Raw genomic sequence first — 72,089 nt, forward strand, 5'->3', positions numbered from 1 at the left:
CCTTACAACATTAAAAAGTCTTAAAACAACATAAAAGTCTTAAATAAAAAGTCATAAAATGGGACTCATCAATAATCATCTGTATTGCCAACGAGATCAGAATCTTGATTACTAGTGTCTGCATCTGCTTGATTTTCTTCCTCATCCTCATTTGAGAAATGTAATAAATTCTCTCTCCCAATTTCTTCATTTGTAATCAAATTTCTTCTTCAAACAGTTCCTCATTGTCTTCATCCACTTCTTCGAATAATTCTTGTAAATTAGCATATTGCCCATCAGGCATTACATCAACAATTTCCATGAATTTTCATTTCAAACAAGACTTTGTTTGAATGACATAAGACCATCCTAGGCTTCTTGCATCATGAATTAGAAATGACTAGTTAATTTAAAGAGGGGAAACACACAACTCATCTGTCTCTGATAAAAATTATCGTGTATTTGCATGCACAAATTCATACTCATCAAATTGTACCACAGATGGTCGGATCCACTTACATTTTAATAGTATAGGACTATTTTCACTAAAATCCACTTGAATAATATCTTGGATGAATCCAACATAAAACTTCTTCTCATTTCCATGAAGAAATTCAGCACTAACAACACAATCACAATTAGTCTTTCCTTTGTCTTTTTCTTCCACTCTTAAGTGACTACCATAGGCCCACATTCCACTAAAATGCATACCCTGTAAATGTGGAGATTGTGAAAGTTCACTGTCCTCTGTTGTTATATCGTGACCTCCTTCTTTTGCATCATTGATTGCTTTAGCAATCCATTCTTCAAATTTTGGAAAAGAATCACCTCCAATCAAATCATGACGGCTATGCTTTTGGGGTCGATGTTGCATCCAAGTTTGATTCTCTTCATATTTTCTACATAAAATAATGACGTACAAATAGTAAGATTAATAATATAAATGTGTAAATGCAATTGAGTAAATAAATTATTGTGTAATTTATTTTTTACCTGCACCACTTATCGAACGAAGATGTGTTTTGAAGAATAAAGGCATGTATTGCACTTCTTTCTTCATATGATAGCTTGAAGCGACATCCATTGCCTTCTTATACTTCACTTGCAACTCTATCATCTTCGTCATCATCTCATACATGTCGATTGATATTTTTAAAATCCTTCATATATTTTGTGCAAAATCCTATGGCCTCTTGCATTGAATATCCCTCAAACATGTTGCCTTTTGGTTTTTCCCTATTATGGACAATTTTTTTTAAAACCTTCATATATCATTCTATAGGATACATCCATCTCATTCTTATTGGGCCACAATGCTCTAGTTCATATTCTAGATGTATCAAAAGATGCATAAAAATGTTAAAGATTGCTGGTGGAAATTCTCATTCCAATAGACAAAGGACTTCAACAACCTCCTCCCTCAAACTATCAAAGATCGAAGGATCTAATACATGTAAGTTCATTCTCTTTAATATTAGGCCCAACCTTATAATTGCCAATCTTGGCCCCTTTGCCAAACTTGATATATTTACCATAATAGGTAAGATATTCTCGATTATGATATGATAGGCATGGGTCTTGAGGCCTCTTAAGATATTAATGTCAGTTTAGCTTCTGATGCTACTACTTACATATCTAGTGGGAAAGCGAGTCTGATAAATTGACTGTAAGAATTGTGCATGTTGTTCCTTTGTCCTGATGTAAGGAGCACTAGGTTTTCTATATTTTTCATTATCATATTTTTCAACCCAAAGATTTTGACGAATCTTTATTTTTCAAAAGTCTTCATGTGATGAAATAGTATCTAAGGCACCAAAAAGAGTTTCTATAATAGCATAGGCTATATTTTTCTTGGTATGAATAAACTCAACAGTATGTCTAATGGCTATATCCTTAAAGTATGACAGCTTATACAATATGCACAACCATTTTACTCTTCTTTCATTACATGGATAATTTCTATTACCCGCAATCCCATCATTTTCAATAAATGACATCCTTTTATGTCTATACTCAATAATGTACTCACCTGTTATTACCAATGGCGCTTCACAATTCTCTTCTTAACCATTGAAACGCGTTTTTTTGCTGATGATATGGATGATCCATTTTAAGGTAAGCACGATGTCCATAATAAATACACTTATGCAAACTTCTTGAGTGCCTCACAAAATCCTTAAAGTTGCAAGAAGGACATCCATGGTATCCATGAACAAAGAGACTAGATAATGTGCCATACATAGGAAGATCATGAATCGTAAACAATAAGGAAGCTCTTAAAGTGAATTTGATTGAATGACCATCCCTTAAAGATTGAATTGCTTCAATTCCTTTCCACATTTCCATAAGATCATCATACAATGGCTCTAGATAAGCATCTATTGTTTCTGAAGCCACACTTTTCTTTCCTGGTATAATCAATTATAACATTAAGAAAAATGGTTTAGTTGCTAACCATGGAGGCAAGTTATAATTTATTAGAAACCCTGGTCATGTTGATCATTTAGTACTTTGATCTGAGAATGGGTTCAGCCCATCTAGAGCCAAACACAACCTTATATTATGAGGATCTTGAGAAAAATCAGGCCATCTATTATTAAATTCCATCCACGTCCTTGAATTAGGCACATGTCATTTTTTTCCATCAATGCTCTTATTTTGGGCATGCCACTGCATAAGTTCAACAATGTCTCTCCACCTATATATTCGGAGTAATTGTGGGATTATCAGAAAGTGGCGAATAACTTTTCTAGGAACCACAACTGATTTCAACCCTTGTCTATACCTTGCTTCATGACATTTCAGACATTCATTGTCACTTGCAAGATTTTTGTGAAATAATACATAACCATACACACATGGGTGGATGTTTTCATACCTCAAGTTGAGCTTATTGATTTACTTTTTACATTGACTTCATTTTGTTGGAAATGTGGAGTCAGCTGGTAACAATGAACTTAATAATGCCAATAACTGATCTACACTCTCATTTGTCCAACAATGCACCACTTGCAAGTTAAGAATTTGAAGGATTATTGTCAAATGAATTAACTTACAATTAGTATAAACAAGATTTAAAGCATCCTCCATTGACTTGCCCCAATCATCTCTTAGACCCTCATTCAACATTTTTATCAACTTCAAACCCTTCATCAAACATTTATGTCTCTTCATCCATGTTTGGTGCCACTTCATCTATGTTTGGTGCCACTTCATCTATGTTTGGTGTCACTTCGTCTATGTTTTTTGCCTCTTTATCTCTCACAGTCTGCAATTCTATCATATCTTCATAATAATTGTAATCCCAAGAGCTTATACCACTATGCCCACAACTTATCATATGTTGATAAATCACATTTCTTTTTTTCACCTTTCCACCAAGACAATCATTACATGGACATGGATATTTGTCCAAGCCCCTCTCATTAGCTACTCTTTCATCATGTGCATGATATTGCTCAATATTTAACCTTCGACATTGATCCATCTTTAATATTTTGCATTCTAGTATTAATTTAGTTTCTAATTCCAAGAAAAATAAATAAATTTGAAAACGGAGATGCCAAAATATTGTTGAAAGTAGTCACTTTTAATAGAGACCGTAATAGAAAGAAGAGGATACAATGAGTCATTGTTTTGAGATCTATCTTAAATTCATTTGAAGTTTACCTACTAATAATGGAATATGTGTGTATTTCCTATCAGCTTACTTTCAGCAATGAGGATTTTAAATTACCTCTGAATTTGCTACAGAGAGCCACGCTGACTTCAAATTCATTGCAGCAAACTCCAATTTCCTTGCCCGCCTTTTCAAAAGTCTCCAAGTCCTATCCAAACAAGCTTTATCACCCATGCAAGTGTTTCAATACCTATCCATGAGAATAACAAACGTAAAAAATAATCCAAAGATGACGCATTCAAGTAACTAGTGATATTCAATGATGACACATTAATGATTTATACTCTGATGCAAAGAAATTCAAATACAACATAATCACGAAATTTTTGCTTAATACATAAATTTATACAAGATTCAAATCACATTTTATATATCTTACTATTGACGTAACCATTGCACTTTATTTGGTGCAAGTGCTAGTTATTTTGTGGATGACTAATGGAAAGAAGACGAAATCTATGCACTTTACAGGGTGCTTCCAAATGTTTGATGGCCGCTCCTTCTGAAATCGAAAGCGACAAGAAAAGTGCAGAGTGGATTTTAGAGTATGTTATCAAGCACTGCAATGAGGATTAGATTATTTATGGACTCATATGAGCTCTTCCTATTTCAAATGAAAGTTTTAAGCTCAATAAAATGATGTTTTTGAAGAGTATTTCCTCATATGTTCACAATGAGTCAATTGTGCAAGACATATAATGGGACATCATGGAGTTTGCTCATGTTATAACTCCATTTCTGGATTTTGTGGATGACTAATGGAAAGTAGACGAAAGTTATGCACTTTACAGGGCACTTCCAAATGTTTGATGGTCGCTCCTTTTGAAATCAGAAGTGACAAGAAAAGTGCAGAGTGGATTTTAGAGTACGTTATCAGGCACTACAATGAGGATTGGATTATTTCTGGACTCATCAGAGCTCTTCCTATTTCAAATGAAAATTTTAAGCTCAACAAAATGATGCTACTAAAGAGTATTTTCTCATATGTTCACAATGAGTCAATTGTGCAAGCACAAATAATGGGACATCATGGAGTTTGGTCATGTCATAACTTCATATTTGGCTTTTGTTGATGACTAATGGAAAGAAGACAAAAGTTATGCACTTTATAGGGTGCTTCCAAATGTTTGATGGTCACTCCTGAAATTGGAAGCGATAAGCTAATGGTTGTATCAGTCATGGTCTCTCTTTTGCTCCTTACACATCTTTTCTACTACACTCCTAATGTAGTTCTGGCTACCATAATAGTTGGAGCAGTTCCAGTTACCTCCCTTGGGTTCCATAATATGTAGTTAACCTAAAAATGAAGTGCTCCTCATTGTCCACTTCTTGGAAGATATAAAAATGGTAAATCCAATTGCTACAGGGAATAAGGGATTTTATCCGTATTTTTAGGTGGTGGGGGAAAACTCTTATCTAGGCAAGTGGTATTGTCCAACCATTTAGCCAATGATGTTGTTGATGGTTAGATTGGATGATGAAGTTGTAAATAATTTGTAACCAATGCTTAATATACAAAACCATCTCGAGGCTAAGGGCATGTGAAGGAGAATGCTAGTGACCTGAATGTACTGGTGGTATATATCTTCTTTAAGAGCTTTATATAGCTTCTCTGAGAACTCTATATATATTCTCTACCAACTCTATTGATTACATCATTTGAGGGGAGAAGCTATAGAAGTTTCTCTAATGAGGATTTGATAACATTTTGATTAACAAAAAACTCATGAGATGACTTCACAAGCAGTGTATGGTTTTCATTTCAAAATTATTTAGTATACTTTGTGTACTTTAATGTTCCCATATTTAATTTATCTCTTATTATTCTTCTTTATCAATAACATGGGATAAAGAATTTGAATTTAAATAAGATACCTATATTATAAACAACATATCCTCTTCAAAGCTTGCAAATTCAAAGATAACCTAGCCCAAAATTCTTGATAGGGTTTTTGAAGCAATTTTGGTTATATGATCATGAAGACACATAACTAGTGTTTAATAGGAGTCAAATCTGGTAGACTTTAGAATATTAATAACATATTAGGAATCCTTGAATTCAAGTGTACAAGAAGAATGATGTGTTTAAACTATATTTATGGACAACTGTGAAGCTCCAAGGAGAGCTCATTTTTCTGATTTGCCTCACTTTGTAACCAAAAGAATTTTATTTTTTTGCAACTAACTGAAACTTTTTTTTGTCTATCCTCAATATCATCATAAATTCTTTGTTTCTTTTTGGGTTTCAATACTATGATGAGGAGACAAAGTAAAATAGATCTCTCTTTTTTTTTCCTTCAAAGTTGTCCATAGACTCTTTGACGCCCTTATACATGAAACTTTATTTTGTCTACCCTTTGCAACCAAAAGCAATGTTCTTGCTTGTGACTAACTGAAACTTTATTTTTCTACCCATAATGTTACCATCACTTCTTTTTTGTCTTTTTGGTTTCAAGGATATGATGAGGAGACAAAGTAACATAGAACTCTTTGACTATCTTTAAAGCCATCTGTAGACTCTGAATTGAAAAATTCCTTCAGGTGCTAAAGAATTTTCACAAATATTTTCCAACGTGTTGCCAAGATCAATTGGGTTACCAACCTGATGAAATAATAAATCACAAACATATTGGTTATCCAAATGATACATTCTCTCACATGTTTCGTTACTTGGTTAGGACTCTTGTCCAATTTGATACCAATATGCTTCTGATATTATTATATCCATTTCTGAAACCATGTATCTGTTACTTCAACAAAAATAGGGTTGCCACATTTGAGAGATCACCTTCCCATAGATGAATAGAGATAACATCTCTAATTTGGCATCAATTTTCAATAATTAAACATCCTTTTAGAAGCAATTCTAGACACGATTAGCAGTTCTATCCTTAAATTATCAGGTTTCTGTAACTGCAAAGAAGTCTCTCTAAACTGCCAAGAATGGTTTCTGTGGCATTTGTCTCGTGGTCTCTAATCATCTAGATTTCTTGTATTTCATTGCAAGGAACAATCTTTCATTCTTAAAAGATTAAAATGGTTATGTTGTACCACTCTTTAATTCTGACAAATACAATTGATCGAGATGCAATATTTTGAATATAAAATTATTTACAGTATATCAGCCCAGAAAATAATGAACTAAAAAATGAAGCTTCTTAATTGCTTTTTATATGTTTAAAAAACTTTTCTATGCAATCTTGGCTTACAATCTTGGCTTACAGTAATTGAATTCTTGTGAGAAACCATCCTAGCCTTACTTCTAGTAAACTTCAATAGTGGGATCAGCACAAATGGTAAATCAAATGATAGGATCATCTGTAGAGACATATGAACTTGCTTGGTATTAGTTTGGGACAAGAAAACAATAAGGAACAATTAACATGATAGAAAGAAAAAAGTATTAATCAGTTATCACGGAATAGAATTGTGACCATTTATTCAATGGACTATTTTGATCTGGTTTTTTACTTTACTAAGGAAATGGTTATTATATTTCCAAGACCACAAGATCCGCTAATGACAGACACCACTAAACTTGGTATGATTACAATGCTCTGTGTCATAAGATTACAAAGCCCTAGCTTCATTTTTAGATCTAGAAATCCCTACAAACCCATATTTTAAAATTGTAGCTAGATGAGAGCTTAGATAAGAAACACAGAAATCATTGTTTTAATATGATTCTTATTACAGATCATGGAGTATGATTTGAAATACTAACTTAAAAAAAACTTACACATAGTCTATTTTAGAAATAATAACAAACAAATTTATGAATTGTGAAAATCTTATATCATTAATCATTGTCTGACTAAAATAAACTTAACACTTACCTAGAGAAGACCCTAATTCTAGAATAAAGATAGTTCAATTGTACAAATTTGTTGAAGATAGAAAGATAATACTATGAAACTATGATATGTACCTGCATCACATACTTCCCAACATATGTTCCTATGATAGTTGAGCTCTTCCCTAAGGCTAATTAAAAAAACTTACAAACAATCCATTTTAGAAACAATAGCAAACAAATTTATGAATTGTGAAAATCTTATATCATTAGTAATTGTCTAACTAACATAAACTTAACCCTTACAAACCTCCAAACCTGCATCACACAGCAAGCAGTGAGGAATGGGCAGAGGTTCGATTTTTTTTGGTTTTCAGAATAGGGTGGGAGGAGGCCTGAATTTTCTTAGGGTTCAGAATAGGGTTCCAAGGAAGGGAAGATAGCGGCAAGATGACAATGTAACATGGCAGGGCGGGGCAAGGCCTCAAAGCAGGGTCACAAGGAACAGTAGATGGTGGCAAGTTTTCAGTGTCCCCCATCAGGCTCACCAAGAAAATTCAAAGGATGTCCCTTCTTCTGGCCAATATTCAAAATTTGACATCAACCCCTTCATCAAAATCTTCAGGGACAAACTGTACATCAAACTGGTTTCAGATTTACCCTCAGGAAACCGATGGTTAAATCATTTCTCATGTCTACAAGATTGGCCAGATAGCCCTGACACTTTTTTCAATAGTCCTCTTGCTCATCCAACCCGCTCATTTCACTCCCATCCCCATAAAGTAGTTGGAAACCTTCAGAATCATTTGAACTCCAACACCTACATCCAGGGAGCTTCTCTCAACCATGGGGCTCATATGATCCTCAGGGGACACCCAGGCTATCGTCCACCTTCATTCGGGCAGGAAAAAAAAATTCAAAATTCATTTGGGAGGGAAAAAAGTTCAAAATTCATTTGGGTGGGAAAAAAAATTTCAAAATCCTGTCAGAAAGCCTCCATTTCCGAATCCATTCCGAACAAAACTCCAAAATAAATAACCAATTTTTGACATCTACGAAGCATCTTCTTCCGTCCCTCACCAACCCCCTCTCAAAGCTTGCTTTGCTGATGGGAAAACTAGAGCAGATCAACAAGGAGATCATGGAAAGTCGAAACCAATGCACTCTATGTGGAAAAGAAAAATGGCAAATTTTAAAGAGACAGACTCCTCTTTCCCCATTCCGGCTTGGGCTCCGGTTGAGGACACCTCCGTTGTCAAGATTTCCTTTCCTAACCATGTTCTCTCCTAGTTGGTCTCTTTTCTTTGGAAATCGACTCGCATCGATAAGTTTAGTTCTTCAATCCCACTTCAAACTCTGCTTTCATGGGCAAATAGTCACTGGTTGTGTCTTCATAATATTTTCTTCATCGACAACCACTCAGAATTTTTTATAGCCCCGTTTTCTTCAACAGAAAATAGAGATGTAGTACACAAAAACAAAGGCTAGTTTTGTCAAGGGGCTGGTCTTTTTACCTTATCCTAGATTCCAAACTTTAAACCAGATGCTAAGCTTTGCAGATTTTATCCCCACTAGATCTCCTTTCCAGGTTTGCCTTTGGAATAAAGAGACCCGGATATTGTGGAGACCATGGCCACTCAACTAGGCATCTTTCTCACTCATGATCTTATACCCTTTGAAATAATCCAGAGAGATGTTAGGGTCTGTCTTCTCATTACCTCAAAAAAGACCTTGCCAAAGCATTTAACCATTTCATCAAAATGGGGCTTGTGGCATCAAGACATTGCATTGGATAATGTTGAGGTCATCTACAAATATCAGCAACAATTAGGCCACTTCACGAATTCTTGTACTGGTCATGAGCGCCCAGAGCTTTTAGTCTGTAAAAATCATTGCTCAGATCCTCTTATGTGTCCTATCCGCCAGCATGAAGTAGTTCTGTCTTTCGATCATGTACAATCATGTAATGATCCCCCTGAACCTCAGGATGCCTTTCAACCATCCTATGTTCAATGGATTAATCACCTGACCCATTTTTTTATCACGTATAACTAGATCCCTTATAGCTATAAATCTGCCTCCATGCCCACACCGATTCTCTAATTATGTGACAAAACATCTGATGAGCAGAGAAGCTATAGTTCGGGACCTAATGTTCAATGAATCCCCAATCGATATCCAGAATTTAATGCAGAGCTTATCAGTTTCAAGGATATTTGTCTCAAGTAAGGAGGGTCATATCCAGGAAATAGTAGACGATATCCTATCCACTCTAGCAGCCACTATGATTGAGGAAATTACAGAAGAGGAAGGTGTTAGTATGACAAACGTAATGTGTCCCTTATGAGAAACAAGGTGTGTTTGTTCATCTCCTGACATCTCAGATAAAGGGAAACTCCCCTCGGAAACTAGGCAGGAAGAAGTGGAAACCCCTTCACAACATGGTCAAGAAAAACAAAAATTATTTTTGACTATGCACAATCTTTATCAGTTGAACAGAGCCCTAGTTTGAAATAAGATGGCTTTACAACCCCAAAAAAGAGAGGTAGAAAACCAAACTCTGTGAAAATTCAAGAAGAAATAGAGGTAGGTGTGCAGAGTACCTTAGACGGAAACCTTAAAGTATCAAAAAGAATTATAAGAAGTGCAAAAGTGATGGGATGGGGTTTGGGATAGACTAGCCTAGTCTACGCTCTTGGATCCTTCCCTTGGATCACTTGGTGTTCTCTTCACACCCTAGGGTCTCTAGGACTTCCCTTGCTTGAGGAATCCCCTGACCTTTCCCAATCCACCCACCAATGAGTTGCAATGCTGCTCCTAAGGTCTCACCTACTCATGAGACTCAAAACCCCTTACTATGGCTAATAAGGGCTTGGCTTGTCCTACTACTTCCTAGGTCTTAGCAAGGGTATTTCAGGTCTATTTCATGGTTTTTCCACCCATTCATGTGCCCCCAAGAGGTTTCAAGATTCCAACCCCTTACCAATTTCACTATTTTGTGTTTTTGCCTACAAAATAGGGCTACAAGGATTTTGACCAATTAGGCCTCCTACTCGGTCCTTTAGGGCTCCCTCTCAAAAAAGATGCACAAACTACCCAAACTCCCAAAATGGAATACCATTAATTTGGAAAGGGCTCAAGGATTTCTCTAGTTTTGGGCCTCCAAGTGGTCGTACAGTGCCTTGGGCGAATTTTGGGGTTTTTAAGGGTTTTTAGGAGGGTTTTTAGGCCTACCAGGGACACAGTGTAGGTTTTCTGCTCTTGCCACCTTGTTTGGATTGGTGGAAGCTCCTCCTTCACACCAATGATGCTTCACTCACCCCTCTACAACTCCTCCAAAGGGTGCCTTCTTCTTTGACCAACCTTTCTCTCTAAGACCTCTGCAACTTGACCCTTCCTAGTCAGGCACTGTCCAGTCTCGCCTAGGAGTGGGTCTTTGTATGGCCTCCTTGCATTTTCAAGGGCCCTTCTTGCATTGAACTATAGTAAAGGGTCTTTACTCTCATTTCCCATGGTTTCATGGTGATTCCACAATGGGGAATGGAGTTATGCGCCCATTTATTCAAACCAGTCCAAAACTGGACAGAGAAAAGATAGTTTACAAAGATTTACAAACACACCACACTTGCCAGATAAAAACCTAATCCATATGCTCAAAATGAAATTATTTACACCATAGAAGACATTACACATAGTTTTTCTTTCAAACCAATCCTTTAACACTCTTCCTTTACTCCATTTGTGTCGACTGACAACAAAATTGCAGTCACAGTCAGTCAGTTTGCTTGGGTCATACAATGTCTGACATCCAACCCATTAACTTAGGGTTTGAAAATACTTATACTACCCTCTCCTTGGTCTATGTGCCCATATTAGGGTTGTCCATGCCAAACTAATAATTTTGGCCTCTAGGTGAAAAAGTTGCTTGACAACTTTTAAAAGTTGTCATGCAACTTTTGCAACTTTTGAGCAACTTTCTCAATGTTGCTTTTATTGACTCCTAGACCCACATTGGGCCAACCTAAGGACACCACCATGCTATGAAGGACCCCTAAACACCTCAAAGGCACACATATCCTCTATTTGCAAGAAAATCACAATCTTGACTTATGACCCTAAGACCTCAACTAAGACCTTAAGTATGACCAATGAGCACATGGCTCTTTATTTTATATACAATGGCTTCATAAAGAAGCAAGAACACAAACAAAACAAAGAAGGAGGAAGATCTTGGAAGGGTGCTCCTGCACCATACTCCCCCTCTGCACAAAACTAAGAAATAGAAGAAGAGATGAGAGTTGGGTCTATGCCAAGTGTCTTGAACCTGCTCTCTTCAACCCAGGTAGCTTTAGACTCAGGCTGACCTTCCCACTTCACCAAGTGTTCCATGTAGACCTGGTGTCTGGTGGACTTCTTTACTCTAGATTCCAAGATCTCCTCTGCTATAGGCTTCTTCACCTATGGTAAGACATTAACATCTAGGTCCTGCAGCACCTTGGCTTGGTTCTCCTTTTGCTCTGCTATTTCACCCTTGTACAAGATCAGGTCAGCAACATTGAAGACTGGTGAAATGGCTAAGTCTAAAGGAAGTTCAACCTTATAAGCGTTCTCACCATATTTTGCCATAATTCTACAAGGTCCTACCCTCTTCATTTGTAGTTTGGTAGGCTTACCACTTTGCATCCTATCTTTGCTCAAATGGACCATCACATAGTCACCCACCTTGAACTGAACCTCTCTCCTTTTCTCATCCATTTTTGCTTTCAGGTTTTGAGTGGATTCAAGGATGGCTTTCTTGACTTTCTCTTGAACTTCCTTGATGGTTTGAGTGAAGTCCTCTACTTGCCCACTCTTCATCTCCAAAGTACCAAGGTCTCTCAACTCACATACTCCCCTTGGATGTCTGCCATACACAACCTCAAAAGGACTTCTTCCAGTGGTCCTATTTACACTATCATTATATGCATACTCTGCTTGAGGAATGATTAGGTCCCATGTCTATCCATACTCCTTAGTTAAGCACCTCAACAAATTGCCTAACACCCTATTGATGACTTCAGTTTGACCATTAGTTTAAGGATGGTAAGTTGAGCTAAATGACAAGTTAGTTCCTAGTCTCCTCCATAATGTTTGCCAAAAATGGCCCATGAATTTGTTGTCCCTATCTGAAACAATGCTTAAAGGGAGTCCATGAATTCTAACAATCTCTTTGAAGAAGAGATGTGCAACATAGCTAGCATCATGTGTAGTTTTACATGGAATGAAATGGCTCATCTTGGAAAATCTATCTACTACCACATAGATGTTGTCCATACCTATCTTTGTCTTGGGAAGTCCTACTACAAAGTCCATGCTTATACATTCCCAAGGCCTATTTGGGACCGGTAATGGTTGATAGAGACCAGCATTGCTTGATCCTCCCTTTTCTCTTTGGCATACACTACATTGCTCCACATACCTCTTCACATCTCTTGGTAACTTTGGCCAATAGTAGTACCTCTGTACTAAATCCAAGGTTTTATTGACTCCAAAGTGTCCACTTAAACTACTATTGTGTTTCTCTTGGATGAGGTTTTCCCTCATGGATCCTCTTGGCACACACAACTGATTAACTCTGAACAAGAGACCATTTTGGAGAGTATAATCTGCATACTCACCATGGAAATGGTTCTCAAACTCCTTGCAAACCTTGTAAGCTGATGAGAAGTCTTCATCTCCTTCATAGAGGTCCTTGAAACCGTCTATTCCCATGCTCTGCAACTATAGTTCTTGAACTGTCAACAACTTCCTACTTAATGCATCTACCACCTTGTTGAGTTGCCCCTTCTTATGTTTGATGGTGAAGGTGAAGGATTGGAGGTATTCCATCCATTTCAAATGCCTATTGCTAAGCTTCTCTTGAGTGTTAATGTAACTCAATGCCTAGTTGTCTGTGATCAACACAAACTCCTTTCGAAGTAAGTAATGCCTCCATTTCTTTAGAGACTGCACTAATGCATACAACTCTAGATCATAGGCTGAGTACTTCTTCTTTGCTTCATTAAGCTTCTCACTAAAAAATACCACAGGTATTCCCTCTTGACTCAATACACCCCCTACTGCAATTCCACTTGCATCACACTCCAATGTGAATAGCTTGTCAAAAGTAGGTAGGAGAAGGATAGGTTTTGTGGCTACTTCTTGCTTCAACAATTGAAATGCTTTTTCAGCCTGCTCAGTCCATTTAAACTTAGTTTTAAGGCCTCCTTTTATGGTGTCAAGGACTAGTGCACATATGCCACGGAAGTTCCTCACAAAATTTCTATAGAATTGGACTAATCCATGGAAACTCCTAACTTCAGTCCCTATTCTAGGTGCAGGCCAATTCAAGATTGCCTCCACTTTGCTTGGATCCATCTTCAAGGTTCCCTTAGACACCACAAATCTTAAGTAGACCAGCTCTTGCTTCAAGAAATCACACTTCTCTAGGTTGATGGATAACTTCTCCTCATGCAACCTCTCTAATACTAACCTCAAATGCTCAAGGTGCTCCTCTTTGGTTCTGCTATAGATGAGAATGTCATCTAGGTACACCACCACAAATCTACCTGTGAAGTCTTTTAACACCTCATTCATCAACCTCATGAAGGTGCTTGGAGAATTGGTGAGTCCAAATGGCATCACAAGCCATTCATATAATCCTTTTGTGGTCTTGAAAGCAGTCTTCCACTCATCACCCTCCTTGATTCTAATCTGGTGATAACCACTTTTAAGGTCCAACTTGGTAAAATACATAGCACCTCCTAAACAGTCCATCAAATCCTCTATTCTAGGAATAGGAAACCTATACCTTATGGTGATCCTATTGATTTCCCTTGAATCAGTGCAAAGTCTCCACTTGCCTCCCTTCTTTGATGCTAGCACTACCAGGACTGCACATGGGCTGATGCTCTTCTTAATCAGTCCTTATTCCAATAACCCCTGCACTTGCCTTGCTACTTCCTTATTTTGATCAGGTGTGAGCTTATATGCTGCTTGTTAGGCAAGGATGCACCAGGGATAAAGTCTATTTGATGGTTGATAGACCTTCTTGGTGGGAGTGTTGCAGGTGCTCCATCACTCACTATGTCCTTATACTCTTGCAACATGTGTTTCACCTCCTTGGGTACTTCTGCCTACAACTTGTCTTCTTCCTCCTTTGGCTTCACAAAGATGGCACACTTCACTATCTCCTCCTCATGTAGCAAGTTTAATAACTCTTTACTAGTAGCCAATAAGACACTAGGTGTTCTTGAAGTTCCCTCTTCATTCTCTGTCAAAGACAGAATCTTGTAGGTCTTGCTGTCCTTCTTGAATGAAATGGAGTTCTCCTCTCTATCATAGATCACCTTCCTATCAAATTTCCAGGGTCTACCTAGTAATAGGTGACGGGCATCCATAGGTAACACATCACAAAGGATCTTATCCTTGTATCCTCCAATAGAAAACTCTACCCAAGTCTATTCATTGACTAGCACACTCTGCTCATAATTCAACCATGTCACCTTGTATGGGTTAGTGTGGGGTATCCTTGTGAGTTTCAACTTCCTAACTACCTCTTCGGATATGATGTTGTCAGTTGAGCCTGAATCAACTATCACCTTGCACACTTTACCTAGAACTTTTCATCTCACCCTAAACAATGCTCTCCTATGTTTGGGTTCCTCCTTAACCGGCTGTCTGATCAAAATCCTATTGAACATTAGATTCTCACCAATTTCGGATTCAATCTGGTCCACATCCGGTGTTTTGTTGCTTGATGAGTCTTCATGAGCATAAGCAACCCTCTTTCCACTGTTTGATGAGGTAGGCTTGTCAGGGCATCTATATGCGAGTGTCCCAATTGACCACAATGGTAACATTTCATAGTTGCAAAGTACGAGTTACCTCTGTCGGTACCTCTACCCCTACTTGGAACACCTTGTGCACCTCTTCCTCTATAATGGCCCCCTCTAAGATTGGTTTCACTGCCATGTTCAGTCAACTTGGCTTCTCCTTGGTTCCTCTGCTCATTTGCCTTGCCTTGGTAACCACCTCGGTGATTCACTTGTTCTCTACCTCTGCCTCTATTCCTGTTATTAGATTCTCATTTCCTTTTGTTCCTCTCTTCTACCTTGACAGCAAGCTGATGACATTTTTGAACAGTAGTAGGAGTCCATAGGCTTATCTCCTCTTGAATATTCCACTTTAGGCTACTTAGATACCTAGCCACCTTAATAGATTCATCTTCTTGGACTTTGGATCTAAGACAAAGTTTTTGAAATTCTTCAATGTAGGAGGTCACATCAAGGTCTTTTTGCTTCAAACCCTGTCTCTTCTTATGAAGTTGGAATTCATAATCCTCTGGTAAGTAGTTCTCTTTGATCTCACTCACCATGGCCTTACAATTGGCAATAGGTAGCTTCCCCATGTTAACTCTCTCTTCTTGCAGGTACTTCCACCATGTCAAAGTTGCTCCCCTTAATCTTGATTTGGCAACCTTAACCTTTTGAGATTCTATCACTCCCTCACACTCAAAGTGGTTTTCCATGCCCTCAATCCATTCCATGACAGTGTCAATGTCCATCCTTCCACTAAAATGTGGCAATCCTTCAAAAGCTTTGGTGTTCAAAGCCCTAATAGCCTTCACAAAAGGTTCTTCATTGAACAAGGGATCTAGTTCAGGTATAATGTCATCTATGTCTATGGTTTTCTTGCCTTTATCCTTGGTGTCTTCACCCCAAGGTCCTCGTGTCCTCTGATCCACCACTTCCTACAGTTTATCCCTGATCTCACTCATAGATTCTTCAAGGAGTCTATTCTTCTCCTTCTGCTCTTCTACCTCCCTAGCCAGCTCTGCATTAGTGACCATTGTGCTTTCCCCTACTGATTCACCAGAATACAGAGACATACACGGTCCACCAAACCTTTAACTTGCTCTGATACCAATCTGATGGGATGGGGTTTGGAATAGACTAGCCTAGTCTATGCTCTTGGATCCTTCCCTTGGATCACCTGGTGTTCTCTTCACACCCTAGGGTCTCTAGGACTTCCCTTTCTTGAGGAATCCCCTAACCTTTCCCAATCCACCCACCAATGAGTTGCAATGCTACTCCTAAGGTCTCACCTACTCATGAGACTCAAAACCCCTTACTATGGACAATAAGGGCTTGGCTTGTCCTACTACTTCCTAGGTCTCAACAAGGGTAGGTTAGGTCTATTTCATGGTTTTTCCACCCATTCATGTGCCCCCAAGAGGTTTCAAGATTCCAACCCCTTACCGATTTCACTATTTTGTGTTTTTGCCTACAAAATAGGGCTACAAGGATTTTGACCAATTAGGCCTCCTACTCGGTCCTTTAGGGCTCCCTCTCACAAACGATCCACAAAATACCCAAACTCCCAAAATGGACTACCATTCATTTGGAAAGGGCTCAAGGATTTCTCTAGTTTTGGGCCTCCAAGTGGTCGTACAGTGCCTTGGGCGAATTTTGGGGTTTTTAAGGGTTTTTAGGAGGGTTTTTAGGCCTGCCAGGGATACAATGTAGGTTTTCTGCTCTTGCCACCTTGTTTGGATTGGTGGAATCTCCTCCTTCACACCAATGATGCTTCACTCACCCCTCTACAACTCCTCCAAAGGGTGCCTTCTTCTCTGACCAACCTTGCTCTCTAAGACCTCTGCAACTTGACCCTTCCTAGTCGGGCACTGTCCAGTCTCACCTAGGAGTGGGTCTTTGTATGGCCTCTTTGCATTTTCAAGGGCCCTTCTTGCATTTAACTATAGTACAGGGTCTGTACTCTCATTCCCCATGGTTTCATGGTGATTCCACAATGGGGAATGGAGTTATGAGCCCATTTATTCAAACCAGTCCAAAATTGGATAGAGAAAAGACAGTTTACAAATATTTACAAACACACCACAGTTGCCAAATAAAAACCTAATATATATGCTCAAAATGAAATTATTTACACCATAGAAGACATTACACATAGTTTTTCTTGCAAATCAATCCTTTAACACTCTTCCTTTACTCCATTTGTGCCGACTGGCAACAAAATTGTAGTCACAGTCAGTCAGTTTGCTTGGGCCGTACAATGTCTGACATCCAACCCATTAACTTATGGTTTGCAAATACTTATAATACCCTCTCCTTGGTCTGTGTGCCCATATTAGTGTTGTCCATGCCAAACTAAGAATTTTGGCCTCTAGGTGAAAAAGTTGCTTGACAACTTTTAAAAGTTGTCATGCAACTTTTGAGCAACTTTCTCAAAGTTGCTTTTCTTGACTCCTAGACCCACATTGGGCCAACCTAAGGACACCACCATGATATGAAGGACCCCTAAACACCTCAAAGGCACACATATCCACTATTTGCAAGAAAATCACAATCTTGACTTATGACCCTAAGACCTCAACTAGGACCTTAACTATGACCAATGAGCACATGGCTCTTTATTTTATATACAATGGCTTCATAAAGAAGCAAGAACACAAACAAAACAAAGAAGGAGGAAGAGCTTGGAAGGGTGCTCCTACACCAAAAAGGCACTCCCTCTTCATAATGAAAATGATTTCTTGGAACGTCGGGGGCATTAATGCCTGTGACAAAAGAGGGAGAATCAAATCTCACCTTGATTCTTCAAAGGTGGACATTTTTTTAATCCAAGAAACAAAGCTATCATAGGAAATGTATCACAAAACAGTGGCTAAATGGACACAATTTGGATCAGCCCACATGCAAGGTGTTGGGGCCTCAGGCTAATTGCTTACATTATGGAATCCTAAAAAAGTCCAAGTTCACTTATTAGATCAAGATCTTAACTGGCAAATGTTGAAAGTAGTATGCTATGACATGACCTTTATGGTATTTAATATTTATGGCCCCATCCCCACTCTAGAAAAGAAAGGCCTATGAGACAAGCTGACTTTGTTACTCCAACAAGAGGAAGCACAAAATTTCATCATTGCAGGAGACTTTAATGCATTTTTTTCTCATAAGAAAAAACAAGGAGGAATTTGCCCACCCCCATGATCTATGCAGGATTTTATAAGTTTCACCATTGAAAACAACTTATTGGATGTGATCCCCAATAATGGTCTCTTTACTTAGACTAATAGGAGATCAGGCTTCCTTCATATTGTAGAGAGACTTGATAGGTTTTTCATTCCTCTGTAATGGCGCCTTAATCAGGTCAGTTATCATTCAGACATTCTCCCCATTTCTGAGTCAGATCACTTCCCAGTCCAAATTATCCTAGAATGGCAAAAATAGAACCCCATGTTGGTTTATGGCTCCTCCTTCAATTTTGAGCGCATGTGGTTTAGACACCCACATTTTCAAGACTTATTAAGAAAATGGTGGGTATTTGCCCCTACATGTAGTGGAATGAAGATGTTCCAATTTTTTAAGAAACTTCAGTTTATTAAGATCCAGGCTAAGGAATGGAACAGAAATATTTTTAAGAATGTTTTTGCTCAAAAAAAAATCATTGCTCAACAACTGGAAGAAGTTAATAAAAACATAATTTCCAAGGGTTTGGATCAACTCCTACACTCTACACAAAAGGGCCTTCAAAGTGAATGGGAAAAGGTCTGTAAGAGAGAAGACGAGTACTGGAGACAAAAATCAAGAGAGCTCTAGCTACAACAGGGAGATAAGAACACAAAATTCTTTCATGCTTCCACAAAACAAAGAAAATCATCTAATGTTATATTCTCAATCAAGCATGAGGACTCGGGGGAATTGATTAAAAATTTAGTAGATATCCAGATCAAGGAGTAAAGTTTTTTAAGAATCTCCTAGCCCCACCACATTCTAATTTAGATCCTTTTTGGAAGGACAATGTTGAGCTTCTATTACAATCTATTCCACCTCTAATCTCCGACCAGGATAACAGAGCCCTTCTATCCCCTTCACTTTGGAGGAAGTCCATAAAGTGGTATTTTCCCTTTCCCCAAATAAAGCCCTAGGTCTGGATGGGTTCATGGCCCTCTTCTTTCAAAAGTGTTGGGATGTGATTGGTTTTGACCTCTTAGAGGTAATGGAAGAATCCAGGAAAAGGGGAGTTGTGCTGAAAGGTTTTAATGCAACAAATATTGTTCTTATCCCAAAAACCCCTTCCCCTTCTTCATTCACAGAGTTCAGACCCATTTCTCTTTGTAACATAATATATAAGATTATAACTAAGGTCATTTACCTTAGAATGCACTTCCTCATACCTAAGATCATCTCACAAGAACAAGGGGGTTTTGTCCCGGGTAGGGAGACTATGGAAGGAGCCCTAGTAGCGCATGAGGTTTTACACTCTGTCCATGAGAGCCAACAAGAAAATTTTGTTATCAAACTTGGTATGATGAAAGCATATGACCGGGTTAAGTGGGAGTTCCTTTTTAAAGTATTATCAAAATTCGGTTTCTCAGACAAATGGTTCAAATGGATCAAAAATTATATCTCAAGCGCACATTTTTCTATTCTAATAAATGGTCATCCCTCAGGGTTTTTTCAGGGTACACAGGGGTTAAGACAAGGCAACCCTCTGTCACCCTTTCTCTTCACTCTCTTGGTAGATGCCTTGAGTAGATACATCAATTTTCAATCTTCAAAAGGGCTTTGGCTTGGGGTCACCCTTCCAGGTACTTCAATAACAATAACTCACTCTCTCTTCGCTGATGACACATTGTTATTCAGTAAGTCTTCTCTAAAAGAAGCCAAGCTCATCAAGCAAACACTGGATATCTATTCTTCTGCTTCGGGTCAGAAAATTAATGTTGCCAAGTCTAAGATTTTCATTTTCAACACACCTTCAATCTTATTACTAAGAATATGCAAGAATTTGGGCTTCTCAATGGACCAAATGCCATCCTCCTACTTTGGCATCCCCTTTTTTATGGGATCAAACAAACTGTCCTATTGGTTTACTATAATTGGTAGAATTCAAGTACGAATCTTAGCTTGGAATGTAAGGTGGCTTTCACTATCAAGTAGAATCCTTCTTATCAAGCTAGTGCTAACAACAATACCAAACTATTATATGTCAGTCCTGAAGGCTCCCTCATCCGTCATCCAACAATTGCAAAAACTCGTGAGAGATTTTCTATGGAACATTAATATGACAAATGAAAGGAAAATCCCCTTAACCTCTCTAGAAAATATGTCATGCCAAAAATCCCAAGGGGGAGTGGGACTTCACAATTTGAAGCACCGCAACAAGGCCTTTGGAGGGAAACTTATTTGGAAAATGTACACTAACCCAGTCTCCAAATGGTGCCAAATTATGCAAGATAAATATTTGGACAACACTCAACCATCAAGAGTATTGACACTTTTAGACCCTCCAAAGGGGTCTGCTATTTGGAATTTCATGATGGATTCAAGGAATCTAATATCCAAGTATGTTTCATAGGAAATCAACAATGGTCTCAGTGCTAACTTTTGGACAAACTCATGGTGTGGGCATCCTCCTATTCCTCAATTGGATAACATGGCAGACATTATGAATATAGCCATAGCCCATTGGGGTACAAAATTGAGTCACTATGTGTCTGTTGTAGAAATTTTTCAGGGAAAATAATCTGGAAAGATCCTACTCTTCTCCCAATATCCCTTTAGCAAGCTTCCTCATTGGCCAACATTTTATTGAATAGATCGGTTATCATGTCTAATAGAGATGATGTGTTATTTTGGGCAGCTTCAAAATCAAGGCAATATTCAATCAATGAAGGTTGCAATGCCTTGCAGTAGGGTTGCAACAGTAAGGCAAGTAGTCGGGCATACTCCTTTTGTTGGAATGACATTGTCTTACCAAAAGCAGGTTGTTTTGCATGGCTAACATTGAATAAAAGAATATTAACAGCAGAGAGATTAGTAAAAGTAGGCATTACACGGGCTTTTAATTGTGTATTTTGTGACTTAGAGGAAGAATCAGTTGATCATTTATTTTTACACTACTCTTCTGCCTCCCAATGTTGGTTCTTCATCATGAATAAACTCCAACTCATGTTTTCCTTTCTGAAATCACTGTGGGATATGTTTAACTCTTGGCCTCTTTTATTATCTAGATCAACCTTCTCAGGTATTTGGAAATGTGCTCCTGCTCACATTATTTGGGCAATCTGGTGGGAGAGGAACAAAAGAATCTTTAGAAAAACATCCTCTTCTTTGGATCAAGTTTTGATCAAATTGGAAAATTCGATTGCAGAAATCATAAACTCTTCTCTTACAAATTCCAAGGACATCCAGTCATTTACCCAGTGGGATAAGGCAATTGCAAAATCTTGGCACGGTATTATTTTGCCAATAGGGATTCCCCCGAACTGGTCTTCAATCCATGTGAAAGATAGGTCGTCCATAAAATGGACACCCCTAGCTCCAAATTTTTTTAAGATCAACTTTGATGGCTCTTCTCGTGGAAATCCAGGGAAATCAGGAATTGGAGTTTGCATACGAGACCATTTTGGCAAAATGCGTGCTTTCCAAGCTTCACCCATCCCTCCGAGTATGAATAACTTGGTGGAAGCAAATGCCTTACTAACCGGTCTGGTGTTAGCAAGGAAGTGTGGCCTCTCCAATATACACATAGAAGGGTATTCTTTAGTCATTATCAACTCAATTACCTCAAAAAAATCTAAGACCTGGCAGCTATCTTATATTCTGAAGCATACCTTGGATCTTCTTGACACTTTTTCGGACTACTCTGTTAGTCACACACTAAGAGAGGGAAACTTTGTTGCTGACTTGTTAGCAAACATGGGTTGTGCTGGCATTTCCGTGGAGTCGATCGCAATTCCTACTAAATTGTCTTCTTTTTCCAAATTGCTCGAATTAGTACAAAAGGAAAGTACAACACTCTTATCACAAGCTACTTCCTATTAAATACTTGCATGCAAGCACATAACTGGTGCCGGTGAAAAAGAAGGCTGACATGACACTTGCATTTATTCTTTTAAATGCATTTTGTAAATGGTATGTATGGAACTTTAGTGTGATGTACCTAGGGATTCTCAATACGTCACTTCACATGGGGCAAAATAGACTTAGGCCTCTCACACATCCCCTCGACTATATTACGGTCACAAAATTAATGCAAGGATCACAAATATGATCCTAAAATCTGATCATTTATTACACTTTGAGATGGTAATTTTCATTTATAAATGGAACCAGCCTTCTCTTACACACATAGTTCTCAGCCAAAATTTTCAAAAATTTAAATTTTTGAAGTATCACAGTGCTCTGCAATATGGAAAACGGTTCTTGTGGAGGATGCAGGCAAATTCACTGGGAGTATATGTCATGGAACGACCGAAATTCAGTGCAAATTTGAGAACCTTCGATGGCTTTTCATGGACACATCAATGACAAGGACCTCGACCAACTTTTTATGTTACACAATCCACAATTGAGAAGAGTTGTCAAGGAACTTCATCAATGAGGAGATATTATCCCCACAAGATAAAAGGATTTTGTATCCCCATCAACTTCTCAGTTCCTTTCTGTCAAATGTTCTGGATCACTTGCAATCTATTCCTCTGCTGGAACTAGTATTCTTCAAATTGGTAAGACAAGATGTGCTTCCCCCGGCCCCGTTCCATGAAACCCTGGCAAAATATAATCTATGGAAGGGGTCAGCTCTCCTTGGGGGCCTCTTTCCACATCACTTTATTCAATCTAGCTATGCTTACATGGTACTCTATGACCGAATAAAGTATGCCCTCGAACGGCAAAAAAATTTCCATGTGAAGAATGACTTGCATCAATTCGGCAAACAATTGGATGACCACATTGTACACAGAGTCAAAATTAAAGTTGGGGATCTAATGGAAATCCTGGAAATAGAAAATGTTGACCCTTGTTTGCAAATATTGCAACCTGTGGAAAGGGGTTGGACTACAGATAGGGTTCCAGACCTCAATGTACCGGCGCAGGATGAAGTCACGGGATGGACTACTTCCCTTCTACCTGCTTTCGATGCCCCTGCAATTCAGACCCAGGAAGACACCATCATAAATGAGTAAAGTTATTTTGGCTTTGTTTTTTTCTACCCAGAATATGCTCTTTTTTTACAGGTGAAAAATCTAATGGCAACTGAACCGGTAGAGGAGTCATCTTCTTTGCTTGTCGACTAGCACCGGTATTGGAGGATTTTCTTTTTATGAACTGGTCATAAGGATATCATACCGGTATCAAAGCACTGGTATAACATAGTCGGAAACCAGTTGTCACAGCTCATCAGTGCTCCGACAATCAGATTCACGCTTCTCAGTCGCCACGATAACCGGTTAAGGGGGTTGGCTATTTTTGGTTTCCTCTGGTCTCATCCCGACCGGTTACTCTCTTTTTGGCCTCTAAGAGACTCATTCTATGGGCAGTCCCTATTTATCTCTTCGGATTGGGTGGCTTCTTCTCATAGCCTCCTTCCTTCTTCTTCATTGTATCTGAGCAAGGATATAGGGTTTTCTTTCTGGTTCTTTCCCTATTGAGCTCTTGAATCAGTTTTCTTATTAATATATATATCAGTGGCTTGCCACTTTTGATTAAAAAAAACTTAACCCTTACCTAGAGAAGACCCTAATTCTATAAAAAAGATAGTTCAATTGTACATGCATGCTAGTCACAGTCTTAAGGATATTTTGCAATTTAAATGATTCACAAATTCCTCACCTATTGTCACTTTTCAATAAAAAAATTCTTTTTGTTATGCCATTAAAAAAAGCAATGAACTTCATATGTTTGTCTCATTTTTACTGTCACAATTTTAGATTAATCCTACCACCATGGGAAAGTTTTTGAGTTATCTAATAGCATAACCACACAAAAAATGTGTGATACTTATCTAATTGTTCATCCTGTTTATGTCACGTTCGTACAAAAGTGTTAATTATTTTGGCATTATATGCAAATTGATCAAAGAGTAAGGAAGGCCCAACTATCACTAATTATTCTATGGAAGGAAGATTGGAAATCCCTTATGAAAGCTAAAGGTTGGTGAAAGAAGTTTGAATCCTAGAATGGTGGGCTCTAGCACACAAAAATACTTGAGGCTCATTGCAACTTTTTTAATAAGTCTTGTCATCCAAATTTTCTCTAAACTCCACATTAATTATATTCGGCAACTATACATACTATTTCTTCTTATAGGATTTGTAACCTTCAAGTTTTCAAGATGAAAATATTTATGAATTAGCATTCCATTTAATTCTTGTGTGAATTGAATAGTTTTGGATAAGCTATAATGTTGCCAATATAATAATATTTAGCTATATAGTAATATAGTTGCATTCGAGTTAATTCTTGAGTGAAGTATAGGATGAACATTCATGGCATATATAGTAATATTTAAACATGCATTTAAGTGAAATTTCAGGTAGGCCTTTTCTACGACTTCAAAATATATTTTGAACCGTTAAGAATTCAAACAAACTGAATTTGTTATACAAAAACAAAGAATAAAAAGGAGTACATACAATGGGAGAATATGTTTTGGTTTTAGGAGGAACCCATTTGTCTGATACTTTCATGTATTTCTCAAAGTAATCAAACATGTTAACAACAAAAATGTGTCCTTTGTTCATCTTATATATATTTGTTTGATCTTTCATTGTTTGTGCCTCCTGCACCAATCAAAAAGAAAAATGGAAAAATATTAGGTAACATTGTTACAAAGGGAAAAAGGAGTGAAAGCAACAACACAATCATCTTGCTTAAAATAAAAATCAAGATTCCAAAATTGAAGATCTCATCTAAGATATAAACCATCTAGAAATAATAGGCATAAGGTTGCAATTGGAAAGTCAAGAACAAAATGTTCTCTGCATATAAATATAAATACTCAAATTTTATTACAAATTTTAACTTCTATATGCCATTATGTATAATTTAAAAGTATCTGGTCTATTTAAAAAATGAGTCAATACAAAGAATTCATACCAATATGGAGGTCTACAAACCATACCTAAGGAGTGTTGTACTCTATAAAATAATGACCTTTAGTCTTCTATGTCTCGGGATAAACAGGCATCCACAAACCCTTGTCCCTGATTGTTCCAATCTGGCCAAAAATCTTATGAACAACACCTTCAAGTTTCTCAAACTTCTCAGGAAGCACAACAGAAAGATTGTCAACAATAATGACATTACCAAACCTTGTCCCAAACTCCAATGAGTCTTCTTGTTCCTCTTCATCATTACTGTGATTATAAAAATTAAAAAACATTAGTAAATAGGTAAAGCACTCACAATAGTTCTCTAGGTCAACCATATCCATTTCAAACCATATGCCACAGTTCCATTCCAGTTGTCATGAACAAACTTACAAAGACATTAAATTACTTGGAGCTCTGATTTGGAGTAGGATTAAATTAGATGATTAAGAAATGAAAGATGAATATGATTGTTTGTTCTTCAAAAAATATCAAAAACCTACAGAGAACAACCATAAAAAAGGAGAGAGAATGCAACCCTAATGGCATATACATTCCTTTTGCTACCAGTGAAAGACAAAATGCAGGCTCAAGACTAAATGATAAAAAAGAGGCCTTCAAGGGCCCTAAAGATGTTTAATATGTTGAAAATCCACCCACCTCCTAATGTTGAAGTCTTCACTAGGAGGCAGTTATATTGCATCCAAATTCACCTGCGAAAAGTCCATGTTCAACTGGTGAGCAGGCACAAGCATAGGCATCTCCATATTCTTTGCCATTATTAGTATCGGATGAAGGAAAATAAAGGGCAAAAAACATTTAGGGGTTTATCAGATCTTTATTAGGGCTTCACTGCATGTGTCAATAAAGCACTTTACTAAGATGAATGACAACAATCATTTGCACCGAGTAATGGTTTTTTTAGAACTAAACGAGGCAAGTATCAGGATGTGGAACAAAGACTATTGATGTTTTTAGATGGGTATTGGACTTCCTAATAATATTTTTGTGGATATTTTTGTGATTTGGTTTTTGTTTGTACTGGTATTAAATTAAATAATTTTGGATTGGCTTTTACATGTAACCAACATGACAAGGGAAAACCAACTATAGCAACAAGAATGAAGGGTAGATTTTATGGATGGAGGATTTAGGATAGGAGGTATGAGGGATTGATTGATGGAGGTATTTTAGGATGTAGTATATAAGGAATATATTGCATAAGTATAACATGTAACTTTATTCTGAAAATAAATTGATTCTGAATCATTTATTTTTGATTAAGGTAAAAACAGGTTTTGAAGGGGCCCGAAACCCTTTACAAATGGAGCTTAACAGAAAAAGAAACAAGAGACAAAAAGGAACAGGCCAACAAAAAGCCAACAGAAAACCATAGAAAACTGGCTAAAGCCCCACAAAGCCAGCAAAACCAGCCAGACCCAAGAAGAGAAACTAATTGATTTTTTTCAGGGCATTAGCCAGGGTGTTGCTAATCCTATGTAGATCTTTGATGTTATCCCTGAGATTTGGGAGATCCTTAGCAGAAGTAGCCACAACTTTCTTGACACTCGCTATGGTCCTCTTAGTAGCACCACCAATTGGAGTAGCTTCACCGCTGCCAATCTGGATAGTCTCATCATCCATGTCAAGTTCCACCATCGGTTTAGGAAAGCTGGTATGAGACCTTAGCAATATCCTCCAAGTTTTTACTGACAGCTAGCAGGATATTTAGGATAATGCCCAGCAAATTTTTCATCGCCTCTCTCCCTTTTTCTAGTGATTTAACCTTCTCCTCCATATCCTGCTTCCATTCTATCTGCTCCCTGTCGTCATCCTCCCTCTTCTCATCCATATTTTTCCCCTTTTTTTCTAAGTTCTTCAAGAGTTCATAGGCCCATCTATCATAATCCAGTCTTGCCTCAGTGAGTTTTTTAAGGTTATCCAGGAATAACCCTTTACCCACACTTTCCTTATCCTCGCTTAAACTGTCCTTAGTCATATCCTTCTCAGGTTCCTTGTTCCTTTCCCTCTCAAAATTCACATCTATTTCCTCATTACCTTTGTATTCCACATCCTCCATAGGATAGTTGTTGTCCTTTCCAGGGCAATCACTGTGGATAGGGCTTTCATTGTCAGACTCATTATCACCACTTTCTTCCTCAATACCCACCTCCTCAAATTTCCATCTTTCTTCACCATCGGAATCATCCATCTCCATTTCGCTGCCTTCTTTTTCAATTTCCTCTATTTCCATCCCAAGGGCACTCTTTCTTTTTTTGCTAGAAGACGCCTTCTCCTTGTAGGAATCGCCTCCCTCCATCTTTCTCTTCCCCGGAGAGGCAGATAACCTCTTGTTTTCCAGCAAGGCGAGGGTTTTACAATGCTCATAAATAAGTAGCAAAAGCCCACAATGGAGAACCGGACTTGAGGGATTCTTACTGTGTTTATTGAGGGACCTAGAAAGGGACCTAAAAAGGTAGTAGGGCAGGGATACCTTTTTGTCATGTCTGAAATGGTTTAAAAGAACAAAGTGGTAGGTGTGGGCCCTGGAGAATCGGCCCTCAACCGTGATATATTCCATTATAGCATTCAAAACCCAGCCCTAGATTTTCTTAATATTAGCAGCTTCATAGTAACCCCCTGTGGCTTTGCCAATTCTATCCCTCTCTTTTTCCTTCCGCAGGAATAGATTAACTGCATTGTTGGAGACTTTAAGGTCTCTAAAAAAATCAAGCCCAGTATGGGGCATGCCAGTCACAATATCTATGAGTCCCATGTCCAACTTGAACTTAACCCCATAGATTTTAAGGACCCATTACACCAATTTTTAGAAATTTTGGAAACGGCTAGATTTACCCTACCTTTGTCATAATCCACTAGCTTCTCCATAAAGCTTGTGAGGGACCCTTTTTCCAGCTTCACCCACACTTTTGGCATCGCTTTCCATATTGACGTATTGTCTAGTTCCTCCCTCCTTAAATCTCCTCCCATATTTGAATTTAGATTATCAACTTTGTTCCTCTGAAAACTCAGCACTTCTTTCCCGTAGTTACTCAAGATTTTGAACTGGGTGACGCACAAAGCATGTGGCATATTATAAAAATTGGTTGGGGATCTGCCGCTTTGCCAAGTAATAATTACCTTTCCATCAAGGCATAAATTATTCATAATCCCTGTCATGATTATGTGGTCCTTCCCTCCCCGTATATTTGTCCTTTCTAAGGAGCTCTTTAATGTTTATGTTGCTTCCCCATGCCAAATCATTTGAGAATCAGAATTAACACCTAGGTTCGCTAGACAGTCCGCCACCATATTTTTCTCTCTAAAGGCATGTTGAATTATTATATCTTTAAAACTAGCAATAATTTCCCTAGCTTTCATGATAATATTTTCAATTGACCATGATGGCTCCGACTCCCCCTTCAAACACTTAATATTTGAATCATTTGTTGTGACTATATCTTCTAGTATTTATTAAAAAAGATGAGATTTATCAAGGATGTGCAAAAATTATGCCCTTATACTTGTTAAAATTAGAAATGGAAAGGGAGGAAGGATGGATATGATTAAATGGGTATGTGAATATGATGGATAGGTAAGAGGGGATAAAACAGATAGTTGATTAGGGAATCTAGAGCATAAATAGTTTAGGAAAGAAGCTTGCTTCCAAATGTAGAGAGTACACAAATATTTAATATACACATGAGACCCATGAGTATGTTTTCATTATGGAACTTACCCAAGGCATGTAAGAGTGGTTTTAGCCATAGGAAAATTTCCTGTTTAATGTTTTGAAAAAAATTTGGATGTTTTTTTTCTATTTTTTATTTTAATTAGTTTTTTCCTAACCTATTGATGTATTAGGATTAAAAATACTTGAGATGCTTAATTTTCATTAGGACTTCTAGGTCTTGATTATCATTGAGTTCTCAACTAGTATTGTTTAGGTACACAAATCTTTTATTCACCCTATTTTAACTTTTTAAGTATACCCATTTCAAATCTAGCAAGACCCATATGGTTTATTTCGGGTATAGGGAACCTCCCATTGAGTTGGAATGATTGTGCTTTCAATTTTCGTTTGTTAACTTGATATGAAGAAAATTGTTGCCCATTGAGTTGGAATTAAGGTCTGTGTCCCTAAACAGTACTAGTTCTGAACTCCACACCTATGGTGGATTTTGACGAGACAGAATTCATTGTAAGTGAATCTAGAAAGTAGATTGGACTTCCCAACTCCCAAATCTCCAATAAATACCACTTTGAAAAGATAAACATACTCATCATCTTCTCTTCTAGCCATTTAAAATCTATTTGGATAATCTAGGCAAGCCGTAAGAAATGACCCTCTATCTCAAATGTATTCTGGGAGCAATAGGACTATGGAAGAAAAAATAGAGGATCCTCACTAGAAAACATAGGATAAGGATTATATTTAGGGTGCAATCAAAACTAATCATTAACTAGACATGCCAAAAAAATTCCCCGTCATTTCTTCCTTTGGCGCTTAGTGGAAAATACATCTCCTTTTGTCTTTATTTTTAATTTAAGATAACTAAAATAATTTTAGTTTTTAATTTAAGATAATTAAAATAATAATGAAAATATTTATGAAAAAATATTAATTTATCTTAAAAAAAAATGTTTTAAAACCCTTCTCTATGTAGTAGTGTATGGACCTATGTATGCATATACATATAAAATATATATTATATGTAATTTTATATACTACTCATGTTTATTATGTGTGCATATATAAATATGTATGTAAAGATTTATATGTATATATATACATATATATACACACATATATATACATACGTATATATATGTATATACACATGTATATGTATACATATGTATATACTATTGGTATTATGGATGTGTTGCATTGGTTTTGTCATTGATGTCAGCACTTGTCAACACTTATCCTTGTGGAGATTCTTGATTATGTTCACCGACATGTTCAGTGACTTATGCACAGTCACCGATATCTGGTTCACCGGTAGGTTATATTGTTCACGGGCAGGTTATATTGTTCACCGGCACTGAGGAAGATCTGTTATCATCTGGAGATTACTTGGTTATGTCGAAGACATTGTTTGGACACTTGGTCTTGGTGATTTGATTATTGGTACAATTGAGTTTGCATATTTGTTGTTACTGGCAAATAGGTCTAGGTTATGAACCGACAAGCATTATCTATTCTAGATCAACACGACATGTTATGGAGATGTTTTATTGATTGGTTATAATTGTAAATGCATTGAGCCGACATCACACATCGCATATTAATTCATTTGTAATTGATCCTATTGTAATATCTTAATGAGCCGACCTACACAATTGGTCTTAGGTTTTGGTATATATGTAAGATCTCATTTGTGATATTATGTAGAGGAGTGGAAAAAGTATTGTAATAAGGTATATGCAAATATAAGCAGAGCTATACATGCAGACATCATTTGAAGATTTAAGGAAGGTATGAGAAAGGCAAATCATAACTTTACCAGTACTATTATTAACTACTAAACTGTCTACCGGCATTAAAGTTTGGTTTACCAATATTATGCACTAAGTTTGGTTAAGTTATATATGGGTTGAAATTAATAGACAACTGATTCACACCCCCCCCCCCCTCTTAGTTGCCTCTAGGTCATAACAATTGGTATCAAAGCCTAGTCCTCTTTCAGCTTTTGAACTTGAGGAATTTGGTCCTATTGCTACAATTAAGATAGATTTGGCTTTCAAAGCTTCATCATCTACAGTATAATCATCATCATCTGAAAAATCTGATTGGAAAGCATTCTATGCTAGAGAACTTGAAGAAATTAGAAGAGAGAATGAAGAACTTGAAGAGCTTGAAGCACTATTTGCAAGGAAAATGCCTAAAGGTCTAGTTGGAAGTAAGTATGAAGGTAAAGCACTATTTAAATGTTTTAACTACAATAAAATTGATCATATGGCATCTAGGTGTCCTGATAGACATGCAAGATTGAAAGAAGAAGCTAAAAGAACATATAAGCCTAACCCTGAATATCAGAGATACAAATTTAAGAAGAACAGCGACAAATCATATTACTATGCGGATGAAGGAGTTACTAATGATTCTGATGAGGAACTAGTAGACAATGGATAGGATTTTTTTGCAATAACAGAAGATCAACCGACACCTACTGTTCAACCGGTAGAGCAGGCCCTGACAGCTAAAATTGAAGAAAAGGATGAATGGATCATTGATTCCGGATGTTCACATCATATGACTGGTGATAAGAGTAAATTCTTAACCTTTCAGGAATACAATGGAGGTCTAGTAAGATTTGGAGATGACAAAGCTTGCTTGATTAGAGGAAAAGGCACTATATCTTTTGAAGATAAGTACAATACTGATAATGTTTACTATGTTGAAGGTTTGAAGCATAATCTTTTGAGTGTTGGTCAATTAGTTGAAAAGGTATTTCAATTACAATTCAAGAATGGTAAACACAAAATCATGAATAGAACTAGTTTGGAAATAGCAAGCGGTAATCAGACTAGAGGTAATATCTTTCATTTGAATAACAATGAGAAGACATGCTTGATTGCACATATTGATGAAAGTTGGTTATGGCATAAGAGACTATGTCATGTAAATTTTGATTGCATTGTGAAAATCAATACAACTAAGGCAGTAAGGGATCTACCTAAGATTGTTAAACCTCACAATCCGGTATGTAAGGAATGTAAATTTGGAAAGCAAGTTAGAGCAACTTTTAAGAGTATTCCATAAAAATCCAATAATGTTCTTGACTTAATTCATACTGATTTATGTGGTCCAACAAGAACTAGAAGTTTACAAGGAGATAGATATTTTATGCTAATCATTGATGATTATTCTAGAATGTGTTGGGTTACTTTTCTCAGAGAGAAATCATAAGCTTTTGGGAAATTTAAACTATTCAAAGTGATGGTAGAGAATGAAACCAGTAAGAAAATCAAATGTTTGAGATCAGATCAAGGAGGTGAATTCACATCGAAGGAATTTAATACATTTTATGAAGTGAATGGAATTAGAAGACAATTATCAGCACCTCGGATACCCCAACAAAATGGAGTTGTGGAAAGGAAGAATAGAACTATCTTGGATGCAGCTAGAAGCATGATATCAGAAGCAAACCTACCTCATGTGTATTGGAGAGAAGCAGTCAATATAGTTGTTTACACATTCAACAGAGTTCACATCAAAGGTGAAACCAGTAAGACCCCTCATGAACTATGGTTTGGTAATACTCCTAATCTTAAATATTTCAGAATATTTGGAAGCAAATGTTATATTAGGAGAGATGATTATATTGGCAAATTTGATCCTAGAAGTGATGAAGGAATATTTCTTGGTTATTCATCTAAGAGAAAGACATATAGATGTTTTAATAACAGATTGCAGAAAATCATTGAAAGTGCAAATGTGAAGCTTGATGAACAGTTTAGAAGGTCTATGGACTCTGAACCGGTAGTTGAGATAATCATAAATGAACCTACAATGAGTACACTGGTACAAAATGTTGATCCAGTCACACCGCATCATCTAAGAATTCCACAGTAACTAAAGAACAGAAGCAAGTGAATACACCCAGGTATGTAAGATTGAATCACTCTGAAAGTCAAATAATTGGGAATAAGTATCAAGGAGTTATGACTAGAGGAAGACTGGCAAATGAAGAGGTATGTCTAATTTCTCAATTTGAACCAGCAACTATTAATGAGGCGTGTGAAGATAAACATTGGATTAGAGCTATGGAAGATGAATTGGAACAAATTGAAAAGAATAACACATGGATATTGGTTCCAAGACCTAAAATCAAAAATGTAATTGGAACTAAATGGATATTCAGAAATAAACTTAATGAAGATGGTGAGGTAATCAGAAACAAAGCAAGATTAGTGTGTAAGGGATATTCACAGAAAGAAGGAATTAATTACAATGAAACCTTTGCACTGGTAGCTAGAATTGAGGCAGTTAGATTATTCTTAGGTTTTGCAGCACACAAAAACTATAAAGTATATCAAATGGATGTTAAATGTGCATTTCTTAATGGTGATCTTGAAGAGGAAGTTTACATTGAACAACCTGATGGATTTTCTTTGACAGATGACAAAGATATGGTTTGCAGGTTAAGGAAAGCTTTATATGGATTGAAGCAAGCTCCTAGAACTTGGTATGCTAGATTGGACAAATATCTTTTGAAGCTTGGTTACACTAAAGGTAATGCTGACAGCAACTTATATTACAAAGTGACTAATGATGACATCTTGGTTATTGAATTTTTTGTTGATGATATTATTTTTGGAGGAGAAGATGGATTGTGTAAAGACTTTTCTAATAAGATGCAAGAAGAATTTGAAATGTCTATGATTGGAGAGATAAAATTCTTTTTAGGATTGCAGATTTCATAGACTGATAAAGGTATATTCCTATATATGTATGTATATGTATATATATATATGTATATGTATATATGTATATATGTATATATACAAATATATATGTATATATGTATATATGTATATGTATATGTATATGTATATGTATACATATACATATACATATACATATACATATACATATATACATATATACATATATATACACATATATATACATATGCATATATATATGTGTGTGTGTGTATGTATATGTGTATATGTGTATGTATATATATGTGTATATATACACATATACATATATACATATATATACACACATATATATACATATATATATACACATATATATATACATATATATATATATACATATATACACATATATACACATATATATACATAGATATATATACATATATATACATATGTATACATATATGTATATATATGTGTGTATATATATACATATGTATACATATATATACATATATATATATATATATGTATGTATGTATGTATGTATATTTATTACATACATACATATATAAATTGTTGTCCAAGCATAAATATGATGTTTAGTTGTGTAGTGTCATGAAATTGCGACCCTTGCAATTGCCGACCACATTAGGGTCCTCACGCACGTGATCTGAATCCCCAAGCCTGATCAGAGATCGGAGACTTGCTCAATACCTAAGAACTGTATCTTACTTGCCCTCTGCACTGCCTAGACTGCATCATGTCCTACAAGAAAGGGCAGGACAGGGGCGTGGCACCCTTGTCCTCCTAGGACAGGGATGTGATGCCCCTTTCCTCTACCCCATTTTGAGGCATGACCCTTTTCAAATGTTCTTTGGAGGTTGTGCATTGATAAAAAAAACTGTCCTAGTGTTGGCCTGTGATGGAAAATCAGTCAATTAACCCTAATTGACAAGTATATAAGTCGCATTTCCCCTTCCATTTTGGCATAACACAGATGTTGTTCACCAAAAGTGATTAACCCAAGATCACCTACAAATCAATCTATGAGAAAGCCAATCTCAATCAATGGAACACTTCAAGGCTTGGACAACATAACATAGGATCGTAATGATCCTCCTAATCTTCAGGTTCTGCTAGAGCTAGGGGGGGACACCCTTTGATGCATTGAATTAGATTCATTTACCCACATATGACAGCATCAACAAAAGAAGATAGATCTCACCAAGGCTTAAAAACTAAGAGCTTATTGTAGATGGGCTAGATCCACATTGACATCTCAACTAAGTTGAAGCATGAGATGGATGAAACATTCCCACAGAACATAAAACAAAGAAAGATATTCTGATTTTTTATTTTAAATCTCTAAGAAAACCCCAAAATCTGCAAGATCAGTGCCTTGTCCAAGGGCAATAGAGTCATACATCAAACTGAAAATGAAAACCTTTATTGCAAATCCAATTTATTAAGAAAGATATCCCTGTATTAATGTCTGACATTAATACATTCTAAACTCAGACAGAGGATTATACATATCTAGACATTATCTTGAATCCAAAATGATTGCTCATAGAATTTAAACTCTTACTTGAAGAGTACCTGAAAACAACCCTTACACTCCCACTTTAAGAGGATAAACTCAAACTCCCTTGAAGACTAGATTTATTGAAAATAGAGAATGCTTAGAGACAATCCAATAAATTGTGTATATGCCTTACACATACATGACCTACAACAAAAACATTTACAGCAAGAAGATACTCTATTACTGAAAGAGAAGCACTACCCTGTACAATCTTGAAGAATCCTTAGAATTGGAAGCCATGAAATCTGGAGCACTTCCTCCAAAATTTTGGAACCCTTACAATGAGAAGAAAATTAGAATAAGAAGGAGAGGGAAAAAGATTAGATTTGCATAACACACTGCCAAGTGTCCCTTCTTTCCTAACTAAAAAATATTTCCTTTCCTTCCCATGGAAACTGCTCTCTAAATATTCCATGTTTGTTAAAACAAACTTCATGATTGGATTCCTTATTTCAAGAGCTTTCCAACGGTATATAATACTTTCCATTTCGGGCAAAAATAACCCTCTGAGTGAATTAATCCACTTTATGCAGGCCATCATTTAAATTTTTGAATTTTTCCTATAGTCTGCACTATACAATTAAATTTGATTTTCAATCCATTTTGCCCTAACGTCCTGCCACGTGGTAGCTTCCGATTGGCTGATGGGATCCACTAGGATGACACCTCACTGATTTGCCACCTCGACTGCCCCGTCACCGCCACCTATGCACCATTGGACTGCCATCTGTACGCCACATCATTGCCACGTGATCGCCACCTCAGCGCCACCGAACGAGACCTCCACTTGGACCTGCCACCTGTCTTTCACCATTTTGCAATGGCTAACGAATGTGCATCTTTGGGCTCCAAAGTCACACAAGCCGTTGGATCTCCTGAACTTGCAAGGTCTTTAACTCCTTTCGTTGTTTCGCGAGCCTTAACTTGCGAGCATCTTTGGCTTGCGAATCCACACGCACCGTCAATCTCCTTGGAACATGCTTGATCTTTAACTTGCCCATTCTCTATAAAACTCACTTGCCTCGGGATCCGTACTTGTGTGGGGTCCACCTGGTCACCACTTGTCAGCCTCCTTGGTCGCCTTAGGAAGTGCACCCACGCATGTGGGGTCCATTTGGGTGCCCAACCGGCACCTTTCGTCAAAAGCCTCAAGCTTACGACACTATGAATGAGTGGAGCTTTACTTTTAAATGTCAAATATTCCCATTCCCCAGCCAATGTGGGATAATACTTTTCACTTGGGACTGCAAGTTTTGAAGGTTTTCTGAGTTTTAATGGTTGCCAATGGCATTTGGTAATGAATTTTGAAGTCTTCTAGCAGCCACTCCATTCTCTTAACCACGCAGGGGGAAGGAATGACAATTTTCTTCTGCCATTTGCATTTTTATGGGGTTTCAACGCTTTTTTTCTCAATAAATTTCAATTGCCATGCACAGGGAAGGAGCTTTACACCTACGCAGGGGGACTTTGCATGGAGTTTGAAGCCTTTGCCAAATCCATGATGGAGGGAGGTTGGTTCCACACCATGTAGGGAGAGGGAGGCCCATCTTGCTTCTTGCATAAAAGTTTGAAAGGGTCTTTGGCTCTTTCCCACACCACACTCCAGGAAAACACTATCACGTTACCTACAGATTGCATCGCTTTAAAGTTTTTAAATCCTTCTACCAGCCACACAGAGAGGATGCTGCTGCAAATTGCATCTTGCTCAGAGTTTTATATGCCTTTGCCCATCTCATGCTATGCAGGGAGGACTGGTAAAGGTTGCTGGGCAAAGGAGGATGTTGGTTGGGCATGGAGACTAGGCTCTGCACCTGCCAATCATATTTGCCAATGTAAACACAGAACTTACGCTTTACACCTGCCAACGCATTGCAATTTGTTTGAGAATTTCTTCACTTTTAACATACTATGTTGGGGAAGGATGCTGGCATTCCACCTTTGCATTTATATTAAACTTTTTCTTTCTTTTATATGCTGCATGGGAGGAGGTTTGCTATTCAGACTCACAATGGCATTTGCAGAAGTTTTCAAGTCTTTTCCAGCCATCATGTGGAAGAAAATAGTGAGGCCGAGATTGAACAAGACATAAAAATAATGAGAATTATCTCTCTGGCATTTATTGCATGTATATCTCCATATCCAAATAGTACTCAAAGTTTTTATTGACCAATATGCAAAGGCAATGTAACAATTTGAGTAGCTTTGTTGTTCAAAGCTTGGAAGTGTAGAACTAATCCATGAGTTATTCCGCTCCGGATACCAATCTACAACACCTTCCTGGAGAGGGTTAAGGAATTTAATCTACACCAATATCAATAAAAGTTGCACATGTTAATTATATTCATAATTAACATCCAATACTAAGGTGAACTAGCAATCAATTTTCTGAAACTTCTAAACTCTTTTCAATTGCCTCCATCTACCATTTACAATAAATAAAATGAAGTCGCCTCTCACTGTCCCACTAGCAAAGAAATCTTTCACTAATTTGTCCATCCATACCAGCCAAAACATAAAGGATCATGAAATAAACCAAGCTAGCACGTATATACATTGGCATGCATGAAGAACACTTTTCCTTTAAAATTAACACTGCAAAGGCATGAGCCAAGTTGGGCCCCAAAGTGGGTCCGACTAAAAAAAATTTCATTTTCATGCAACTGACCTTTGAAATGCCTCAAGAACCTTAAATATACCTCTGCAATCGATCGGCATCATTTTCAAATCATCAAACTAAGTTTCGTGACTTTCAGGCACCTGCGCCACATTTTCGCATTTAATCGCGAAGACGTAATTTTCAAACCAGTCAAAACACCTTTCTGGACCTCGCCATTTGACAGACATGTACTCTGATATACAAGCATGAACTCTACCAAATAGTTTCTCAAGAAGAATCCTGAGCGAAGAGATATTAATTGTCAAAAATGACCAACTGGCTTTGTCGACACTGCGGACTTGATGAAGTCAATGCTCAGGCAACACATGATGCCTTTCTTAAAAATATCAAACGATCTTCGTAGACCCTCAAATCTGAGACATAAGTACCTTGAAGTATATCTCAAATTTTAGAACACTCAGTTTGACCAAAAAACTGAGTGGATGCGAATGACGCGTTCATGAAAATCGCAACTTTAACTGATACGACAATGAAAGTACAGATCCTTGAAATAGATGGCTCAAGAAACCCTCTTGAAAACCGATCAAACGGATTGGAAAGAGCTTCAAACTGGAAACCTAGCTTGTCATTTATACCAACAATAGCCTGGAAGAAACATTTTGACATGACATTTACTGAGGCAACTTTTACACTTATGCAAAACAGGGCTCCGACTAGGTATTGAAACAGGGACTTGTCAAAACATACAAACCGCAAACAGATCGAGCTTGGTAAATTGAGAAAATGGACATGGAAAGACTTGAAATTTGACATGAAAACTCACATTTATGCATATAATTCAGTCCATTTTAAAATTATTCATGAAAATCAACAGGGAAAAATATATAAGCACTCAAATTAGGCTACTCAATAAAATCTGCATTTGTGCCTAAAATGCACTTTCAACTCACCCCTCGAAATGGGTACCTGGTAAACTTATCCAACTGAATTCTGAAAGTTGCAACACACTTCAGAGGCCAAATTAAAGGTGTAGGACACATTTCCCAAGCCTTACCCTTTGAAAATCAACTGGCTCCATTTTACCCTCTCTCTAACTAGGCCATTCAAACTGACTCATTTGGAAATGCAGAGAAATTTTTTGAAATGGGCCTCTAAACTTGACTCAATTTTAATGAGTCCCAACAACAGATACATGAGATCATGCATTCAAGAATCCAAGAGAATTCAAGCATTCTTTTCTAGTATTGAGCATTCTCAAGTATCCCTTCAAGGCTAGGTGTTTCATTGAAGTCAAGGATTCAACCATTGAAGAGGAGATCTCTTTCAACATTCAATTCCACACAAAAAAATCTACATGCATTCTATCCACAACCTCCCTTGAGGTGACTTACAATTTAGTCTTTCATTTACATTTACTTGCAAGTAATTTCTTTCATCATTTGGTTAATTCCAAAACTGGGGTTTGACCTAAAGGAAAACCCCAAATCCCAACCCCTTTTCCTCTCTTTTATGTGTGTAGGTTTTAGGTGCGTAGTTGTACTTTTAGATTTGGACTCCATTTAAAGAGGTAGAAAAACCCTTTTCATTTTGCAGATTTTTTGGAGGACTGCATACACTCCCGCCATGGTCCGAGCAACTTTTCCTCAAATTTGCTGGGCAGCTTCATCTCGACATATTATTGTCCGATCTAGGCGCACAGCTTCATCCTATGCTTCTATCTCGAGTTATAATCATATCTTTGTCGCTTTTTCACTTGGTCATAAGCACACAGTTCAATTCAATTCAAATCTCAATCTCAGAAGAGGGGGTTCACTTACCATCACTCAGAATTCAATCTCTTTCTCTAGAGGTTGAATCTAGTGAATTTTCCTCCCTCTTCTAATATAATGTGTGAAAAGTGTTTGAAGGGAAATCTAAAGTGAAACTTTCATCTCTCCTTGGAGGGAAGAAAAGCTTTCCTCTTGATCTCTCATTCACCATTTTTCCAACATTACATTTTGGTGAACTCGACGTCTTACATGATTTATTCTGAAAATCATTGCATATTTTTCATTTACAAATTTAATTTTCTGCAAACTTAGTGGTTAATTCATTCAAAACCCTAGTTTTTAAAATTCAAATTGAACTTGTGTTTTGTAAAAATTGCTTGTTATTGTCTTAGATCTGAAAAAAAATTTGCTTGTCGAATTCAATTTCTTCATTGCCTTGTTCAATTTGCAAATCAAATTCACAAAATTAAGAGGTTAATTGTCAAAACCCTAATTTTTAAAAATCATCTTGAAATTGCAAGGTTTCTTTGGGGAAAGCAAAAATTCTCCGATTAATGGGAAGAGGGGAGCTTCGGCCTCCCCTCGAGGACAATGAGAATTATTTCTTGGAATGTTAGGGGCTTAAATGCCCCTAACAAGATACGCTTAATTAAGTCCCAGATGGACATAATTAAGTGTGATATTTTTATGTTGCAAGAAACAAAGTTGTCAAAGGAATCTGCTGATTTGGTTTTTTCATCTTGGAGAAGGTGGAATTTTCTTTCTTCTCCTTCTTGTGGTGCTTCAGGAGGTTTGGCACTACTTTGGAATAATTATAATATTGAGGTACAGTTAGTGGCATCTGCTACAAATTGGATGTTGACTTTAGTTATAAGCAAGATTTCGAAGGTTAAATTCTAGCTTTTTAACATTTATGCTCCATTAGGAATTCAAGGGAAGAGTAAGTTATGGGTTGAATTAAAGAGGATTTCTTCTCCCTTAAGACATGGTTCCTTTATTATCTTCAGGGGTGATTTTAATGCTATCACTAATTTAGATGAGAAAAGAGGAGGTGTTGTCCCTAATAAAAGGATTATGGATGACTTTGGGGATTTCATTTTTATTGTGAGTCTCAGAAAGGGGTTTTCACATGGACAAACATGAGAAGGGATTTTTCTCAGATTGCTGAGAGATTAGATTGGTTTTTGTTATCTAAGAATTGGATTGATTCAGGTTTTGAATTCTTTTCCTCTATTCTACCGGTCTCGGGTTCTAATCATTTTCCAATTTCCCTTTCAGTTATTGAGGATAGGGCTTATTTTAAGTCTCCATTTAAATTTGAGCCCATGTGGTTTAGGGATTCTTCCTCCTTGTGTCTGCTTATGAAATGGTGGAATTCTACTCCTTTTTGTTCTGGGTCTCGTATGTTTCAGATTGCTAAGAAGTTAAGTTATTTGAAATTGAATATTAGGGAATGGAATATCTGGCATTTTAAGAACATTTTTCAGGAGAAACAAAGGATTCAAGATATGATTGAGTGTCTTAATACTCATGTGTTTCAACATGGTATGGTGCCACAAGTTTTTGATGAATTGAAGTCACTAAAATTACAGCTTGAGGAGGTGTTATCTAGAGACGAAATCTATTGGAGATAGAAATCTAGAGAGTTATGGCTTTCAGATGGTGACAGGAACACAAAAAATTGTCATTCTTCAACTAAGATTAAAAGATGTAAGCATAGGATATCTTGTACTCGGTGTCAGAATGGGAATTTATTGACAGAGACAGAGGACATTTCTTCAGAGGCAGTTAAGTTTTTTAAGTCATTATTATCTTCAGAAAATGGAAATCTCAGCAATGATATTATATCTAATATTCCTCCTTTAGTATCTTTAGAAGACAATAAGATGTTGATGTTTCCCTTTTCCTTAGAAGAAGTTAAGAGTCTTGTCTTTTCCATGGATCTGGATAAAGCTCCAAGACTAGATGATTTTACTCCTTTATTTTTTCACAATTGTTGGGATTTTGTGGGAAATGATGTTTTATTGGCTCTCGAGGAAGCTAGGAGAAATAGGTCTGTTTTAAAAGAACTTAATAATACAATGATTACAATTATTCCTAAAAAAGAGGATACTAAGACTTGTGTCGACTTCTGTCTCATTGCTTTATGTAACACTTTGTATAAGATATTTATGAAGGCAATTTCCCTTAGGTTGGCAAAAAGTCTACCTAGGATAATTTCATTGGAGCAAGGTGGTTTTGTTCCTGGAAGGGAGACAACAAAGGTTGCAATTGTAGCACATGAGGTGTTGCATTCTATTTCCACCCAAAGAACCCCGGTCATGATACTTAAACTAGACATGTTGAAGGCTTATTATAGAGTAGAGTGGGGGGCTTTATGTGTTGTTCTTGAGAAGTTAGGTTTTTCCAAGGCCTGGGTCAAATGGATTCGTGCATGTATTTCTTCTGCAAGATTCTCGATTTTAATTAATGGTTCTCCCTGTGGTTTTTTCACTTCCTCTAGGGGTTTGAGACGGGGAGATCCCCTTTCTCCCTTTTTGTTTATTCTCCTAGCTGAAACCTTTAGTTGGGCTATTAGGGCTGCTAAAGTGGGGGGGCTTTGGAAAGGTATAAGGATTCAGAATATTCCCCAAATTATTTCTCATTGTCTCTTTGTAGATGATACTCTTTTATTTGGATATGTTTCGTTAGTTGAGGAAAAAGTGATTAAAGGAATAATACAGAATTATGCATCGTTTTCTGGTCAGAAAGTGAATGGTGATAAATCAAATATTTTCTTCCTTAATACATCACAACTGGTTTAGCATAGGTTGCAATCCTTTTGGGGATTTTAGATTGGAAATCTTCCATGTACTTACCTTAGGATTCCTTTCTTTGTTAAATAGTGTAAGATTGGTTTTTGGGATAAGATTATTTCGATCATTTCTAAAAGAATTCTCTCATGGAATCATAGATGGTTAACTTTGGCAGGTAAAATTTTTTCTCATCAAGTCTACTTTGAATGTTGTGCCCATATATCTCATTTATGTTTTGAAGTCTCCAAAAGCAGTTTTCTTAGTTTACAGGATACTCTTAGAGATTTTCTTTGGAACAATAATAAAGATGGCAAGAAGAAACTCCCTTTAATTGCATGGGATAAGGTATGTTTGCCTAAGGAACTTGGGGGAATAGGAATTTGGAATCTGGAGAATCAGAATTTAGCCTTAGGTGCTAAGTTGGTTTGGAAATTATATGACAAGCCTAGCTCCTTATGGGCATAGATTATGTTTGCCAAATATTTAAATCATGGACCGCGAGAGTACATTTTTAAAGCCTCAAATTTGCCTTTGGGTTCTGCTATTTGGAATTACCTTTGTAAATGTAGATCAATTATTTTGCCTCATTTCTCATGGATTGTTCATAATGGTAGAAAGGTCAAATTTTGGGATGAAGTATGGAATGGACACACACCTCTGGTGAATATTAGGGATTGGTCTCCTCTAATCACTATTCTTTCCTCCCTTTGGGGTTTTTTTGTAGCAGATTATTTTGAAATTGTGACTAGTGGACCCCTTAAGCTAGCTAGATGGAAGTCGATTGATTTCTTAGATGTTGATCAAAGTATGAAATTAGATTTTGAGAAGATTTTGGTGGATAGAATTGTATTTCTTTCTGATTCTGAGGATGAACTTATTTGGACAAAGAATATTTCTAGTAAGTACATTGTTAAAGATGGTTACAACTCTCTTATGGTTGCTAAAGATTTATCATCCTGGCCTTATAAGTTGTTTTGGCATTCGGCTTGTCTTCCTAAAGCTAGAGCCTTTTCTTGGTTGGCAGTTCAGGACAGAATCCTTATAGGCATGAGACTAGACAGGCTTGGTATTACTGTTGTTTTCCCTTGTGTCCTTTGTAACAAAAATTTGGAATCTTCTTCACACTTGTTCCTACATTGTGATTATGCTTATGAATGTTGGCAGTGGTTGTTTGAGAAGTTAAATATATCCTTTGTTATTGGTAAGGATCTCATTTCCCATTTTAGATCTTGGCCCTTTATGTTTGCCTCATCTTTTTATGCATGCCTTTTGATCATATCTCCATCTATTGTGATTTGGAATGTTTGGATAAAGCAAAATAATGAGATATTTAAAAAAGCAATTTCTCCTGTGTCTGAGGTTCTATTAAAAATTGAGTCTTCAATCTTTGAGGTTGCTTTGTCATTTATTTATAAGAATTTGGAAAATCTTACTTCTTTTTCGCATTGGGATAGTAGAGTTACTAGAGTTTGGAAGATGTTGTCGGTTTTACCCTCTCATGGTTCAATTTTAAAAAGGAATGATGCAATCGGTAAGAGATGCTCTGCTAGATGGAAACCTCCTCCACATGGGCACTTTAAACTGAATTTTTATGGGGCCTCTCGTGGTAACCCTGGGTCGGCTGGGGTAGGCATGGTAATTTATGATCACAATGCAGATTTTATTTGAGCTAAGTGTCATGTTATTGGTTTTAAAACTAACAATTATGCGGAATTTCATGCTTTGTCTTTTGGATTGGATATGGCAATCTCTTTGGGAATTAAGGACTTAATAATTGAAGGTGATTCTATGGTGATTATTCAATGTGTTATGAAAAAGAAATTGAATTGTTGGAATTTGCAATATATACTTGATCTCATTTTACAAAAATTAGAATTGTTTGAATCTTTTTTGTTATCCCATTGTTACAGAGAAGTTAATAAGATTCCTGATTATTTGGCAAATTTAGCCATTGATAGCAATGCTAATCAGCGAGAGGTGGGTTTTGAGGAAATTCCTTCTAGGGTATGGGAAGGTTTGCAGCAATAGTTATGTGATTTTATTGAGTAATGTTGATGTAAAATTTTATGATGATAATTATTCCCGCTTTCCCCTTTCATTTAAAGTATTCATGTTCATTGTCTGGAGGAGAGTTCGAGCTCATGGTATTTGATGCAATAGTATTTTTCCAAAAGTTTTTTGATACTTTCTTTTTTGGCAAGAAGGTTTTTGGCTCATGGGATTTGGCACAGGGCTTTGGAAAATTATTTCTTCTTCCATTGATAGCAGCTGATATTATATGTGTTGTGACCGCATTTTGTATGTGGTTTGGGCGGGATATATAAATTGATTTGTTAGATACTATAGTTTTATTTTATGAGCTATGATCGAAGGTTTTCTTCCTAGGGTTCTTTCCTCTGGTATGCTCTTTGAATCCTATGTAAAAAAATAAAAAATATTAATAAACAAGTTTAGTGGAATAATCCACTTTTATCGAAAAAAAAAACATCTTGAAATTGTGCAAAAAATGAATTTCCATTTAATTTTTAGATTTTTTACTATCTCCGGACTTATCTTATGTCCTACAATCCACATTTTCAATTTCCATCCTTTGTCCAAAATTCAAATTTCAAAAATTAAGTGGTTAGGTCATAAAACCCTAATTTTCAAATTTAATTGGATTTTATACAAATTTCATTTAAATTCAGATTTCTAAAACATTCTCCAAGGTGTCCCTCTCCTTTGGGTGTGACCCTTCTCAAATTTGCAATCCAATTTCTTTTTTCTTCAAAACCCTAATAGGGTCCTATTTCCACATTTGAACCTTCATTTCACCTATCTCGAAATTGTGAAAATTGCCAATTTTGGGGGGTTAGCTTTAAAATCATCATAATATTCATCCCTAAAATTTTTGAAAAAAGTTGGTCAGACCATGTGCATTCCCGCCACGATCCTCGAGTTTTTTCCTGAAATTTTGGGAGACTATTAGGACTGTATTTAATAGCCTAAATCCAGAAGATTGGTTGTTTTTGTCAGTTTTTGATCCCTCTAACATCGAAGATACCTTCAAATTTCAGCATTTCACATTTCAAGAAATTTTTTGAAATTAAAAGGTTAGTTCTAATCTATCCTAATTTTAAAATTAAGTGGTATCCCCTTGGCCCTAATTTTAAAATTCCAATTTCCTTTCATTTTTGGAAATTTTGTCATCCTCTTCTTCCAACAAAGTTCAAATTGTTTAAACATTATTTTCTTAAATTTTGCATTACTCAATTTTGTAAGCTTTGTTTCAAATTCAAAATTTCAATTTTCTCTCTAGTGCATGAGTTTCACCACTATTAGTCCTACCTACACTATCCCTGTTAGACAAAGCATTAGAATTAAGGCTTCCAAAGGTTTAATTACCAAGGAGATGGAGAATAATTTGGGTGACTTCTTTAATGAGAATAATGCTAATTCTTTCCATCCTAATCATGTCCCTATCTATCCAATTGATGAATCCCATGATGAAGAAGAAGCTTTGACTAGAGTTTCCATAGACCAACTTTCAAAATTGGACAATCAATTTGATGACTTTCAACAATGGATGTCCCAAGAGTACCCCCCTAATACTGAATGTCTTCCATTAATTGAAGGCCTTAAATGCATGATTCAAAGTGATATGAATGGAATTGATATATTGTGTGGCATTGCTCATATTGTTGATTCTAATGTCATGCCTATCAAGAGTTGTGCAGAGAACTTAGGTTATTCACAACCTTCAAATCAAATCAATTCTTCTATTCCTTTGACCACTTCAATGGCTAGTGTTCCTACTTTCACTTTAAACATCATGGCTACATCAACTCAAAATGTCATTCCTAAAACCATTGGTCATGGGGGCAATCCCTCTTCTTCATTTAATCCTCCATCTTTACCTATGTCTTCCATAAGTATTCCTATTATCCCTCAACCAATCAATGTGACACAAGGGGGCAATTCATTCAATAATTTTGTTCCTTATTTAAGTGTCTCATTTCCTACGCAATCATCACCCATGCCTACTTATCATAATGTCCCACCATCTTATTCTCAATCCATGCCTTCCTTTAATAACATCACATCACCTTCTCAACCAACCATGTCTAACATCAATTCTTCTACCAAAGCAACAATCACCAATCTTTCTCAAACTGTGTCTTCCTTACAACAACAAATTGCTTCTATGAGTCAATCCAAGTTTAGTGTGCCCACATTTGATGTTGCGAGCCTACTTTCTCTTGATATTGTAAAAGTTGTGCCTCCTAAGAATTTTGAGATCCCTCAACTTTATAATGGAAAAGGTGATCCTCTTATACATGTTAAAACATTTCAAACCTTGTCTACTGATTTTTCTTATGATCAAAGATTGCTTGCAAAATTGTTTACAATAACACTAAGAGATAAGGCTTTACAATGGTATTGCTCTTTGCCTTCTTATTCTATCACTTCTTTTCAACAACTATCAAATGCTTTCATCCAACACTTTAAAAATAACATTGGTCCTAAAATCACTTTGACTGATTTAATGCATTGTAAACAAGGTGTTAAAGAAAAAGTAATTGATTTCATTAGTAGATATAAGAATTTGTGTGCTCAAATTTCTTTTCATGTACCTGATAATGATATTCAACGAATTTTAATTTCTAATTTGCAAAAAGATATCAAGTAAAAGCTTCTTTTGTCTGAGTTTACTTCATTTCCGTAGTTCTGTGCAACACTCCATAATTATCAACTGGCTATGAGTCAAATAGAGCAATATACTCCTATGGCTCCAAGTGATATAGGGGAGAGTGTTCAACAACCATTTGCAAAGTTCAAACCAACAAAAAGCTTCATCAAGTTCAATGATACAATCAACAACAACAATGTCAATGCTACAATAGGTGTGCCTTCTATTTCTAAATTTTTCAAAAGAGAAAGACAATTTACTCCTTTGAATGAATATTTACATAGTATTATGTCTCAGTTGTTGCAAAGAAATGTTATCAAACTTCCTCCTATAAAATAATTTGATCCTTCTAAACTTGTCTCCCCTTATTTTTATAACAATTCCTTTTGTCAATTTCATCGCCAGCCTCGTCATGATACTGAGAAATGTTTCGCATTGAGAAATAAGATTCAAGATTTGATTGATAGCAATACTATATATGTGGCAAGTGTGAATGATAAAGGGAATAAATCAATAGCTCCTCCTAATCAAAATCTTAAAAAATTTACTTATCCTTTTCCTTCTCATACCTCTAACGTGATTGAGACTAAGTATACTTCTTTTGCATCTAAGGAATTCACTTCTATGGCTCTGAACTTGGTAAATATAGTAGAAAAAAAAGATACGCCTACGGATTATTGTATTACATTTGACCCTAGTGAGACCATTAGAGAACCCGATGGCCCTTTATACATAGTGGCATAGGTTAAGGATATCCCTTGTCGTGGTGCTCTTGTTGATACTTCTTGCATGGTTAATGTCATCACTAAGGAGTATATTTTCACTTTATGATTGCATAAACCCATATATGATTCCTCTAATGTATTGGTGAAGTCATTTGACGGATTCTCGTGTCCTACCATTGGCTCTATCACCCTTCCAATTGAAATTCATACTAAATCCATGGATTTTGACTTTGTTATCATACCATCTTTTGAGCAATTTCATGTGAAGTTGGGCTATCCTTGGCTATCTTCCATGAATGCTATTGCTTCTCCAATCCATAAGTGTTTGAAATTTCCTCACACTGGCAAAATCATAACCGTGAACCATAGCTTATTTCATCCATCAGAAAGAAGCCCTAGTGTTCCTATTGATTTCTTTTGGCCTAAGCAATATAAATCTCTTCCATCAAGGAGTGATTACCTTTTTCAATCTTATCAAAAATGGAAGAAAGATATGATCATATCCTTAAGTCAACCTAGATTCCCAACAATTGGCATTCCTATCATACTTGAAGATGAAGTTCTTCCCCTCATGGATAGAACTAATTTCCCTCCTAAGGAAGATCTTCAACATATTCCTATGGATGTGACTATACTTTCTCCTAAGAAGAACAATATTCCTCCAAAGGTTAGACCTATACCTCCTCCTCATGATGGACCCGGTCTCCTTCCTATACCTAACATTCCTCCTTTATATGATGCAGTTCCACCTCCTTCTTATTATAGAGAGAAGAAGCCTTCTTCTTCTCTTTTTCAACCTAAAAGACCTCAACCTAAACCTTCAACTATCAAAGAAAAAAATATTCCTACTTTTTCAAATGTTCCTCCTTCTCAACCTTCCATTAAGACTCAACGAAATCATTGCACGAGAGAACACCAAAGAAGATTCTATGTGCAAGCTCGTGAAGTTGTCCCTCAAACTATCCCATCTCCCAAGACTCCAACAATTGACATAATTCCCTTTTCTCCTAAGCATGATGTTCAACCTACATCTCCAAATCATAAGTTGCACAAAACATGTGATGGTTTTACTCCTATTAATGTCCTTTTTCCTCTTTCTCTAAAATTTAATGAAGAAATGAGTGAAAATATTATTCATGATGGCAATACAACTCCTAATACTTCTAATAGGGAGTATGAATATGTTGATGTAGACAAGCATTTGTCAACTGAATTTTCACAAACCCTAATCCTAGCTCATAGAATCAAACAAAGTGACTTACCACATGAGCATAGTCCTTATTTGGATCTTGTGATAGCTCGATCTGTTGTGCTCGATGTCACTCCCCTGACATATTTCTCACCTTCCCAAAATAGTGATCAACAAGATCGATTGCTGGGTGTCATGCTAGATTAGGAATATTAGAACTGTAGATCTTCTCTCTCTCTCTCTTGCTCTTTTGTGACCATTCTTTTATGTGTATCCATGTTCTTCTACTTTTCCTTCAAATGTCTACTTGAGGATGATGCAAAGCATTGAGATCTCTTTTGGTCTCTTTCATGTTGACTTGAAAGACATCCTCTCTTCCCTTTCTTCTAAGGTAGTGTCATTTCTTTGGGGAATGATGATTATTATATGCACATATACATATATGATATACATGAGTTATCATACAGCATACTGACCCTGAGGAAAGTGAAACTACCTCATGTTTTTGTTTTCATTATCCTTGGGTTTATTGCTCACTTGGGGGCTAAATACTTGTGATAACATAATCCCTCTCTTCTCTCTCTCTTGGGTGTCTCCTACCTTAAATCAATCACTCTTGATAAGGCATGCATGATCGCTTTAACGTGGGGGCATACACTCCACTCATATTTTCCTTTTTGATACTTAGAGTTATTTAGTTAACTTGGCTTTGCCTCATAATTTTGGTATCTTTTTCATGACTCATAGTGAGGGAACCTTGCTACTTGCAGTCATGGTTTTCTTTTCTTGATCTTCCCTTTTACTTTGTCAATCGATGTCGTAAGATCCTTAGTCTACTAGGGGCTTGGTGCATCTTGCCTCCTTGACGTGGTAGAAGTCTTTCAATCTTGTTTCCTTGTATGTTACTAGCAGCATTGGTGTGCACTTATACTCTTGCTAAAGTGGGGGCTAAATAAAGTGTCATGAAATTACAACCCTTTCAACTGTCGACCATAATAGGGTCCTCATGCATGAGATCTGAACCCCTAAGCCTGATCAGAGACCACAGACTTTCTTGATACTTGAGAACTGCATCTTGCTTGCCCTCTACACTACCTAGATTGCATCCTGTCCTGCAAAAAGGAATAGGACTGGGGCATCATGCCCTTGTCCTCCTAGGAAAGGGGTGTGGTGCTCCTATCCCTTGCCCCAGTTTGGGGCAAGACCCTTTTCAAACGTTCTTTGGAGGTTGCACATTGAGCGGGAAAACTCTCCCAATGTCGGCCTGCGACAAAAAATCAATTAATTAACCCTAATTGATAAGTATATAAGTCGCATTTCCCCTTCAATTTTGGCATAACATAGATACATGAGATCACCTATTCAAGCATCCAAGAGAATTCAAGCATTCTTTTCTAGCATTGAGCATTCTCATGTCTTTCTTAAAGGCTAGGTGTTACATTCAAGTCAAGGATTCAACCATTGAAGAGGAGATCTCTTTCAACATTCAATTCCACACAAGAAAATCTACATACATTCTATCTAAAACCTCCCTTGAGGTGACTTACCATTCAGTCTTTCATTTACATTTACTTGCAAGTACTTTCTTCCATCATTTCATTGATTCCAAAATTGGGGTTTGACCAGAAGGCAAACCCCCAATCCCAACCCCTTTTACTCTCTTTTTTGTGTGTAGTTTGCTGGTGCGTGACTGTACTTTTAGATTTGGACTCCATTTGCAGAGGTGGAAAAACCCTTTTCGTTTCGCATATATTTCAGAGGACCGTGTACACTCCCACCATGGTCTGAGCAACTTTTCCTTAGATTCATAGGTTGGCTTTGTCTTGACATATTGTTGCCAAATCCAAGTGCACATCTTCATCATATGCTTCTATCTCGAGTTATAATCTTGAGTTATAATCATATCTTTATCGCTTTTTCACTTGGTCATAAGAACACAATTCAATTCAAATCAAATCTCAATCTGAGAAGAGGGGATTCACTTACCATCACTCTGAATTCAATCTCTTTCTCTAGAGGTTGAATCTAGTGTATTTTCTTCCCTCTTCTAATGTAATGCATGAAAAATGTTTGAAGGGAAATCTGAAGTAAAACTTTCAACTCTCCTCGGAGGGAAGAAAAGCTTTCCTCTTGATCTCTCATTCACCATTTTTCATACATTAAAAGTTGTAATAGAGGAGTAATACTGATTTATTTAGTCATTTACTTAGTCATTTATTTAGTCATTTTTATTTGTGTGACTAATTATTTAGTTTTGATTTTACCCCACAATCAAATTGGTCGTTTATTTAGTCATTTATAGCTATGTTACAAAAAATGACTAGAATTTGGTCATTTTTACTTGTTGTGACTAAAAGTTTTAGTCACCTACTCATTTATTTGTCATATTTCTACTACTGATGAGAACCTTGGAAAAGAGATTAGAGCATGTGGTTATTATGATGGACAACATGTTATTTTAACTCCTATTCAGACTGAAGAGCCTAAGCAGAATGGTCTGGTAGAGACAGTTAACCCAAATGTTATTGTTGTCAGTGAAGAGGTGCAGGAACTTGATAATCAAAATAATCAGAAGACTCTGAGGTATGTAAGACTGAATCATTCTGAAAATTATATTATTGGTGATAAGAACAAAGGTGTGATGACTAGGATAAGGTTAGTTGTTGAAGAAGTATGTTTGATTTCTAAAGTTGAACCTATAGATGTTGTTGAAGCTTGTAAAGATGAAAGTTGGATGAGAGATATGGAAGAACAATTAGATCAAATTGAAAAGAATAATACATGGGAACTTGTGCCTAGACCTAAAGATAAGAATATTGTTGGTACTAAATGGGTATTAAGAAATAAATTGAATGAAGTCGGTGAAATTGTCAAAAATAAAGCTAGACTGGTTTGCAAAGGATATTCTCATAAAGATGTAATAGATTATGAGGAGACTTTTGCTCTGGTGGCCAGAATTAAAGTTGTTAGACTGTTGCTTGCTTATGCTGCTCACAAAGATTTTAAGGTATATCAGATGGATGTCAAAACTACCTTTTTGAATGGTGAGCTAGAGGAAGAATTCTACATTGAGCAACCTGATGGATTTTCATTATCAGATGATGGAGAAATGGTATGTAAGCTGAAGAAAGTTCTTTATGGATTGAAGCAAGCCCCTAGAGCCTGGTATGCTAGATTAGACAAGTATTTTAGGATTTAGTAAAGGTGTTGCTGATAATTGAAGTCTTTATTGATGATATTATTTTTGGAGGTGATGATGACTTGAGTATGAAGTTTTCTAGTGATATGCAAAAAGAATTTGAGATGTCTATGATTGGTGAGATGAATTTTTTCTTAAGTTTGCAGATTTCACAAACTGGAAAAGGTATATTCATATCTCAAACTAAGTATGTGAAGGAATTGCTAAAGAAGTTTGGGGTGGATGATTCCAAACCATATGGAACCCCTATGGTGACAGGTTATAAATTGTCTAAGAATGATGAATCTCCAAAATCTAATTAGAAATTGTAGGTTAGTGGATTGCTATATCTTACTTAGACTAGGTCGGACATTATGCATTTTGTGTGCATGGCTGCTAGATATCAAGTTGATCTAAAAGAGAGTCATGTCAGTGTTGTTAAGAGGATATTCAGATAACTGAAGGGAACTATAGATTATGGTATGTGGTATCAGAGGAATGATGATTTCATGCTATGTGCATACACTGATGTTGGTTCGGCTGGTGATGTAGATGACCAAAAGAGCACTACCGGTGGAGCATTCTTTTTGGGTAAATGTTGCAGGGGCACTTAGAAATTTTCTGTTGATTTTGTTTCCAGGATGTTGGAATCGTGTTTTTAGTTTTGTAATAAGGCCAAGAGGCCATAGAGTGTGTTCTCAAATGATTGTAAGGGCGCCAAGAGTCTTTGTTTGTCCAATGTTGGCATGTGAGCTCTTCAGGGTGTCGGGTAGAGCACTTAAGAAAATAAATTGTTTTTGGATTAATGTAGGTTGGTCGATGTTGTTTTGAGATTGTTAAGGTCATATAAGTCATTTGAGAGTGACCAAGTTTGGGTTTGAGCAAATTTTCTCACCTATGCAAAAATTTGCAAAAGTTGCTCATAGCAACTTTGCAACATTTTCATACTCCAACTACTAGTTAATTGACACAATCAGTTGTGAGAATTTGTTATTTCTCCAAGGAGATTATAAGGCTTGGAAAGCCCAATGATAATCATTTGTTGAAGGTGGTTCAAGAATTGAAGAAAATAAACAGTTTTAGTTTCCCATGTGTGTGTGTTCTACCAAGTTTTGTTGTTCTTTGCAAGTTTGTACGACCTGTACAGATCGAGCATCCCAAAAAAGGGACATGGAGTATTATTCTAGTGTCTTAATTTTATTTTGGTTTTGATTTGGAGTCTTGAAGTGTTGTAGTTTGTGAATAAACTCCATTTTGTTACAGGCAAGTCCAAGAGCCCTAAAAACCAGGGTTTTGAGAGCAAAATGGCTCCAACCTAATGTTCCATGGTCGATTTCCACTCTGAAACCTTGTGGAATATTAGGTTTCCATGTATTATATGTTTTCTTTTTGGTTTTGAGATAGGGAAAGCCAAATCAGATATTTGCCACCATACCCTAAGCTTGGCACGTTGAGTTGGCAAGTGTTAGGAGTCATGGATAATAGGCCCTAATTGGGTGAATCCAGTGGGTGGAGATGAAGTATGATTAGAGGGGAATTCCATATGGAAGCATATACCCCAAACTATCATCAATTCACTCAGGCAATTAGACCGGTGAAAGAGTCTTGATCAATCCCTATTTTTAAGGCCTAGAAAGGGGCAATTAGGCCTAGTTAACTGGTAAGGGTTAGAGTCATTAGTGACCAAACCCACCTCCATTTTTGAGATATTGTATGCAAACTCCAAAAGGGTGTCTAGAATGACAAATATTTCATAGGGTTTTTTAGGAAGTTTAACCGGTGAATGCAAAATACCTCACTGACTGGGCTACTAGAATCGGTTAGGCCTAAAAGTGCAGTTTGTTTGTAAAACACCAAACCAGTAAGTGTCAAAATTTCTTGAGTAAGGAATAGGGTTGGGAATCCATCAAAAGTCATCCATCCTAATGTGTGTAGTGTGGGGAATGAATAACCTATGGTAGAGGTGTTGAACTCCCAGGTTGAGTGTGAAAGAGTGAGGAAAAACAAGTTCTTTGAAGCAAGAAAATGGAACTCAAAAAACAACAAGACCTTGTCCTAGCCTAAGGACCTTGGGAAGGTCAGAGAAGGTAATTCTTGCAGATACTTAGACAAGGTAGCTTGGAGGAGATACTTAGACAAGGTAGCACAAACTAGTAAGAGACATTCCATTCTACATCAGATTGGTATGAGAGCCAATTGATTGAACAAAGTAGTGTAGGTCAAATCCAAAGGTAGAGTCAAAAGCTAGCAGCATGCCACCAAAGGAAATGAGCCAAGAGGCCATCAAGAAGTTGGTCCAATACATGCTCAGTCAAGCCCGAGAGCAAGAAACCAAGAAAGGCAAGAGAAAGGTCACTGAATGGGGTGATGAAACTGATGATGAAGATGCAGATGTGATAGGGGTCATAACAAAAAAGGAGTTGGACAAAGATCAGAAGATCTTCTTGGATGCTCTCAAGTCACTCAATAAAGACAACATAGAAGGTTTACCTATCTACAATGGAAGCCTAAATGGTGAAGAGTTATTGGATTGGATAGAAGCCTTGAACAGTCATTTTGAATACAAGGAAGTTGCAAAAGAAAAGAGGGTCAATTTGGCCAAGTCAAGATTGAAGGGATCAGCCCTAGTGTGGTGGAACATGATACAAGAAGAAAGTGAACAAACCGGGAGAAAGAAGATCATCTCTTGGGAGAGAATGAAGATCATGATTAAAAATCAATTCTTACTTGTAGATTATGAGGTGCAGATGCACAAGAAGTTGCAGAATTTGAATAAAAGAAAAATAGATGTGAGTGATTATACAAAGGAGTTCAACAAACTTACCCTAAGAGTGAGGAAGAAATAGGAAGAAGTGGAGATGTTTGCAAGGTTGCAAGGTACTTAAACAACCTTAGACAAAACATTCAAGATGATATTAGCATGATAGCACCTGACATAGTCCATAAATGCTTTCAATTAGCCTTGAGAACAGAAGATAAGATCAAAAGGAAAGGTGAACATAATCAAAGGGGTAGAGGTGGCAGAGGTTACAGAGAAAGAGGCACATTTAGAAGGGGCTATAATCCCAGCAAAAATGATGAAGGCAATCAATCAGAGAATGGTGGTGATAATCCTAACAAAGGAGGATAGTTTAGAGGGATCTCTAGAGGGAGAAATAACTATAGAGGAATATTTAGCAATTCGGGAAAAGGAACCACGGTCTTCACTAGAAAATGCTCTCATCAAGTGGGGCATACCATGAGTCGATGTCCTAAAAAGTCTTCAATCTCTCACATGGGAGATAGGAGAACTCGGTTGGTAAAAGAAGAGGATCGTCAAAGTGTTACCTCACCAATCAGCAAGGCAAGACCAATCCTAGAAGGAGAGAACCTGATGCTAAGGACCTTGTTGAAGGTACCATAGTCCAAAGAATCTACACAAAGGAAGACACTTTTCAAAACCACCTACAGATCTCATGGTAAGATTTGCAAAGTTATAGTAGATTCAGGGTCTACTGGAAACATTGTAGCAGTTGAGATGGTAAACAAACTAAAATTGAAAAGGTTGCCACATACCACCCCCTATAAGGTATCTTGGTTGAGTAAGGGTCAGTGTGTGCTTGTAGATGAGCAAACTTGGGTAGATTTTGAAATAGGAGATTACAAGGATAGTTTTCTATGACATATTACCCATAGATGCATGTCACTTGTTGTTAGGATTCCCTTGGCAGTATGATGTCAAAGCCATACATGATGCGGAGAAGAATTCCTATGTTATCACCAAGGAGGGTAGAAAGTTTCAAATGAATCCCTTGATTGATCATGGAGAAGAAAGACATGTTGGATCAAGTGTTATGTTTCTCAATGGGAAATATTTCTTGAAATTATTGAAGCATGAAGGGAACCAAGGATGTGGTATTATAGTGAAACCCAAAGAAGAGACAAAGGCTGAAACCAAACCGGTGATACTGCAAGAGGTACAGAACTTACTAGACTGGTACAAAGACATAGTTGTCAATGAGATACCGGATTCCTTACCCCCTATGAGAGATGTTAACCTTCAGATAGACCTCATACCTGGTTCAACTTTTCCAAACAAAGCTTCTTACAAAATGACACCTACTCAAAATGAGGAAATAGCAAAGCAAGTGCAGGAATTGCTAGATAAGGGGTCGATAAAGAAGAGTTTAAGTCCATGTGCAATGTCTAATGTTTTGGCACCTAAGAAAGATGGTAAGTGGAGGATGTGCACTGATTCAAGGGCCATAAACAAAATCACAATTAGATACTAGTTTCCAATGTCGAGGATTGATTATCTAATGGACTACCTAGGTGGAGCTAGCTACTTTTCTAAGGTGGATTTGAAATTAGGCTATCATCAAATTAGGATCAGACCTGGTGATGAATGGAAAAAAACCTTTAAAACAAATGAGGGGTTATATGAATGGTTGGTGATGCCCTTTGGGCTCACAAAGGCACCTAGCACCTTCATGAGACTCATGAATGACGTTCTTGCAGAGTTCATTGGTAAGTTTGTCATTATTTATCTTGATGACATTCTAATTTTTAGCAGGTCAAAGGAGGAGCATATCAAACATCTGAATCAAGTTTTGAGGAAGCTACATCAAGAAAAGTTGATGATCAACTTGGATAAATTTGAGTTTTTCAAAAAAGAATTGGTGTATCTTGGTTTTGTAGTTTCTCAAGGTTGTTTAAAAATGGATCCATCAAAAGTGGAAGCAATAGTGAATTGGCCTACTCCTAAGTCAATAGGAGATGTAAGAATTTTCTATGGTTTAGCTTCTTTTTATAGGAAATTTATTAGAGGTTTTAGCCATACGTGTGCACCTATCTTGAACACCATCAAAGGTGGGATAAAATGTCAGTTTAAGTGGATTGGTGTAGTAAACAAAGGATTTGAGTTATTAAAACAAAAGGTAATAGAACTTCCTTACCTTAGGCTCCCTGATTTTAATCATCTCTTCACTATGGAGTGTGATGCCAACAAGTTGGCTATAGGGACCATTTTGAGTCAAGAAGGTCACCTGGTTGCATTTTTCTCTAAGAATCTCAATGAGGCAAAAAAAAAGTATTATACCTATGATCTAGAGTTATATTCCATGGTATAAGCACTAAAGAAGTGGTGGCATTATTTGTTATGTAAAGAGTTCATAGTCTACACTGATAATCATGCACTTAGTTTTTTGAATGGGAAGTAGAAATTGAATCAAAGACACCACAAGTGGGTTGAGTATTTGTAGGCCTACACCTTTTCCATCAAACACAAGAAAGGAGTCACTAATAAGGTAGCAGATACCTTAAGTAGAAGGGTTCTAACCATTCAAGAACTATAGCTACAAAGTGTGGGGTTAAATGACCTCAAATATCTATACCAAGGTGACAAAGATTTTGGTGAAGCATATGATGTTTTCTTAAAGTTTGCTAATGCTTGTCATGTTGCCTATTCTAATTTTATATTGTAGGAAGGCTTATTGTTTAAGGGACACCTACTTTGCATACCACAGTGCTCTTTGAGAGACAATATCATCAAGGAGAAGCATCAAGGTAGTCTAAGTGGACATTTTGGTCTTGACAAGACCTTAGAGCAAGTTGGTAGGCTCTACCATTGGCCTAAACTATAGTCAAATGTTAGGAAGTTTGTGGAGAAATGTTCTATTTGTCAAAGGGCTAAAGGTACTTCCAGAAATGCAGGTTTATATCAGCCTCTTTCCATAACAACAAGGCCATGGGAATGTGTGAGTATGGACTTTGTTCTTGGTTTACCTAGAAATCCAAGAGGATATAATAGTGTCTATGTCATAGTGGATAGATTCAGCAAGTTGGTGCACTTTGTGCCTTGCAAATGCACTTATTATGCCTCCTACATAGCAGGGTTGTTTTTCAAAGAGATTATAAGGATCCATGGTTTACCACTTAGTATTGTGAGTGATAGAGATACAAAATTTGTGAGCCACTTTTGGCGAACCTTGTGGAAGAAACTTGGTATGAACCTTTCTTTTTCATCTCCATACCATCCACACTCTGATGGTCAAACTAAAGTAGTAAATAGGTCCTTGGGTAATTTACTGAGATGTCTCACCAAACAGGATGGTCAAGTTTGGGATATAGTATTGGGACAAGTAGAGTATGCCTACAATGACTCTATCAATAGAAGCACAGGCTGGAGTCCATTTGAGATAGTATATGGATGTCATCCAAGGGGTATTTTAGAACTTAGAGACCTTAGTTTTATGGACCATAGGAGTGCTCAAGGTGAAAACTTTGCAAAGAATATGAAGGAGATCCATGAACAAGTGAAGAAGACATTGCAGCAGAACAATGAGAAATACAAGATGCAAGCAAACAAAACAAGAAGAGAAGTACACTACCAGGTAGGATCTGGTTATGGCCTATCTGACAAAGGAAAGACTTCCTAAGGGGCAGCCTAGTAAACTGTGCATGAAGAAGATTGGACCTCTTAAGGTTGTGCTTAATTTTGGCAACAATGCCTATGAGGTGGAACTACCACCAAACTTGGGTGTATCACCAATCTTTAATGTATGTGAATTGTTCCAATATAAGGGAACTCAGTTAGCTACAAACCAAGGAGAGACTAATGCTACTGAAGAAGAAAATTGGATACAAGACCTACCTCCAAGCCAACTGGTGACATTGGACTACATTTTGGACTCCCGGATTATCAAAAGGACTAGGAAAGGATTCTATAAGGACTACTTGTTTAAATGGACAGGTCTCCCTAAATTTGAAGCTACATGGATGTCTGAAGGAGATATACTATAACATGGAACCATTTTTCAATCCCTATCCACTCAAGGGACATGATTTTTTCATACCCCGGGAGTATGGTGCAGGGGCACTTAGCAATTTTTTATTGAGTTTCTTTCCAAGATGTTGGAATCATGTTTTTGGTTTTTTAATAAGGCCAAGAGGCCATAGAGTGTGTGCTGAAATGATTGTAAGGGCCCTAAGAGTCTTTGTTTGACCAATGTTGGCATGTGAGCTCTTAAGGGTGGTAGGTAGAGTACTTAATAGGATGTTGTTTTTGTGTTAATGTAAGTTAGTTGATATTTTTTTGAGATTGTTAAGATCATATGAGTCATTTGAAAGTGACCAAGTTTGGGTTTGAGAAAAGTTGCTCACCTATGCAACAAATTGCAAAAGTTGCAAAAGTTGCTCATAGCAACTTTGCAACATTTTCATACTCCAATGGTTAGATGGTTGACACAATCAGTTGTGAGCATTTGTAACTACTCCAAGGCCAGTATAAGGCTTGGAAAGATCGATGATAATCAGTTGTTGAAGGTGGTTCAAGAACTGAAGAAATAAATAGTTTTGGTTTCCCATTTGTGTGTGTTCTACCAAGTTTTGTTGTTCTTTGCAAGTTTGTACAACCTGCACAAATCATGCATCCCAAAACAGGGACATGGGTTATTATTCTAGTGTCTTACTTTCATTTTTTTTTATTTGGAGTCTTGAAGTGTTATAGTTTGTGAATAAACTCCATTTTGTTGCAGGCGGGTCCAAGAGCCCTAAAAACCAAGGTTTTGAGAGCAAAATGGCTTCCAACCTAATATTCCATGGTGGATTTCCACTTTGAAACCTTGTGGAATGTTAGGTTGCCATGTATTCTATATTTTATTTTTGGTTTTGAGATAGGGAAAGCCAAATCAGGTATTTGCCACCATACCCTAAGCTTGGCACGTTGAGTTGGCAAGTGTTAAGAATCATGGATAACAAGCCCTAATTGGGTGAATCCGGTGGGTGGAGATGAAGTATGATTAGAGGGAAATTCCATATAGAATCACAGACCCCAAACTATCATCAATTCACTAAGGCAATCAGACCGGTGAAGGAGTCTTGATCAATCCCTATTCTTAAGGCCTAGAAAGGGGCAATTAGGACTAGTTAACCATTAAGAGTTAGAGATGTTAGTGACCAAACCCACCTCTAGTTTTGAGATATTGTATGTAAAATCCAAAAGGGTGTCTATAATGAAAAATATTTCATAGGGTTGTTTAGGAATTTTAACTGGTGAATACAGAATACCTCGCTGACTAGGCTACTAGAACTGGTTAGGCCTAAAAGTACAGTTTGTTTGTAAAACACCAAACCAGTAAGTGTCAAAAGTTCCTAAGTATGGAATAGGATTGGGAATCCATCTAAAGTCATCCATCCTAATGTATATAGTGTGGGGAATGAAGATCCTTTGGTAGAGGTGTTGAACTCTCAGGTTGAGTGTGAAAGAATGTGGGAAAACAAGGTCTTTGAAGCAAGAAAATGGAACTCACAAAACAACAAGAACTTATCCTAGCCTAAGGACCTTGGGAAGGTTAGAGAAGTTAAGTCTTGTAGACCCTTGGAGGATATGAGGTGTAGAATCATTGGATGGTTCTTATGTAGCTTGCAAGAGATACTTATACAAGGTAGCACAAACCGGTGAGAGATAATCCATTCTACATTAGTAAGAAATCGGTTTCATGGGCTAGTAAGAAACAAGATTCAATGCCCTCATCTACTATTGAATTTGAGTATATTGTTACTGATATTAATTGCACTTGGATAGTTTGGATGAAGCAAATGTTGAAGGATATCATAATTATCTATGATGAGCCTACTATTATATACTGTGATAATTCTAGTGCTATTAACATTTCAAAGAATCTGGTGGAACATTATAAGACTAAGCATGTGTCAATCAAATATCATTACTTGAGAGAGAAAGTTAGTGGAAATAAGGTGAAGCTGGAGTATGTATCTAAAAAAGGAAAAAATAGCTAATATTTTCACTAAACCTTTGCCTACAAATACATTTGTCTATTTCAAAGACAAGTTAGGGGTATCCACCCCTCCTATTGAGAAATAGATGCATTGAATTGCATCAATCCGGTGGACTTCATAGTCTTATTAATGCAGAGGTCTTGTGCCTAGCTCTCCAATTCACCCTTACTCACCCCAACTCCTCAACTCACCCTTCTACTCAAGCTCCTCCAAGGTAACTTGTTAGGGTACACTCCTTAGACCTCAAAGGCCTAAAATATATTGGCTTTCCTCCTAGGTATAGCCTCTTGAGGTTTCTTGTTGGTTCTGATGCAAATCTCTGATTTTGAGATGGTCTCCTACTAGGCTCCCAAAGCTCCAACTAGGCTCCAAAGAGCTCCACCAAGGATCTTCACTCTAACAGAATGTTTAAAGGTTGTGGTTGTGTTGTATAGGTAATTTCAAGTTCATTTTATGAATTTGCAAGGTCTTCACCTTCCTCCCAAGCCCTAGGCTTTCAACTTGCTTCTACCGGCTACTATTAGGCCTAATTGACTAGCCCTTCTTGGATTGTCTTTTGGTATTTTTCCCCAAACTTTCCTAACAACCCCTAGATATTTTTACATATACCGATACCCATTTGGAAGTTAAACAAGATAAAAAAATTTCCCATCTGGGTTTTTCATACAACTAGGGTAACCTAAAAAGAGCTATTTTTAAGGGGTTTAGGGCTTCCAGGCAGTTTTGGAAGATGTGCTCCAAACCCTTCACCAGTAAAAATCACCAACCCAAAAAATATTGGATTATTTTAGTACACCCATATAAATTTCCAAAACACTATGGTTTTCTGGGGTGTCACTTCTCCATGGCACCAAAAATGAGCAATCTCTGCTGCCCTCACACACTAGCTACAAGCTTGAGTGTTATTCATCTCACCCATTCTCCTCCTTGTGGCCTGAAAAAACACAAAAAACCTACTCTAAAACTATTTATAGAGCCTACCCAAGCCATCCACTAGATTGAAACTTGTTCCATTCATGGATGCTTAGGTAAAATGCATTTTTACAACAAAAACCCCAAGTTTCAAGGGTTTGTGAGCAACTTTTACAAAAATAGTGATAACTTTTGATCCAAAGCACTTCAGACCTTCATATTATACTTTTTGGAAAGATAAAACAAATTCCTAACTTCCTATTCTATTATGAGCACCATACCAGACCATACAGTTCATACAAAAGAAGAAATTCAAAGCAAATATAGTCCAAATGTGAGAAAAAGCATTGGAAACCCTTGGCAAATGAATTGAATGCAAACCAAAAGTTTATTAACCTATTATTGGAGATTCTTAGAAGGTTTTATACACAATTTTAATCTGGTTCCAACCAACTTCCAATGCCATTTCCTTCATGGACAACTTTTGCCTAAAAATGCAAAAGTTGTCATGACCAATTTTTGACAACTTTTACCTATGAGTGCAAAAACACACTCCAAGGCTCTCAAGGCCTAAAAAATCACTCAAATGGAATCCCACAATGAATTTAAACCATTTCAAAACATTCTAGAAAGTTTCCAGGAATCCACCTGGTACAAACCCAAAATTGACATTTTGACAACATTTCAGGATAATGACAATTTTGGATCCTGAGCACAACAAATGTGTGGACAACCAAACTATGGCTTCAAAAAGCATCATAGGATTTATTCCACCTTATTACAACATAAAATAACTTGAAATCACACAAAAACTCTAAAATGCAAGAAGAGACAACTTTGAGCTAGGTGCTCTGCACCACTTATCCTTTTATCCGGATTGGTGAGTTGATGTTGCTCCTCTGGTGGAGTAGTCTGTGTTTTAGGGGAAGAGATTACTGAGATTCATTTTTTTAGGTGGAGAGTCAGTTGGTTTTTCTGCTATGAAATCTTTGGCATTGATGTCAAAGGGAGGGAGAGATCATGTGAAAAACTGACATATATGTTCTGATCTCAGGGGGAATTTGCAAGAGATATCTTCTTGCTTTGCATTGACTATTTTTCACATTCATATATTGTCATCAATGCCAAAGGGGGATATTGTTGGATATTGTTGGTCATTGTTTTTTCTAGGATATGTTGTTGTCATTGATGTCAACATATTCCTGTGTACTGCTCCAGTGATTGCAGATTGGGAAGATCTTATGATCCGGTTTACAGTATTGATTTGTTGATCACAGTTTTGTAGAGTTCAGTATATCCTCTAGTATATTCTGGTGTGATCAGAACCTGTGCTGAGCTTTTAAGATTTTTCTTGCGATGGTCTTATGTATATTCACTTTAGATGGATCATGATTTGGTGCTCTGCAAGTTAACTTTATTCATCGCAGTTGTTGATTGGTTATGTTCTTGAGCTTTCAGATGTTGACAGATGAAGATTTGATAAGTGGTTTGGCATAGCTATTTCTGATATTTCTAACGTGCTTGTTGGTGTTTCCTAGTCATTTCCTATTTGTTTGGGTGATCCACATTGATCATTGTGTGATTTTTTTATGGTTTCTATCAACCAGTGATGATTTTTGTGTTATGTGGTTTTGCTGGTGGTGTAGCGTGTTACGGTTGATCTTGGTGTGATTTATGGTGGAGTTGTACATTTGGGAATTTGAATTAGGTCCATGCTATGCTATGTAGATCATTATATTGGTCTGGTGGTTGATCTTTTTATCATGTGATGTAATTTTGTAATTGAGGGTTGAGGGTTTAGCCGAACTTGTTATCAAGGTTCATGATTTGTATATATAGGTGATATATTCATGTAATTAAGGTGTCGATGTTATGTCGACATTATCAGAGAGTAGTGTATGTGTGAATAATAGACTTATTCTTCAGTGTAGTGTTGAGGAGAGATTAGTGTTGCAGAGAAAACAATTGTGCTTAACCAGAACTGTAATCAGCATTTGGAGATGTTATTCTTTTTGTTCATTTCTTCCGAATTGTAGTTTGAATCTTATTGTAAGTTAGTGAGACTTCCCTAAGGGTTGTAGCCTTCTGGGCCATTATATTTGAGCAGTGAGCTCTAGTTAGTATGTCTGAATGTATGTGCATTCCCCATTATAATATTTTCACTTACTACTGCGGAGTATCATCTTACAGTGGGTAGGTTCCCAACGTGGTTTTTCCCTTAACCGGGTTTTCCATGTCAAAATCTTGGTGTAGTGTGTTGTGCTTCCAATTTTCTTATCATTCATATTACTATAGTTTATCAGATCTATTTTTGTAATTAAATTTGTTATACTGGTGAAGACTGATTCACCCCCCCTCTCAGTCTTCCTTCTTGGTTGCTACTAATAGTTCCCTAGGCCATAGGTCGGCCTCCATCTACTACATCGATACAAACCTGGATCATACCAAGTACGACTGATCAGCTACCTCTATTCCATAAAATGAAACCATTGACTAGTGAACATATTAAAAAGTGGATCTATCGATTAGGTGGCATCTGCTACAATGCCTAATCCAATGACAACAACCCATGTCGCAGCTCTACACTGTTGGATATTGTTGCTGCTAGGATATGTTGTTGTCATTGATGTCAACATACTCTTTCTCTCGTTATTGCAGATTGGTTTATTGGGATCATGGTTTGGTGTATGGATTATTTCTAGTATCATTATATTCTTCTGTATTGGTTTTGGTGATCCGAAAATCTTAATTGATCATATTAGATGATCCAATTTTGCAATTTGTTTATCTGATTAGTGCTTTATAGAGTTCAGTATTTCCTCTAGCATATTTCGATGTGATCAGATCTTGAGCTAAGATTTTGGGAGATTGTTTGGGATGGTCTTGTGTATCTTCATTTCAGATGGTTCATCATTTGGTGCTCTGCAAGTTATCTTTTTTCTGACAATTTTTGTTGTTTGACTGCTCCAAAGGTCTAGATATTGATCAATGAAGATTTGATAACTGGTGTTGGTACAATTGTTACTAATGACTCTAACAATTGATCAATATTATGCGAGTTTTTGGTGATTTTGTTGAACCGGTGATATTCTTCATGTTATGCGGTTTTCCTGGTAGTGTAGTATGTTGTGGTTGATCTTGGCATGATTTTCAATGGAGTTAAGCATTTGGATATTTGGTTTAGGAAAATTTTATGTCATTAAATTGGTCTAGTGGTTGATATTTGTATCGTGTGATGTAATTTTTAAATTGGGTGTTGAGGGTTTAGTCGACCTTGTTGTCAAGGTTGATGATTTGTATAAATAGGTGATATTGTCATGTAATTTATGTATCAAGGTTGTGTCTGCATTATCAGAGAATGGTGTATGTGTGAACAAGTGATTCATCCTTCGACATTGTGCTTAACTAGAACTATCATCATGCATTTGGATATTCTATTCTTTTAGTTCATTTCTTCTAGATTGTAGTCCGCTCATTTTGTAAGTCAGTAAGACTTTCTTGTAAGGTAGTGAGCCTTTCCTAAGGGTTGTATCCTTTTGGGTTATCATATCTTGAGTTGTAAGCTCTAGGCAATGTGCCTGAATGTTGGTACATTCCCCATTGTAATATTTTCATATACTACTATAGAGTATCATCTTATTATGGGTAGGTTCCCACTATGGTTTTTCCCTTAATCGAGTTTTTCACATCAAAATCTTGGTGTTGTGTGTTGTGCTATCAATTTGCTTATTTTTGTTGTTGTTGCAATTTATTACATTTGTATTTATTGTTGAATTTTTTGATCTCGTAGAATACTGATTCACCCCCCCCTCTTAGTTTTCTTTCATTGTTGTTGTGAATAATTGATATCAGAGATAGATCCTCCAGAAGAAGCTTAACTTCTTGAGGAGATCTGGGATGGTAACTGGAAGTGGAAGTGTTCTCATTTAGAAGGAGAGTTTGAGATATGATGGTAGTGACTATTCTATATGGAAGAACCGGATGGAAGTGCACTTGATATGTCTTGGAGAAGATTACTTGAAGATTACAAAAAAAGCCTATTTTGTTCCTCAGAATGGACTGGTTACTCCTGATGAGATTAAGGAAGCTGAAAATAATATTAGAGAAAAGGAAGCATTGATGAGTGCCCTAACTAATTTAGAGATGATAAATATAATGGGACTTAAGACTACACATGAGATCTGGGAGAAGCTTGAAACCCAGTATGAAGGAGATAAACAAGTAAAATTTTCTAAGTTGCAGAGTTTGAAAGGAAAGTATGAGATGTTGAGAATGGGAGATGATGAGAACATAAATTCCTTCATGGCTAAAGTAAATGAACTTGTCCTAGGTATCAGATGTGGTAGTAGAACCCTTGAAGAAGATGAAATTGTTGCTAAGGTGCTGATATCATTGCCTTCTTCTTACAAACATAAGGTAGTTGCTATTGATTAAATCTAGAGTGTGACTATTGTGACAATAGATATATTGGTTGGAAAGATTGCTGCATTTGAAATCAGAAAGTTTGGTGAATCACATAGAAAGTTTGAGACAGTATTTAGAGCATGTGTATCCGGAAAGAAGAAATAATGCAAAATATCCAGATATGAAAGAGAGAGAAGAGAGATGGAAGATAAAGAAAGAGAATTGGAAGATCTTGAAGCATTGATTACCCAAAGATTGCCGAAAGGAGTCGGTAAGTATGATGGAAAATTGCCTTTGAAATGTTTCTCTTGGGTAAGAAATTTTGCTTCTAGATGCTCGGAGAGAATTTCTAAGTATGATAGGCATGACAAATTTGATAAGCATGATAAATGATATATTTGACAAGAATGAGAAATATGATAAGCCTTACAAGCCTAACCAGAAGTATAAGCATTAGAAGAATTATTATTTTGTTGCTAATGAAGGTATTATAAATGAAGAATCAGAAGGAGATGAAGCTATATTTATTGCTATCAAATAAGATGGACCAGTGCCTATTGATTCCACAATCTGCACTATTAAGGAGAAATATTTAGTTGCTAATGTTGAAGAGAAATATTAATGGGTGATTGATAGCGGTTGTTCACATCATATGACTGCTGATAAAAGAAAATTTGTGAATATGGAAAGGTACGATGGTGGATTAGTAAGATTTGGAGATGACAAAACCTATGTGATCTGTAGTAAAGGTTCTATTTCCTTTGATGGTAAGTATAACACTAATGATGTCTTGTATGTTGAAGGTTTGAAGCATAATATTTTAAATTTTGGATGGATGGTTGACAAAGGTTATGATTTACAATTCAAGAATGGAAAATGCAAGATCTTAAATGCCTCTAGTATAAAGATTGCATCTGGAACTAAGACTTAAGGTAATATCTTTCATTTGAATGTTGATGAGAAAAGTTGCTTGATTGCTCAAATTGATGAAAGTTGGTTGTGACATAGGAGAATGTGTCATGTTAATTTTGATTCAATGATTAAGATTAGTTCTACTCAAGCTGTTAGAGATTTACCTAAAATTGCTAATCCTGCTAATCTGGTATATAAAGAATGTCAAATGGGTAAACAAACAAAAGTTTATTTCAAAAGCAAGCAGTATACATCTGATGGATTGTTAGATCTTGTGCATACTAACCTATATGGACCTACAAATTTTATAAGTGTGCAGGGTGACAGATATTTTATGCTACTAATTGATAATTATTCTATAATGATGTGGCTTGTCTTTTGAATAAGAAATCAGAAGCAGTAGATAAATTCAAGATATTCAAAGCAAAGGTTGAGACTGAGACAAGATTGAAGGTGAAATTTTTGAGATCTGGCAGAGGAGGAGAATTATGTTCTGATGAGTTTGATTCATTCTGAGAAGCATGGGATTAGAAGACAATTATCTATCCCTAGAACCCCACAGCAGGATGGAGTTGTTGAAAGGAAAAGAAGGGTTGTCTTGGATGCTACAAGGACTATGTTGATTGAAGATAAAGTTTTGAAGATCTATTGGAGAGAAGTTGTCAGCACTGTTGTTTACACATTTAGATGAGTTCATATAAAATGTGATACCGATAAGACTCCTTATGAGCTTTGGTTTGGTCATGTTCCTACTATGATATATTTTAGAATTTTTGGTAGCAAATGTTATATCAAGAGAGATGAGAATATACGAAATTTTGATGCAAGAAGTGATGAAGGAATTTTCTTGGGATACTCTGTTAGCACATATTTTTGCAATATACTTTTATGCTATTTAAATGATGCATTCTATGTATATTTCTATCATAAGAGCATTTACTATTGGGTTGTATGTACAAGAGCTATGTTGCAGCATCAGAAAAATCCAACTGTGACCTGTTTCCTGAATGGAGAAGTATCACTTGGGCATCTTAAGGGTTAGCACTAAGTGGGGACTACATGAAGAGGTGTCATTATGACAATATTGGGATCCTTATAAGAGCATTTTTGCACATGATAGAGATTGGGCCTATGTGATGGAATCTGACATTTTATTAACACATATGAAGTCTCCATGGAAGATTGGAAGCATCGGCATTAATGAAGAGGAGCTTAATTTGCATGATTTTCAAATTTGAGTTATTGGCACAAGCTACCCTGATAAGATTGCTTAGTCAAAACAATAGAAAGATCTATCGGTGTAACCTAGACCGACCACTCCGAAGGAGAACTAAAAAGAAGTTCATAATGGAGGGTTCATCGGCATAACATTCACTATCGAAGGCATGAGAAAAGTGTTATGCCGATAGCTGATGAGGCTATCGGTATTAACTTACACAAATGAAGGAGAATGCGGAGTGGATACTTTGAAGTCATCAAGATATCAAAAAGTGTAAAAAATAGCTACCCTGATACCCAATATAATGGATATCATAGCAGATGGAAATGAGGTTCCATCAGGATAGCCTACACCAAAAGAAATGACTAGGAAAGTAACAAGGTGAAGTTATTGGGATAATATCGGCTAATCGGAAGAAGACATTTTTTACCATGCCGATACCTGATGAGGAAGCTGAGGTAGTTGCTAAGAAGGAGACCTCATCGGGGGAGCATAAGCCGATAGACCAGAATAACATAAAGATAGACAAGCTGGAGCCTGATCTCATCAAATCATTGGAGAAACATAAGATAGGTTTTCCCAACACTTGATAAGCTTTGCAACATGATGAACAAGAAGGAGGATTCATCGAGATAGGTCAGGTTCAGCGGAATGAAAGAAAAATGGTTACGCCGAAGCCCGATGGATTGATTGGGGAAACCTACATTGATCAGAAAGATAGAAAGCCACATCATCATTGCATGTACAAATTGGAAAAATATACCATACGGGTGGTGCCAAGTGATTGAATCATCAAGAGTTGTGCCAATTAGCCGTTATAAAATCTGATTTTAAATGGATTGGCCCGCCATTATTAAATGCAGACAACGAGTAGGTATGTGTTCGCATGAAGCATATCATAGGAGGATTTCAATTGAGTAAATGCTTCTAATGTATCAAATCTATATATGGGAGTTTGTACAAGGAATTTGCATAACAGATTGAAGTGAAATTGAACTGTATAGAATTGAATTTCAGAAGGCTTGAAAAATTCAAATATGGAGGGTTCTAGTTCTAAAGGCAAGAAGGTCATTGAAGTGTCTGATAGTGCCTCGAAGAAATCTAAAGATGGAGAAAGCATGCAGAAGCCGAATTTGAATCAGGACATGATTGACCAAATGAACTCACTAGGAGCCAAGTCTCGAAGGTCTAAGGTTAATTTTCCTATACATGATCAACTAGAGGACGATTATAAGGAAATGGGTGATGTCTGGACTAGGGTTAGGGGGCATGAATTGTTCATCTACCATTACTCACAAAGACAGAAGCTGATGCTGATATCTAATCCATGGATTACCAGTCTAGGTAAGCTCATAGTTCCAAATGTATTCATAAATATTAAATTGTTGAAAACCTTGGTTAAGAACTATAATGCTACGAAGAGATGCATCCAATTTCCCAATGGTAATGCATTTATTCTCTTCAATACAGCCACAATCTATGAAGTGTTTGATCTAAGTTATGAAGCAGAGTTGCCTCTATCATTTGAGGAATTGGAAGAAGAATACAGAACCATGGACATGACCTATCAAGGATGGAACTTAGCCATCCATAGGGTGAAGAAAGGGAAGCTAACTGATGAAGGTGATCCACCCTACAATGTAAATATTTTTTTACAGTATTTACAATACACATATATGGCTTGTGGACATGTACAAGGAATGGAAGCTCCAGATGTAGCATGGATGGGGCCATTGGTTCTTGCAACAAACATTCAAAGGCATGAACCAAGACAGTTTGATTATGCAACCTATCCAGTCGACAAACTGCATGAGGGTTTTCTGAATCTTTAGAATAACCCTGACAATTCCTTCAAGCATTATTCATTATTGATGCATATTGTGTTATTCTATGGAATATTGAAAGGACTATGGGCAGATGGCTTAAGGGTAAATCCTCAGTGAAAGGATGGACAGGATCAGCCTGTACAGTTGTGGGTTTCATTGTGGGATTCGAGGTATGATAAATTTGTTAGGATTCCCAAAGATACTGAGAGGGGGGGTGAATCAGTATATGACCGGTATAGTAATGTTCTTAACTTATAACATGAAAAGCATATTAAAACTGTGTACCGGTAAACAAGAAATAATGCAGCAAATAAGAATAACAACCACAACATGAAAAGCACACCATAACACAATATTTAATGAGGAAATCCGGTGTGGGAAAAACCTCCGTGGGATTTGTGACCCACAATATTCACTTACTAGCCAATAAGAGAATATTACTGCTTACAATAGGAGCCTGCACATGTAGGAAGGCCAGGTTCCTAGAGCTCACTGCTCAGTTACAAAGGAAGTCACACTGACTTACAAAATTGGATTATACAAATCTAATGTCTTGTACTGCTTAAGATTAACATCTGCTATGCTTGATTTAGTACCGGTTTAAGCTCTGCTACATACATAAGCCCTTAACCTAATAATTCGCACATTAGGTCTGCTACCTTCTATTCATATTTTGCATCATATCCTATATCAAATGATCTACAATGATATCATACATATATGAGTCATATTACAATATGCCATCTCGGCTTACAAAAGATTTTACAATTAATTACAAAATATGTTTATACAAAATTGTTGTCGGCTAAGGTGCCAGTGTTTTGTATGCCGGTGTAGAGTCTGCCGGTGTTGGTGCCTGAGTCTGCTCGCTGGTATCACATGATTGTAAGGTTGCCATCAATGATAATACCTTCAATCACCTACAATGTCTCATTGGAGTGTGCATTTGCCAACAAAATCTCACTATGTGAGATTTGAGGATTTATTTATTAAACCACTATTCAGGGTTTATAATGTGTCGTGTGAAGGGTCATTCTCAGAAGTGATTAAATATTTCTTAGGCCACATTAATACAAGGATACCAAAGTCAACCATAATTGGGGAGATTGGTATACTTGCAGAGATTTCACATTTATTAGGGTTTTTGGATTCGACGGTGCTCCCTATGTGCTACCAAAGCCTATGCCAGACTGAATTGCTTACTTGGAGATTGTGAGACAATTGAGTGTCTCTAATGCACAACACTTTGGGGGTTCCCACAAGAAAGCCTTCTTACCTGGGACTCTTCAGTTTGGAGATTTCATAATAGTCTCTACCAGAGCTTATGAAGCCATAAATAAGAAGCTAGTGGATGAATTCAATCTGTATATGCACACGCCAAGGAAGAACTACAACCCAGAAGGTTACATCCACATGAGTAGAAAAAGACAAACCCTGGGAGATTATCTCCATGAGTATGATGACTATGACAACTTGTGCAAGAAAAAAGAGTTAGAAGAACTTGCAAATGTTGTTGTTGACTTGGAAAGAAGATTGGAAGAAAGGAAGCAAAGACTTGGGGATCTGGAAAGAGAAGAAGAATGAGATGTGGAAAGTGATCCTGGAGAGAATGAAATAGTTTCTAAGCTTCAAGTACCAGAAAAAAAAGATGAACCAGATGCTCAAGACAAAATTGTAGCAGCATTGAATGTAGATTCAGATGCTAGGCTAGAAGAGCATACATATTTTGTATTAGATGTTGAA

The 72,089-nt window shown here is 36.8% G+C and overlaps 1 long non-coding RNA gene across 1 annotated transcript; it reads right to left on the minus strand.

Annotated features, from left to right (window-relative positions):
• Window positions 1–24,858: 24,858 nt before the first annotated feature.
• On the minus strand, window positions 24,859–25,631 carry LOC131065679 (uncharacterized). The gene is made up of 2 exons (XR_009111457.2): window positions 25,401–25,631; window positions 24,859–25,059 (listed from the first exon to the last, which is right to left on the minus strand). It is a non-coding gene; the product is annotated as an uncharacterized LOC131065679 (long non-coding RNA).
• Between the last annotated feature and the right edge of the window lie 46,458 nt (window positions 25,632–72,089).

Source organism: Cryptomeria japonica, chromosome 7, assembly GCF_030272615.1.
Source record: "Cryptomeria japonica chromosome 7, Sugi_1.0, whole genome shotgun sequence".
Taxonomy (NCBI): domain Eukaryota; kingdom Viridiplantae; phylum Streptophyta; class Pinopsida; order Cupressales; family Cupressaceae; genus Cryptomeria; species Cryptomeria japonica.